This window comes from Hemiscyllium ocellatum, chromosome 10, assembly GCF_020745735.1.
Source record: "Hemiscyllium ocellatum isolate sHemOce1 chromosome 10, sHemOce1.pat.X.cur, whole genome shotgun sequence".
Classification (NCBI taxonomy): domain Eukaryota; kingdom Metazoa; phylum Chordata; class Chondrichthyes; order Orectolobiformes; family Hemiscylliidae; genus Hemiscyllium; species Hemiscyllium ocellatum.
Window position 1 is genome coordinate 24,793,565 of NC_083410.1, and position 72,089 is coordinate 24,865,653.

Sequence of the window (72,089 nt, forward strand, 5' to 3'; positions counted from 1 at the left end):
CGAGTGGCCAGTGACAAACAGTGCCCTTCACATCAAAGAGCAATGCTGTGTGATCAAACAGTGAAGGGGAGGGCAGGGACTAAATCAAAATAGAGTTGGAGGGGGAAATGATGCACTCCACTCCCTGCGGCGCCCACCTCTCCCTGAGTGTTGGTGGACACCGCGTGCTCCTTCTCCAAGGACACCCGGGCCCTAACGTAACCGCAGAAGAGGGGCAGGCAGTCGGCCCTAACAACCCCCTCCACAGCCCGCTGCCTGGACCTGTTTATGGCCAGTTTGGCCAGGCCCAGGAGCAGACCCATGAGGAGGTCTTCAGACCTGTCCTCCCTCCTCCGTACCAGGTGCCCGAAGATCAGGAGCGTGGGACTGAAGTGCAACCAAAAGCAGAGGAGGAGGTTTTTGAGGAAATCAAAGAGGGAGTGCAAACGCCCACACCCAATATACACATGGTCCACGGACTCCACAGCACCACAGAACAAGCAGTTGGGCTGGGAGTCCGTGAACCACCGCAATCTGCAGTTGCAGGGGACTGCTGCATGCAGCACCCTCCACCCCGAGAGAAAGGGGGAGGACTCCTGCGTAGAGGGCCCTCCACTGGGGATCCCCACCGCCATGTCCGGGCATGTCCGGCGGTGGATGAGGGAGAAGAGGTGGACGGTGTGCAGCAGCAGTCGATACAGGGCACGCCTTTTAACGTCCTTGAACGGGACAAAATTAAAATTTCGGAGGCAGCTGAGGTTGTGGGGCACAGGCTCCCGCGGGAAGTACGGGACATTGGGGCCAATGTGAAATTCCGTCCGGGCTGGGGTGAGCGCGGACAGGATCCCACCGCACACCTGAGCGTCCTCCAACTGGTGCACTATGTCAGGTCCGAGCACCGCCGTTTTAAGGCGTCGGATGGCGGTGGTCACGTACCGGACGTCTACCGCTGCCCTGTTCGCTATGTCTTGCGGCAATGTCCAGCCCAGGCCCCCGGCACCCAGCACGTCCCCGACCCTGGTCACCCTCGCCGCCACGGCCCTCTCCTCCGACAGCCACTCGAACCCGCGTGCACGGAGGTGCGGTTCAAGCCATTGTACACTCTGGCCAGTTGCCTAGCCATTGGCTTCAATGCACACTGGATGCAAAGAGTTTTGAATTGGCCTGAAGGTTGAGCATCACGAGATTTGTCTGTGAACCTTGTGTCGAACTGATTCTGGTTTTCTCCTGACTGGTCACAACTGGACCACGGCACTTCTATTTACATTGAACAACTGAACAATGATTTGTTTGTTATTTAAAAGCAAATTTACATTTTTTAACAATACAGTTCTTAATTCTTTGCCTCAGTTCAAGCTGAGGTATGTCAACGGTGGAGATAAACTCAAAGCAGACTATTTCCTTCTCATTCTTCTCCCACTACCTTTCCCCTGGATGCAGGCATCAAACCCCAGCTACAATTACAATGCATCAGCAAACATAAAGTATCAGCTTCTTTTATCTTCTTGCATCTTGTGTTTCCTTTGTTGTTAATTGTCTCTCAATCACATTTAGTTCTATGCAAGTCACATGGATTAACTGTGGATTCATTTGGAGTAGTATCCCCACCCATGGACCTGGAAGCCTGGGGTCAAGAAGTGGATAATAATATCTCTGAACAGTTTGATTAGAAAATTACAGAATTAAAAAATAAAATAAAATTGTGTCTTTTAACCAGACACAGACTGAAACTGTGGATATTGGGTTAGGAAGTATGTGCTTGTAATCTGTAATTCTGAAAAAAAACATGTGATTTGTTCTAGTTGTATTCTTCTCCGGTTAGATTAGATTCCCTACAGTGTGGAAACAGGCCCTTCAGCCCAACCAGTCCACATCGACCCTCCGAAGAGTAACCCACCCAGACCCATTTCCCCTCTGACTAATGCACCTAACTCTATGGGCAATTTAGCATGGCCAATTCACCTGACTTGCACATCTTTGGACTGTAGGAGGAAACCGGAGCACCTGGAGGAAACCCACGCAGATACTGGGAGAATGTGCAAACTCCACACAAACTGTCACTCAAGGCTGGAATTGAACCCGGGTCCCTGATGCTGTGAGGCAGCAGTGCCAACCACTGAGCCATCGTGCCACCCTTTTTGGCTTTCTGAATTGCAATACTGTAATCCTCTGTGATCCTATGAGCAGACCCTAAGACCAGTCTATCTCGTTGTTCCTCCAAAGAGAGAAAAATATGCTGAGTTATCATTCATTAAATGCTTCCTTTACAATAACAATTGTTGCAATTTTACAATGTAAAAATACTGCTTCAAAGCTCACAATGAAAAGATCATTGGCACAGACTTAAAGTGTGGTAATCTCTGTGGACCTCAGTCTAAGATAAATTCAGTTCCTCAGTCTATAATTCCATTTCTACCCTCTTTTCAGTAGGCATGATACCTCTAGTTAATAATCCACTATTAACTGTTGAGCTAGTGTGTGTTCAGCAAGGAAACAATCATCAAATGATTCTACAAGGAAACATTTTTGCAGGGACAAGGGAACAATATTTGTTGCCTAATAGAATACAAACCCAAATGACTTGACAATGCAGTTGGAGTAAATATTTTAAGATTTCCAAATCAATGTTTGCATAAGGATATTTGTCAATAATGCTTATTAAGAATCATTTCAGGTATCTGCTTTTTGAAGCCTGCAGCATGATGTTTAAAGTATCTGCATTGCTTTACTTTTACGCCCCCAGTAGATTGGTGGGCAAGGTTTTTTTTAGATTAGGTTAGATTACTTACAATGTGGAAACAGGCCCTTCGGCCCAACAAGTCCACACCGACCCGTCGGAGCGCAACCCACCCATACCCCTACATTTACCCCTTACCTAATACTACGGGCAATTTAGCATGGCCAATTCACCTGACCCGCACATCTTTGGACTGTGGGAGGAAACTGGAGCACCCGGAGGAAACCCACGCAGACACGGGGAGAACATGCAAACTCCACACGGTCAGTCGCCTGAATCGGGAATTGAAGCTGGGTCTCAGGCGCTGTGAGGCAGCAGTGCTAACCACTCATTTGGTCCTATTCATTTGTGAGGCCAGGCTTTATTGTTACTGGTTTAAATCCTGCAACACCTTGCCTACCAATACATGGCATTGTGGCTTATTGGTTAGCAGCACCGGGGACCAAGGTTCAATTCCAGCGGCAGTCTGTGTGGAGTTTGCATGGTCTCCCCGTTTTTGCATGGGTTTCACCGGGTGCTCTAGTTGCCTCCCACTGTCCAAAGAAGTGCAGGTTAGGTACATTGGCCATGCTAAATATCCCATAGTATCAAGGGATGTGCAGGTCAGGTGGGTTAGTCATGGGAAATACATGGTTATAGGAATAGGGTAGGGGGTAGGTTTGGATGGGATATTTTGGAGGGGTGGTGTGGACTCAATAGGCTGAATGGCCTGCTTCCACACTGTAGGGATTCTATGAACACAGTGATGTTCCTATACCACATAGACTGCAGCAGTTCAAGAAGGCAGCGCACTATTACTTTCTCAAGAGCAATTAGGGATTGGGATGGCTGGCGATGTTCAAATCCAATGAACAGATGTTTTTCAATGCAGATAAACATGAGACACCTGAAACCTCTTTGAATATCTATGAGTACAATCATGGATATTGTTATCACCATATAGATAAGAGGTAGTAATGGCATAGGCCCAACAGTTTTCTTTATTGCTAGCATTGGCACTTCTCATGAAATTGGCTTCATTTTGCAAATCTTTACAAGTGCCATAATGGGCACATGTGGCTCATTGTTCATGCCATGGAACAGAGATGTCCTCTTTGTCATGATGATCACAAAGTAATGTGCTACACTAGTACACTTAAAATAACACGCTGCATTATTCCAAAGACTGCAAACATGTAATAGCAATCCTTCATTATCATCACCACGTTGTTTCTCCATTGTCCATCCTATATAGCCTGTCGTAAATAATTCCAGCTTTCATGCCTAAGTTAAAAGGGAGATGAAAGAAGTAATATATGACCAGAAATTAAATTGTGACAATAAATTAATTATTGGCAACTGTTGAAGGATACCAGCAAGATGTGCCCTCATTAATGGGTAAGGGAATCTGTGTACAGCCGTAATTTCTCTCTGTTTGAAATGAACAACCATCCATCTACAATGACAGCACTATCACAACTCAAATCTCTTCTACCATCTTCTTCAACATTCAAAATTTAAAATGTTTTAAAATCTGCCAGAACATGACTAGTATATATTTAAAGCAGCTCTTCAGCCAGTCAAGATCTTACAGACATAAGTAAGATTTCAGTATACAAAGCAGCAAACGTTTCCTTATGTGATCACTAAGGATAAATCTATACTGAATATAAGGAGGCTATTAATGTTATGGTGGCAAGACTTCCTTTAATATTTAATAACAGAAAGATCTATTGGTATGAACATCTGATGGAATAGGTTTATAACGAAAAAATATAACAAAGTTAGGGACGTTGAAATCTAGTCAGCAGTGTAGATGTGTTACTTCTATATTATAAGTTACGTATTTTAATAAATGTTTGTACTAATCTAGTTCTTTTTTAGCTCCAGATTCTCCAGTTTGGAAAGGTGCTCTTTCACTTTTCTGACACTTTCCATTTTCCATTCCAGTCAGTTGGTGTAATATATAACAATTGCAGTTGTCCAGTGGTCACAAATTAAGCACCGGTTAATATTCTAGGGCTCAAAACCTCCTGAGATCAGATTGAGCATGGGAAAATCTGATTTGATGCAGTGCTTGCTGCCTTAGCAGTGAAAGTAGACCTCTATGAATTCAGCTTAAAGTGGATTTAATCCAAGGTTATAAAGCTGGAAGGCCATTACATCGATCTGGTGTATCCTCGCTGTTACTGTGACAGAGTTTCCATAATGCCATAGTTTCAGTGTTTATATAATGGATACTGAAATTACAGTGACTTCAATCGGATTTCAAACTCTTCTTAAAATTTAATTATCGAAGAAATCACCTCTGCATACAATTATGTGATTAAACTATTAGCACAACCTTTCTAAAAACTGAATGACCTGTTGGTGCTGTAAATCAGAAACAAAACTAGAAAGACTCAGCAAATCTGTGGAGAGAAATCAGAGTTAACATTATTGGTCCAGTGACCCTTTCTCAGAACCTGCTGAGTTTTTCCAGTGATTTCTGTGTTTGTCTCTGAGCATAACCTTTCTAGCAGACTTTCTGGTGTGTCCAATGGAGCTGCATCAATTTGAGAGTCACCATTCTATGATTTTTATTGGTGGACAACCACACTTTTGCTTTTTATTAAGTTAACTTCTATTGAGTTACAAATCCTCATTAATATGACATCTAGCAGATAAACTGGATGAGGTTATTTTCTTTCGCAAGATTGCTGTAGGCATTGCAGGCAAAACTGTGTTCCAGTTTATCCCAACAGGATTTGGTAAAGCCTCTGTAATTATGTCTGTGCAGATGTTTTACTTTGGAGTTAGAGAGAAGCTTTTAATGTTGCTAAGAGTGAATTTTGAATTAAAAACAGCAGTGATATGCTATACCCTGTGGAATTCATTGCCATGGAGCGCAGTGGAGGCTGGGACATTAAATGTTTTCAAGGCAGAGATTGATAAATTCTTGATCTCACAAGGAATTAAGTGCTGTGTGTAGAGTGCGGGTAGGTAGAGTTGAAATGCCCATCTGCCATGATTGAATGGCGGAGTGGACTCAATGGGCCAAATGGCCTTATTTCCACTCCTATGTCTTATGGTCTTTACCAAGCACATATCTAAGGAAGTAGTTCAAGTTTTAAACTAAATGGTGGGGGCATGGGCAGTTGTACTGAATCAAGAAGCAGGGAAAATGCAACAAGGAAGGAATTAATGTAAGAAATGATAGACAAGGACAGAAAGGGACAAAGAATGCAGATCCAAGAGCAAATCAACACACACAGCTAGAGATTACAGAAATAATCAAAGGACAGAGTATAAGGCACTGTATTTGAATGCACACAGCATTCAAAACAAAACGAGCTGGTAGTACAAAGTAAGATCAATCATATGATCCCCACAGCGTGGAAGCAGGCCATGCGGCCTGTCAAGTCCACATCAACCCTCGGAAGACCATTCCTCCAAGATCCACACCTCCCACTCTGGACAATTTAGTATGACCAATCCATCTAACCTGTGCAGATTTGGACTGCAGGAGGAAACTGGAATACCCAGAGGAAATCCATGCAGACACAGAGAGAGTGCGCAAATTTCACACAGACAAGGCTGGAATCAAGCCCAGGTCCCTGGTGATGTGAGGCTGCAGTGCTAACCACTGAGCCACCATGCCACTCCTATATACATGGCCATAATTGAAGTGTAGTTGCAGGATAACCTAGATTGGGATCTGAATATTGAAGAGGACATGATATTTAGGAAAGACAGGAAGCTAGTGGCTCTGTTAATTAAAGACGATAATAGTACATATAGAAGGATAATCTTAAGTCAGAACAAAGAGGCACCAATTTAAAATTGAGAAGAGGAGGAATTTTTTTCTCACAGAGGATTGTGAGATGTTGGAACTCATTGCTCAAGAGAGCTGTGAGGGCAGAGTTGTATATATTTACAACCGAGGTAGATAGATTGCTGATCATTACGGAACTAAATTGTGATAGGGAAAATGCAGGAAAGTGGATATGAGGGATGTTGAATCAGCCATTGTCCTATTGAATGGTGGAGATGGGTTTGACAGGCCAAATGGCCTATTCCTGTTCCTATTTCTTAATGGTCTTATGACTATAAGAAATCAAAGGTGAAGAACAATAAAGACAAGAGGTCACTTGTAGGATTGAATACAGGCCCCCTAACAGCAATCACATGGTATGACAGAATATCAAGGCAGAAATAATGGAAGCTTGTCAAGAGAGTATAGCAATTATCTTAGGATACTTTAACTTAAGATACTATATATACTGGAGAAATCAGGTGGAAAAAAGTAGTGAGGCGGAGGAATTAATTGAACGTTTAGACGAGCATATTATTGATAACAATCAGAGAGCAGGCTATACTAGACCTGGTTTTCAGCCGTGATTGAATGGCGGAGTGGACTCAATGGGCCAAATGGCCTTATTTCCACACCTATGTCTTATGGTCTTAATCACTGGTCTCATCACAAAAGTTCCCCTGGGTAGCAGCGACCAATACATGATTGAATTTTACACACAGTTTAAGGGAGAAAAGTGTGGATCCAAGACTAATACTTTGAATTTAAACAAGAGCAATTATGATGACAGGAAAGCAGAACTAGTAAAAGTGAATCGGTAATTTAGTTTTAGGGATATTTCAATAGAGATACAGTGGCAAACATATTCTGTAAAGTGCAGAATAAATACATTCCAACAAATAAGAACAATTCTAAGGGACAGACCCACCATCCATGCTTAACTAAAAAAGTCAAAAATAATATCACACTCAAAGAAATGTATTTAAAAATTTATTTAAAAAAAAGAATTACTAGAAGATTAATCAGAAGGGGAAAATTAAAACATGAGATAAAGTTAGCCAAACTATAAAAATTATGAGGAAAGGTTTCTTCAGATATTGAAAAAAGATAGGAGTTGACAAAGTAAATGTTGGTCATAAAGAAAATGAAACTGAGAATTAGTAATTGAGCATGAAGAGATGGCAGAAGAATTGAACAGATATTTTGTATCAGTCCTCACTCGAGAAACAACTTTAAATCAGGAACTGTAAGGAGAGGGAGAAACTCAAGAAAACTACATTTAGGGATCTAGCACTGAGTATATTCTTGGAACTGCGAGTTCACAAATCCCCAGGTCCCAATGGATTTCACCCTGGCACCTTAAAAGAAGTGGCTAGTGAAATTATTGATGTGTTAGTTTTAATTTTCCATGACTTAGATTCAGGGAAGGTTCCTTTGGATTGAAACAGAGCTAAATAAATGATTTTATTCTAAAAGGTAGGGAGGGAGAAAGTAGGAAACCACAGATTAGTTAGACCAACATCTGTCATTGGGAAAATTTTAGAAGGTGTTATGAGAGTTATAACAGGCCACTTGGATAAATTGAAGGTAATCAGGCAGAACAATATGATCTTGTCGAAGGGAAATCACATTTGACTATTTTATTGGGTTTAATTGAAGAAGTAACTTGTGCTGAAGGAGAACCTGTGGATATACTGCATTTAGATTTCCAGAAGACATTTGATATGTTGTCACTTCACAGGTTATTATAAAAGTAAAAGCTCATGTGTAAGGAGTAACATATTGGCATGGGTAGACAATTGGCTGGCTAACGGGAAGTGGAGAATTGGAATAAGTGGGTCCTTTTCAGGCTGACAGTGATATGCCATGGGGTCAGTGCTGGGGCCTCAACTCTTTACAATTTATTGAAATGGTTTGGATGAAGGGCTCAATGATATTGTAGCTAAATTTTCTGATGATCCAAATTTAGGTAGGAAAGTGAGTTATGACATAGATATAAGGAGCCTACCAAGGAGTATTGTTAGGTTAAGTGAGTGGACAGGGAATAGAGGGTTTCAATTATAAGGAGAGGCTGGTTAGACTGGAATACTTTTCATTGGAATGTCGGAGGTTAAGGGGTGACCTTATAGAGGTTTATAATCACAAGAGGCATAGATAACATGAATGGCAGGTCTCTTTTCCCTAGGGTGGAGAATTTGAGGAGTAGGGAGCATATTGTTTAGGTAAAAGGAGAAAGATCCAAAAAGACATGAGGACAACTTTTTCCTACACAAAGAGTGGTTTGTATGTGGAATGAACTTCCAGAGGAAGTGATGGGTGCGGGTACAGCTACAATATTTAAAAGACATTTGGATAAGTACATGAATAAGAACTGCTCAGAGGGATCTGCGTCGAGAGCGTGGTGCTGGAAAAGCAAAGCATGTCAGGCAGCAACTGAGGAGCAGGAGAATCGACATTTCAGGCAAAAGCCTAATGAAAGCACCATACTCTTGACTCTGATCTCCAGAACCTGTAGTCCTCACTTTCTCCTTGGAGAAATATGAGCCAAATGCAGGCAAGTGGTAATAGTTTAGTTTAGGATTATTGTCGGCATGGAATGTTTGGACGAAGGGTTTGTTCCGTACTCTGTCACTCTACAGCTCTGTAATTCAATGAATCTATTAATGGAGTACAAATGGAAAAAGTGCAAAATTGTCCATTTTGATAGAAGGAATGAAAAGAAAGTAGATTATCAAGATAGTGGTTGCAGAGCTCTGAGATCCAGAGGGATCTGTGTGTCTTACAGCATGAATACCAGAAGGTAAGTATGCAGTCACAGCAAGTAATTAGAACAGCTAATATTACAAGAGGAATTGAATCTTAAAGTAGGGAAGTTATGCTTCAGTTTTGAAGATCATTAGCGAGACTGCATTTGGAATACTGAGTAGAGTATTCAGTATTGGAAGCTGTTGAGAGAAGGTTCACTAGACTAACACCAAGAATGAGTGGATTGTTTTATGATGAAAAGTTAGCCAGGCTAAGTCTGTATCCTCTGGAGTTTACAAGAGTCAGAGGTGACTTAATTGAATCATTTATGACCCTGAGAAGTTTTGACAGGATAGATGTGGAAATTTTGTTTCCTATTGTAGGAGAATCTAGAACTAGAGGTCAGGAGTTAAGAAGTAAGGGGGCACCGGTTTAGAAAAGTGATGAGAAAACATTTCTTTCTCTCAGAGGGTTGTGAGTCTTTGGAAACTTCCTCAAAAAACAGTAGATGCAACATATTTTTGGGACAGAGGTAGATAGATTCTTGATTACCAAGTGAATGAAAGATGATTGGAGGTATTCAGGAATGTAAAGTTGGGGTTTAAATCAGATTAGTCATGATCTTACTGAATGAAAGGACATGCTTTATTCCTTGTTTATTTGTTCATTGTTTCAGCAGTTTTTCTTAATGCTATTCACACATGTGTTTTGCAAAGGTAGCTCATGTCTGTGCTTTATTTCATCATAGAAAATGACGTTAGGTGGACAAAATGTTTTTCTGTTTCACTTCACAGTCAATTGATCTTTATTAGGGAACATGTTTCAATCCTATTTATTTTTAAAATCATGTTCATGTATAAATAAGGCATAAACTGCTGGCCAGCACTCTTCATTGTGGTTGTGTTTTCAAATTATAGCCTTCCCAGTATTTCGAGTCTGATTCTGATGTGTCTGAATGCACATCATTTATTGGATTATTTGTAGAACAGTGAATACATTAAGAAAATGCATTCTTCGTTTCCTCCTGAGCCCAATTATGTTATTCTTATTTATCTCCTTCTCAATTGGCAACCAAAATTTGGTGCCAAAGATTCATGCCTGACCCCTCCCCCCAGCACACACATCACGCTCATTCTCACCTTCAATTTTGACAGAGGCTGAATCAGCTTTTCATTCACTCATAGTGTTAAGCATTTCCTGTAAACTAAACAATAATAAGAATTGGATTCATAATAAATTTCAAAATGCAATGCACTCTCCCCTTTAACAACTTTAGTGAGTGGGGCTTTTAGCTGGAGTAAGATCTATATCTTCACCCACTAGCCAGTAGACTGGTGAAGGTTGTCTGCCTGTCAGAGAACTGTAGGAGAATAAATGAATGTTGGATAATGTGCTGACTGTCCACTTTGCCAGTGTTCTACTGTGGTACTCAAAATGGAAATAATGGAGATATATAGCTGTCACTTCTGCTGGTACTTACTCTGAACTCCAGTCTGTGGAAAAACTGGACCAGGACCTCAACCCTTTGTAAACTTCATCAAAAATTTGCATAGGTTCAACAAAGAACAAGTCTCACACCAGGTCATTAAAGGCTCTTCTTTAACTTAAGTATAATTCCATGGATTTCAAAAATTATGTTTTTTTTTGTGCTGAGGGGTGACCTCAGGTTTACAAAATTATGAGGGACATGGATAGGATAAATAGACGAAGTATTTTCCTGGGGTCGGGGAGTCCAGAACTAGAGGGCATAGGTTTAGGGTGAGAGGGGAAAGATATAAAAGAGACCTAAGGGGGCAATTTTTTCATGCAGAGGGTGATATGTGTATGGAATGAGCTGCCAGAGGATGTGGTGGAGGCTGGTACAATTGCAACATTTAAGAGGCATTTGGATGGGTATATGAATAGAAAGGGTTTGGAGGGATATGGGCCAGGTACTGGCAGGTGGGACTAGATTGGGTTGGGATATCTGGTCGGCATGGACGGGTTGGACTGAAGGGTCTGTTTCCATGCTGTACATCTCTATGAATCTATGTTTTCTTGCAACACCGTACCATGTTAATTACTTTCACAGTCTGAAAGCACAAATTGTGCATTTCCACACTGTTTTAGAACATCAGATTCTCCCTTGGGCGTCTTCTGTTATTATATAAGTGTTAAGAGTATTGAAGATTCTTCACGGGCTGTCTAGAGGCATCATTAAGTTAGCTTGTTGGCTTTGATCGGCCCAACATAAGGCTCAACATCAGAACAAACACACTTTTCTTTTTTAATGAGCATAGTTTTCATTTCTGAATTCTTTTATGTAATACAAATCTTTTAGAAGGAACGTTTAAGTAATTCAGCAAAGCAGGTAAAGTTATACAGGAATTATTCATGTCTGCTGGGTGGCAGCCAAATTAATGTAACTCGCATTAATCCTCATCTCTCCTGAAGTCAATGACTAGTGCTGGAATGCAGCAGCTTTGTGCCAGCAGTCTTATTAGATGAGTTAGTCATTCTCTGTGCATGAGTCTGTATAATGGGTTCTGTTGGGCTGTTTGAACATGGGAAATAGCAGAGCTGATCACTGTTATTAATCAGGCCCTACGCATTCACACATTACCAGGAAGGATCCAATTGATAGCGACTAGGACATAGGAGTCTAACTTATTTCTCCCATCTGATTGGTGGAGCTGAAATTAGTCATGTTACAATATATCCCCCAGAGAATTTTTTCATTGAATCAGTGGAACATCGCTCGAAGAAAATCTGCTCATAAGGTGCAAATGAGCATTTGACCAGTTTGATTTAGTAATGTATCTAGTTTTTAAAAATCCTTTCAAGTGACAGGGCTGGCTTTGTCAGCATTGTTTGCCCATGCCTAAGTATTCAGAGAGGCATTTAGAGTCAACTATATTGCTGCAGGTCTGGAGTCACAGATTAGATAAGAACAGCAAATTTCCTTTCCTAAAGAATACTGGTAAACCAGATGGGTTTTTACAACAATTGGCAGTGGTCAGATGGTTGCCATGAAGCTAGTTTCTCATTCCAATCTTTTTGTTTTAAGTTGAATAGAAATCCACCATCTGCCATAGTGGGATTCAAGCACATGTGCCTCAAACATTAGCCCAGGATCCAGAATTACTAGTCCAGTGACATTGTCACTACATTTATGTCATATATGTATTCACTAGGAGAATGTGAGGACTGCAGATGCTGGAGATCAGAGCTGAAAATGTGTTGCTGGAAAAGCGCAGCAGGTCAGCCAGCATCCAAGGAACAGGAGAATCGACATTTCGGGCATAAGCCCTTCTCCAGCAACACATTTTTCAGCATATATGTATTCACATCAACATGTAGTCAGACAGAAAAAGACAAAATTAGGCACTGTTGTAACTCTGGATTAGTGATGCTGGAAGAGCACAGCAGTTCAGGCAGCCTGAACTGCTGTGCTCTTCCAACACCACTAATCCAGAATCTGGTTTCCAGCATCTGCAGTCATTGTTTTTACTGTTGTAACTCTGACAGTCAGGGTGGGATATTTGTATTCATGGCCTCTCAGTGCCTTGCTTGGACTATGTGGATCTACCACACAGTCATGCTGCTTGCATGGCCTTGTCAAGCACCTGCCACACACTAGGCACATCTCAGGCACCATTTTTGTTTGTGCTGGAAGTGCACCTGTATTCGCAAAATATACTCCTGACTTCCTGTTCGTGGGACTCAGAGCACAAACCACATCTGGGCATCTCTTCCTCGCCAGCCCATGATGGAATCCAGTATTATCCTTCAGAAAGGGAGTAGACCACTTGGTCAACATTTGGACCTCCTGAGATATGCTGGATATCTATAAAGCTGCAAACTACAGAACCATCAATGGAGGCAATCATAGTCTTTGGCCCAACCTTCTCTACATCCATGAGTTTGATGAGGCTCTAGTTCGTTATCCCCCCCATACTTACAAACAAGTCCACGGGAGACAGCAAAGGTTACGGCCATTGTAATGAACTGTAGAAATTGTGCCCAAACTGGCTGAAAAACAAAACAACTAAAGATTTGTAAACCACTAACAAACAATTCAACTTGTGATATGAGCAGGTTCCAATCTCACTTTTTTATATTTCCTCTGAATTCTTGGCATTAGCAGTTGGTTATTGTTCAGAATGACAACATTCAATAACTTACACAGGATAAAGATTGCTGTCTGATCTGATGAACATGACCCATGTGCAGTGTTTTTAGGATCACACTTACAATGATTAAACCTAATTCTTTCAATTGTTTACTGGAACAGCAGACATGAAACCCATTTGTTTTTGACAAGCACCTTAGGAGTATTTGAACCTTTACTCCTCAAGAGATGATCTGTGCTTCTCAAGATAGAGATGCTTAATGAATACTGGGTAATATCCCGATTTCTTCATGTTGAAGGAAATTGAAACAATTTCCAATAAATGAAAGTCAAATGGGCAAAAATCAATCTTGCATCCAGGAAATAAAAGGTGATAAAAACAATAGATTTTTTCCCAAGAAATTGCAAGAATGCATTATTATTTTAAACTTTTTTTATTTATTTGCAATAGGTGAGAGATAAAGCAAAACTCTTACAAGGCCTGTGGAAATCTGTTAAGAAATTCACTGGAAGTAAAATGAAATATGAAAGCATGTGTTGTTATATAGACTGAGATCAGATCTCCAAGAATAAAGATTAAAGGGCTTAAAGTTATTGTCTATTATTCACATTGGTGATTGAGGTCTGGAATAATCAAAACCATCTCATGATCCAATAACTGCTTTAAATTGGTCTTTCTGCTTGAGCGTTTCCTTTCAATTTTATCATTTCTGCTCTTTGTCTGCCTACAAAGAAATACCCTCTCCTTTTAAATGAAAGGAGCTTAGTTTCCTTTCAGTCTATATCTCAATCTTATGTGCTATCGTTAACTGAGCCAATTTCAGCCTAATTACATTACTGTGTACATACAAGTGCGTCCAGGGAGCCTAAAATTAATACTGGAGGATGCCAATAACAATACAAATACTCACTCTTTAATAGAATCATAGAAATATAATGATTTGTTTGTCCTTCATCCAGGCTGACAAGTGGCAAGTATCATTTGTACCACAGAAATGCCAGACTATGACCATCACCAATAAGAAACAATCTAACCACCACCCCTTGACATTCAACTGTGTTGCCATCAGTACGTCTTCCAATATCAACATCCTGGGGGTTAACAATGATCAAAAACTCAACTGGGACTCACCTCATTAGCACTGTGATTACAAGAGTATGTCAGAGATTAGGAAAAGGAAAACTCAACTCCTGACTTCTCAAAGGCTGTCCGCCACCTACAAGGCACGAGTCAGGAGTGTGATGGGATGCCCCACACTAACCTGGATGGTGCAGCCCCAACAACACTCAAGAAGCTTGGCATCATCCAAGACAAAGCAGCCCGCTTAATTGAAAACACATCCATAAACTTTCACTCCTCCACCACCAACATTCAGTAGCAACAATGTGTACTAACCACAAAATGCACTGCAGAAATTCACCAAAGATCGTCAGGCAGCACCTTCCAATCCCCAAACCACTTCCATCTGGAAGACAAGGACAGCAGATTGATGGGAACACCATCACGTCCAAGTGCCCCTTCAAAGCCACTCACCATCCTGACTTGGAAATATATCGCCATTCCTTCACTGTTGCTGGGTCAAAATCCTGGAAATCACCCCCCCCCAATGGCATTGTGGGTCAACTCACAGTAGATGGACTGCAGCTGTTCAAGAAGGCAGCTCACCACCACCCTCTCAAGGGGCAACTAAGGACAGGCAATAAATGCTGGCCAGCCAGCGACACCCATATCTCACAAAATGAATAAAGAAGTAAATAAAATGGAATTTTATGGATATTCATGTGGCTTTAACCACAGTCCAGCTTCAATATTATATTGAAAGCCATTTCTAGTGACATCTTAATTTGAACTTTGATTACACTAAACACTCATTAACACCAGCTGAAGTAACTGATGTTGCAGGAATCATAGATTCCTTACAATGTGGAAGCAGGCTGTTCGAGCCATCGAGTTCACATTGAGCCCTCCAAAGAGCATCCCACCAAGACCCACCCCAACCCTGTGACCCTACATTTCCTATGGCTAACCCACCATGCACATCCATGGACATAATGGGAAATTTAGCATGGTCAATCCACCTAAACAGCATATCTTTAAACTATGGGACAAAACTGGAGCACCTGGAGGAAACCCATGCAGACACAGGGAGAATGTGCAAACCCCACACAGACAGCTGCTAAAGACTGGAATCAAACCCAAGTCCCTGTGAGGAACAGTGCTAACTACTGAGCCACTGAAAACTGCAGTAAAGCTACAGAGAGAAATATGTTTGTTTTCATCTTCAAGTTTGTTGATGCTCTGTTTAATCTTGAGGGAACGTAATAAACAAATATTAATTGAAGTAATTGACAAAAAAAACAAAATGCTGAATCTTCCCATATCTTGGCTGTGTCAATTTCATCAGGTTTTATGGAGGGTTTCTTCCTACAAGACCTTGTGAGAATTTATTTTGCTATCATTTACATCATTAACTGTCTACGTGCCCCTTCTCATCTGATATTAGCGCAATTCTCCTGATCCCTGTGGACTCACATTGCACTTTCACTGGGTTATTTTGGAAAGGACTGGTACCGCTGACACCAGAACCATACTTGGCAAACTGGTGTGCTTGGCTTCCCAGACCTGACTGCCTGTACCCAGTTGGATGAACACAATGGCAGACAGGATGAGGGGTGGGAAGGGGGGAGATGGGCATCCCACTTTCCAAACAGGAAACATGAGGTTCTGGTAGATAAGGTGGTGCAGAGGAAAGTTGCTGTCTTCCTCCCTGGCCCTGAGAGGAGACCATGCCACCAGTTACTGACAACCTGGCCAGGGGCCACCACCCAGTTGGTGCAGTCTCCACAGTTCTGAGAAATGCCCAGGTGTGCCACCATCTCACCATCTTTCCCCCACCTGCACCAGTATTCACTGCGCCAGTAACTGCCTTCCCTCCAGATGCCCCCCTTTCTCACAAGGAGACAGGGTGCTGCTAAGAGGTTTCCAGCCAGAGGAGAAACCATATTAAGGCCCTCAGAGGTTTCCTCTAAGGACATTCCAGAGGTGGCCAAGACTTTTCCCTCCCCCCTGCTTGCCACCCTCAGACCTGCCAAGGCAAGAAGGCTGCTCTTGCCTCTGGTAAGGATACACTCAGCATATCTGGGCCCTCGAGGTACAAACTGTTCCAGGGTTGGAAGACCAATACTTCAAAGCCAATGAGCTTTACTGCAGGACAGGCTCCCACCTCCCTGGTCACCGACCCAGGGACTGCACTCAGGTGGAACGGGAGAAAGAAGAGAACCTTCAGAGGAGACATTAGTGATGATCACTGTCATAGTCATAGAGTCATAGAGATGTGCAGCATGGAAACAGACTCTTTGGTCCAACCCGTCCATGCCAACCAGATATCCCAACCCAATCTACTCCCACCTGCCAGCACCCAGCCCATATTCCTCCAAACCCTTCCTATTCATATACCCATCCAGATCCCTTCTAAACGTTGTAATTGTACTAGCCTTCATCACGTCCTCTGGCAGCTCATTCCAAAAATCTTCTGCATGAAAAAGATGCCCCTTAGGTCTCTTTCATATCTTTCCCCTCTCCCATTAACCCTATGCCCTTTAGCTCTGGACTCCCCCAACCCAGGGAAAAGAATTTGTCTATTTATCCTATCCATGCCCCTCATGATTTTATAAACCTCTATTAGGTCACCCCTCAGCCTCCGATGCTCCAGGGAAAACAGCCCTAGTCTATTCAACCTCTCCCTATAGCTCAAATCCTCCAACCCTGGTAACATCCTTGTAAATCTTTTCTGAACCTTTTCAAGTTTCACAACATCTTTCTGATAGGAAGGAGACCAGAATTGCAAGCAATATTGCAATAGTGGCCTAACCAATGTCCTCCTGACCAATGCCCTGTACAGCCGAAACATGACCTCCCAACTCCTGTACTCAATACTCTGACCAATAAAGGAAAGCATGCCAAATGCTTTCTTCACTATCCTATCTACACCTGTGACTCCACTTTCAAGGATCTATGAACCTGCAATCCAAGGTCTCTTTGTTCAGCAACACTCCCTCGGACCTTACCATTAAGTGTATAAGTCCTGCTAAGATTTGCTTTTCCAAAATGCAGCGTCTCACACTTATCTAAATTAAACTCCAGCTGCCACTTCTCAGCCCATTGGCCCATCTGGTCCAGATCCTGTTGTAATCTGAGGTAACCATCTTCTCTGTCCACTACACCTCCAATTTTGGTGTCATCTGCAAACTTACTAACTGTACCTCTGATGCTCACATCCAAATCATTTATATAAATGATGAAATGTAGAGGATCCAGCACCGATCCTTGTGGCACTCCACTGGTCACAGGCCTCCAGTCTGAAAAACAGCCCTCCACCACAACCCTCTGTCTTCTACCTTTGAGCCAGTTCTGTATCCAAATGGCTAGTTCTCCCTGTATTCCGTGATTTATCCACTTTCATTCATTTCAAGACATCCAGCACTTCCTCAGCCAAACAACTCCAAATGATGAGACCCCAAAGACAGCAAATGAGCAGCCCTGAGTTGCAGCCTGACCCATTCTATGCCTCTCCATGGTTGTAAACATTTCAGTGATAGTTGTCAGTGCACGCCGATGTACAGCTTTATAGAGCAGAGGCTCGCTCTAAATGGAGATGTGCCATGAGAATCTACCACATGTTGGATGCCAATGTCCATGGATGTGGGGCACATGCAGCTGCTGTTCTGGTGGGTTCCCTGAGGTGTTGGTACTGGGCACCCAGCATAGAACATAGAACATTACAGCGCAGTACAGGCTCTTCAGCCCTCGATGTTGTGCTGACTAGTCATACCAATCTGAAGCCCATCTAACCTACACTATTCCATGTACATCTATATGCTTGTCTATTGATAACTTAAATGCACTTAAAGTTGGTAAATCTACTACCATTGCAGGCAAAGCATTCCATACCCTTACTACTCTCTGAGTAAAGAAACTACCTCTGACATCTGACCTATATCTATCACCCCTCAATTTAAAGCTATGTCCCCTCATGCTCGCCGTCACCATTCTTGGAAAAAGGCTCTCCCTGTCCACCCTATCTAACCCTCTGATTATCTTATATGTCTCTATTAAGTCACCTCTCAACCTTCTTCTCTCCAACGAAAACAGCCTCACGTCCCTCAGCCTTTCCTCGTAAGACCTTCCCTCCATACCAGGCAACATCCGAGTAAGTCTCCTCTGCACCCTTTCCAAAGTATCCACATCCTTCTTATAATGTGGCGACCAAAACTGTACACAATACTCCAAGTGCAGCTGCATGGTGGTACAGAGGACTAACCAGTGAGCTGGAATTGCCCAGCAACTTCTTGGCACCTGAGTAGTACAATAGGAGGCTGCACAGTAATGATTGGCAGCTGCTGAGTATGATAACATACAAACTATAATCTCTGTTAATAGGCATCTTGATACTGTATGGCAAGAGTCTTGTCTCAACACCTGAACCACTGGGAAACATTGTTTATGTTTTCTGCTTGCCGTGCCACGATGTTATTTGTGAGGGGTATCAGCAGTTTGCCAACAGTTGTACAGATGTTCAGCAGCTTTTTGGGAAATGATATGGGTGCAAGGGATGTTGGTCTTTTGGCAGGCATTGATTGAATGGCGTGTTGTTTTGGGAACAATGTGTGGTAATTTGGGGCTAGAAACGGAGCTAAGGAATGCCATAGGGACAGGATCGGTAGTTAATCAGGCCGGTTTGGTAACATACGGCAAAAGATTTCATTAGGCCTCGCAGTGAGTATCCCTCCAAAAAATTCAAAGCAACTTTACCAAAAAGAGGTAAGATTCATCCCTGAGAAAATGGTTGCCCCTGACGTCAAGCTAGACATCACTTGAGTTCTCATGCACCTCTCCCAATTTGTTGTCATAGCCAAGTTGTTCAGGGCTTGGTAGAATTCCATCCAAAGTGTTGGTTTTAAACTATGGTCATTGTTTTAATAAATATTCGGGAGCTGATCACACATTACAAGTACACTCAAGCACCATAAGTTACAAGTTGCATAAAGGAATAATTTGTTTGGAAGTGATAATAATAACTTACTGATTGATCATACAGAGCAGCTTCAATGTCATCTGATTTCACCAGTTATGTACCTTCGGCCCAGGAGGTTGTGTCCATTGTTTGCCATTGCTCTTCTCATCTGGTAGTCAGTGTGGCTTATTCCCTCCACTCATGGCAAGATGACCAATCCTTCCTTTGAGACCAGAGAAGTGTTCTTACCAATTACAGCAAGCATCCTTCATTAAAACCTGATATTGACCTACATTTCAGAATGAAACTACTTACCCCACCATATTCTCCAGGGCTAATTAATTTGTAAATGTCAGAAGAAACTTGGCCCTGCAAATTAAGACTGCCTTTACACTGCCAGAAAATTTAGTGTCAATGGATTCAAAGGCATCCAAGAGTACAAATGTCTTTGCCCCCCTGAGTTAATTGCAGCTTTATTAATTGTGGTCACTGGAATCATTTGGTTTAATGTGAGCCTGACATTTTGTACTAACTTGTTGAACCTGCAAGCCACACTAGAAAGTTTTTTTCTTAAAAAAAAACTAGGGCATGTATCTATCATGTAAAGCACTCAATGAGAATGAAGTTATGGACTCAATGTTTCAGTTGCAGTCAAGTCAGGTGGAGTCAAAAACAATTAATTCATCAATTTTCTCTTCTGATACACCTTAACTCAATCCATTGGAAAATCAAACTTTGGAGACTTTTCTTTTGATTAAAAATAAAACTGCCTCCAAGGATGATTGTAACTATGCAAAGCTCAAAATCAAAGGGAAGAGAAGAGTATTTGTTAAGTACACAACCAGACGTGGACAAAAACCATAGTTGAAAGCTAATACATTTGCTGGTGGTGTCTAGCAACTGGAGACAAATACTGGCCAACTGCCCCCACCTGGCTGTTGTAACAACACTTCAGGTCGCTAGGGCATGCATGCTCAATAATGAGGAAGCAATCACAGCTTGCATTGCTGTGGTACAGTGGTAGTGTCCCTATCCTTGGGCTAGAAGATGAGTTCAAGTCCTACCTGTTCTGGAAATTTGTCATTACATTAATAATGGATCGGTGAAGTACATTTCATCCCACTCTGATTGAATCCAAAGGCTTCCTCACGGAGAAATGGAAAAAATGTGGAGGAGCAGTGCCCTTCAGTTCCTGATGCCTACTTTTAGAGACAGACTGGCAGAAGCCATCCTTAGATCCAATGTGCAATAAATAGCCCATGATGTGTGGGGAAAATTGCAATGAGAAAGGCGAGCTCATCTTTGGAGGAAAGCTCATCTTTGGAGCATGTGAGAGAGCTCCATTCTCTGGGTTAGAAGGTTCTGAATTCATGAAGCTCTTTGTGGTTACATACATAAATGAGGCTGGCATTCAGTTGAATTGATAGAATATTGTGTTGTCAATAATTACCATTATTTGGATGGGATTCCAATCAGTAAATTGTAATGGTTGAGATAGATGGTAAAGGACTGATGACAATATTGAGTAGGTCCTTCTCCTGAACGATGTTCCTCACTCAGACCCTTCTGAGTGGCCTTTTATTCGTCATTGATCTCGTTTCTGTTGTTTCTTTGTGAATAATGACTACTTAACATAGCACCAGTCATTACATTTACAAGTGGTGATTCTTATGTGAAGTACCTTGAACTATTTTTAAGTGGTGAAAATGCATGATATAAACATAACTCTCAATTATTTCCTGTATTGTTATGCTTGACTGTATTTCAAGATGCACCTGAAGTATTTTTACTTGATTGCTTCCAATATGCAGTGAGGATGCAGACATGTAAAACTCAGAGCTTATATTTTTTATCTTCCAACTTAAAACTAAATTGAGGGAAGTGTTAGAATTGCAGCCTCTCACTAAATGAAGAGGTATCCACACTTCACCTCCAGCCAATGTGAACCTTCTCTCCACCTGTTATTAATATACAGAGGGTATAGAGTCATGCAGCTACCTATATTGTAAATGAGCATTCTCTGCTTCCTGAGTGATTTGCTGCTCTTAATGTTCATAAATAGGGTTAATTTAATCTTCAACAATAACCAGTTTCTTCCATTCTGATCAAGTGGGAAATCATTTTGATTGATGTTAATACCAAACCATTCACATTTAGTGTTTAATTTGTTATATTAGTTGATCTAGGTCCGATTGTCATCGGCTTCTACTCCTTTCACAACAGTAACACATCTCTCACCAAAGTCACAAAGAAGGTTGTGTGTGATACTCCCTGCCTTCCTGACCACACAGCTGTCTGGAGGAAATCAATCTCCTAGTCTTCCTCCAATATCTCCTCTCTTGTAGGTCACTTCCAGGGAATGCCATTTGCTTGGTTCCACCCTAACCCATATAATTAACCAAACATCTCCATCCCTTTCCTGTTCACCATAGCTATCTCCATGAAGGATCTGTTTTTGTCTCCTCCCCCTCCTTTCTTTCACCCGCCTATTACCGTTTGGTGACCTGATGCACCACTTTGTGATTAGCCTTTGCACTTATACTGCCAACAGCCAACTCCAATTCTTCACAATCTCTGTCAAATAGCTTATCCACTTCTGGATGAATCTGAACTTTTTTCAAGCTAAATCCTGTGAGAACAAGGCCATTATTTTTTGCACTTCCATAACCTTTACAGCCCTACTACAAAATTCTGAACTCACGTCATCTGTCCTTGTCTACAATCCCAAGCTATATCAGAGTGTTCACCTAGACCCTGAGTCCATATTGATCCTGGTCATTAGTTGCCTCCAATCTTAAACTCTCAAGTTTGATTCTCTTTGTGTTCTGATTCTCTCCCTATCCTTGTAGTTTCTGACTCCAACTCTGGAAGATCTATTTCACTAATACCCTAAAATTGTATATCATTCCTCACTTAATGGAATGTCCTCCCTAAATTTCAATCTAACCCTTATCACTTCCTTACATTATTTTCTTTCAAAACACTCTTGGAAGGACCCTTTATTTCAAGTTTTTGTTCACTTATCTTATTTCCACAAATCCCCATAACTCATCCATTTTTTTCCCTCAGTACCGGCCTTTATTACATCCATGAAGCAGATTAATATTGAATAAAGACCTAAGTAATTGCAACTTTATTATTATTATTATTATTATTAGACAGTTTGTAAAACTTCAATATATAACAGGACTTTGTATTTGTCACAATTGTAGGCAATTCAGTATCAAGTTGTTCACAGCTCTATGAGGAGTGCAATGTCCTTACCTCTAAGCCAGGAGGCCTGGGTTTAAGTCCCACCTCCTCTGGAGGTGTGTCCTAACATCTCTGAGCAGATTGATTAGAAAATAACTTAGAAGCCCAGTAACCATGCCCAGAATACGTACATGGATGTTTTCAAAATTGTGCACAGCTGAAAGGAAATGCAACTTAGTGTGGCCAGCAAGAACTGTTGTCCTAACTTCAAAGTAAAAAGCTTGATGTAAACTTCACCAAAATCCTTAAGTGGTTAGAAATGTTGCACTTAACCTGCTCAAAGCAACTGTAATTGTTCCATCAAAGTGACATTTACAAATAATGAAATAAAAACCAAAAGAATGGCGGATGCTGGAAATCAGAAACAGAAAAGTTCAGCAGGTCTGGTAGCATCTATGGAGAGAAATCAGACTTAACATTTCAGGCCTAGTAATCCTTCCTCAGAATGGGTCAGAACAATTCTGAGGAAGGATCAATGGACCCAAAACATTAACTCGGATTTCTCTTCACAGATGCTGCCAGACCTGCTGAACTTTTCTGGCAACTTCTGTTTATGTTCACAAACAATAAAGCACGAGGAGTGATGTGACAGCTAAGAATATTAAGCCTTCCCTGTTCAAGCTAACCAAGGATGTTATTACGCTTCTGGCAATATGAGACAAACTGGACGTGAAGGATAAATTCATTCATTGATGACTGTTTCTTTTCCTTGTTAAAAACAGAAGCCTCAAAATCATTTGGCTTCAGTGATCAACAAAAGCATTAGGCATTACTCGAAGCTAGTGGTTTTATATTCATTCTTTGGGTTACATGAGGTCAGTAACTGTGAAACCTGTTTACAGAAGGTGATGGAATAGGGATTTTACAGCCACATTTGAGTTTGAGTATGGAATGCAAAAATGAATTATAACGCAAGATGGAAATGATTACACTTAAGGTTTAACTAGGGCCAGCTTTACCAGTGCTTTTTGTGTTTGTACATTGGTGCCAAGCTACTGCGGCAGATTAAGAGTTGACTGTGTGCTCTGCTGTGAGTATTTATTTGTTTTAAAAGAAGTTGCTGCATAATTCATGGTCCTTATGTGTCCTTAGCACAAAGCTTGGCATTGGAAATAGAAGCACATCACAGATTGGTGCAGTCAATGTCCTAGTGCCACAAAGAAGCAAAGAGGGGACTTTGACCTCAAGCTAACTGTGCTGGAGTCAGCTTGAGAGTTGGCAGGTGGACTGTTTCACTATATCCTAGCTCTGGCATCCCTCAGCGTTATGAATGCATGATGCATAAAATAAGTAAAGCAGAGCCAGAAACCCTCATTTTTTTTTCAAAAAAGACACTTGAATATGAGGTTCAGTAATCTACAGAATGATTGGCCAAGAGCTGGAAAATGGGATTAGATGGAATCACTCTCATTTTTGATCAGCACAGCATTGAGGTACTGAATGATGTCCTCTGTGATGTTTTGTTCATTCATATGCGTTAATATTCGAATTTTCCCACAATGATTTGAACCTTCACACAAAAGCCTAAAATCTGATTGACATCTAAGTCATCGCATTCCACCTTAATCTGAGTGATCACTTACAAAAATAACATAAATTTGAAGTAGTCATTTGTCTCTTGAAGTTTGAGGCTTTTGTTTGCTGATTAATGACAAAGTTTTGGTGAGGTTTTTAAGAGGTTTTCAATCATTTCACCTTCTCTTGTAGATCCTTTTTACTGTGACAGAATGTCTGTGATTATGTCTACAAGAACTCAAGATAAGCCAACTTCTTCCATTGAGGCAGCTCAGATGATGTGAGAAAGCATGCTCATTGTATGAAGGCTTTGAAAATAGTCCATGTCTCAGCAAATGAAAGTTACTTAGCAACATCCATAGCAACACAAAATAAATCAGGGAAGTCTACTGATTTTCTAGTGGTTCTGACATTACTCATTGGTCTTGCCTAAACTGTCCAGGTTAGGGCATCACAGAATCATTATGGTGCAGTAAGACATGTCACAATCAGCTTATTCAGGCTGAGGGTTAAATATGATGCAGAATAATTCCTTTGTGTGATCTGTAATGTATTATTTTTCTTCTAGGTCCAGCCAAATAGATGCATTTGGAAAATTTCAGCTTGAAAACCTCAATACAGGTCAGTACCAATCAAAGGTTAAGAAATGAGTTTTCTGATAGTGGAAGGTGATTTTGAATGCACCGTTTTTGATTGAGGTATTCTTGTCCCTTCATAAAGTATATGGACGTACAATTTTAAAACAGTGGAATTCACAGAACAAACTCAGACCAAGTGGACACATTTCATTCAGCTATCAATCCCATTTTTAGTCACAAAATGTTTTAAAAGGAAGATTTTCTTTTTATCAGAAGATTTGTAGTTCAGGTTGATGATAAGTATGTAAGTTAGCTCACTGAGCTAGAAGATTTGTTTTCAGATGTTTCATCATCATACAAGGTAACCTCATCAGTGAGAATCTCTGGTGAAGTGCTGGTGGTATGTCCCACCTCTCTATTTATAGGTCTTGGTTTCTTAAGTTGGGTGATGTCATTTCTGGTTCTTTTTGTCCAGAGAAGGTAGAAGTGAAAAGAAGCACCTTAGGCTGCTAGCGTTTTTGTTGGTAATGTGCAGCCCTTTAAATGGCACTCATATGTATAACCCACCTACAGACTCTAATTATGCAACACTGAGCAAAATTTCAAATTGATCAACTTATCAGTATTTCAGAACCATATTTTTCATAACCGTCGCTGGTTGCATACCTGTCCCACTCTCTTGACCTTTTACTCCAAAATGAGAGAATTTTCTCTACATTTAAAGCAATGATCAAGAAGGGGGTGTTTTTAACCTGTAGGTTCATTTTGAAATTCCCATTTCAAACTCATCTTCCTCGTTTTTTAAAACCTCCTGAGCCATATCTATTGCCAAAGTAATGTTTAACTGTGTTTAAGTATCAAATAAATAACTTAAATGCTACAGCATATTACATCGGATTATTTGTCATTTAAGACAAAATTAGTTTGCAACAACCATGTACTGTAGAAAGGAACACAAAGTTGAACAGAAGATTCATCTGTGGATAACTCTTGTGGCTGGTGCCAATAGATTATAAATAGGCAGCTTGCTCTAACCCGTGAGGATTATTGAAAAGTATGGGATGGGTTAGGGAGGATGTGTGGTTTGAGATTTTGGAAAACAACCATAATTGCATTCTTTGATTGAAAGATTATTGTAGGGAGAATTTTGGGAAAATTCACTGATTTGTACTCAGTGCAAAAGGGAGAAGACAGAAATATGAAGTAGCCTGTCTATGACATGTAGGTTCATCAGAACAAATATACACAAGTTATTTTCTCACCATCCACTCTCAAAATTCCATCCTTACTGAGAGCTCATGGTGGTAATATGGAACTACTCTTGATATTAATCTGATAGTTTTGCAGAACTGTGTGCGCTTCAACAACAAACAGTTCTAGCAATGTATGCACATTTGGTATGAATACAATAGCTTTCTGTACTTCTTAAACTATGTCGCTTAATCAGGCATAACAAATAGCTTATTTTGTCTCCCTCATCCTGTGGATATCACTAAGGAGAAGGTGTTGAGGAAGCTGAAAGGTTTAAAGGTGGATAAATCATCCAAACCAGATAGACTACATCCCAGGGTTCTTAAGGAGATATCTGAAGAGATTGTAGAGTCATTGGTGGTGATCTTTCAGGAATCAATGGAGTCAGATAGAGTCACAGAGGACTGGAAAATAATGTTTTAGATGAGAGGTTGGCAGAAATTGGAAACTATAGACTGGTTAGCCTGACCTCAGTCATTGGTAAGATTTTAGCATCCATTATTAATGATGAGATTGCGAAGTACTTGGAAGTGCATGGTAAAATCGGGCTGAGTCAGCACAGCTTCATCATGTAGAATGGTTTTATGAGATAACAAGCAGGTCAGATAATGGAAAGCCAATGTACATGATTTATTTAGGTTTCCAGAATGCCTTTGACAAGGTGCTGCACAGGAAGCTATTGATTAAGATAAGAGCTCAGGGTGTTGGGGCTGACTGGCAGAAGGCAGAGAGTGTGGCTAAAGGGCTCTTTTTCAGGATGGCAGCTGGTGATTAGTACAGTTCCACAGGAGACAGTGGTAGGACTTCAACTGCTCACATTATATATTAACAAACTGGATGAAGGAACTGAGGGTATTGTAATTAAGTTTGAAGGTGCCACAAAGACAGATGAAGAGACAGGTAGTGTTGAGGAAGCAGAACTGGAATACAATATTGGAAAGTGTAAGGTTATTCATTTTGGTAGGAAGAATAGAGGCATAGATCATTTTCTAAAAAGGGAAAGGCTCAGAAATCCGAGGGAACTCGGTAATCTTAATTCAGGATTCTTTTAAGTTAACATGCAGGCTGAGTTGGCACAGTTAGGAAGACAAATGTAATGTTAGCATTCATTTCAAGATGGCTAGAATGCAAGAGCAGAAATGTCCTGCTGAGACTGTCAGGCTCTAGTCAGGCTGCATTTAGAATATTATGAACAGTTTTGGGCCCCATGTCTAAAAAAGAATTTGCTGGCGATGAGGATGGCCAGGAGGAGGTATACAAGAATGATCCCAGGGGTGAAGGGTTTGTAATATGAGGCGTGGTTGAGGACTCTGAGCCTGTACTTGATGGAGTTTAAAAAGATGAGGAGGGATCTGATTGAAACTTGTAGAATATTGAGATGCCTGGATAGAGTGGACATAGATAAAATGCTTCCACTAGTAGGAGAGACTAGGGCACAACAGCACAGCCTCAGTTTCAAGGGACATTCCTTTAGAACTGAGATGAGGAGGAATTTCTTCAGTCAGAGAGGGGTTAATCTCGGTGAAGGTAATGGTGGCTATGTTTTCAAGCATATTTAAGACAGAGGTAGATAGGTCCTGAAAAGGTGTCAGCAGACCCAAAGCATTAACTCTGATTTCACCCCACTGATGCTGCCAGACTTGCTGAGCTTTTCCATCAATTTCTGATTTTGCTTCTGATTTCCGCGGTTCTGAGGGGTTTTTTTAAGAGATAGCGAGATCGACAATAGTGACGATTCTGACTTCCCTTTTAAGAACTCTTCATTTGCAGTGATGAAATCTTTCATCGTTTTTCAACTCACAAACCTAAATGAGACAGGTTTAGAGACAGAGAGAGCAAAGACTGTTACCCTGGTCTTTTTGATTATGTTCAAAACTAATGTGGTTTTGTGACAAACAGTATATATAATTACTTTTGAAAGTTGAATTTTAAAATAGAGGCAAAGAGATTTTAATCAGTTCCATGAATATGTTTCTTTTGAAAGCTCAGAAAGTAATTCTGGAACAATGACCTAACAACATAATTGCAAAGAAAACATGCGACTACAATCACATGCCTGACAGAACTCTTGCTGCTTAATGAATAAAATGTTTGTACTGTTGAGTTTATGGCAGACAACACAAGCAAAATATATCCATTAGTTCTCTTGACCACAGCAGATGAATCAATGTGAAGTTCGGAAGAAACAAGAGTAAAGGTCAGCTCAGGGGAATCAGTATTTTCTAATCTTTGGAACTTCCAAACCAAGAGAGCTTGAATAGAGTCTTCAAGTTGTTAGAACTGAGAAAGTTTAGGTGCCTCGAATGATATAAAGTTTATCCTTGCAAACCTGGAAAGAAATCAGAAAATTGTCTCTTAGGAAAGAAACTGGAACAATCAGTTAAGCACACATTTAAGGACTTGAGTTAGAAGTATTATTTCCGAAGTCTTGGGTCTCTTTAACAGTTGTTGGGCAACAGGTTGAAACTTCGTTTTGCTTTTTTGTTAAGATCTTTCTAAACTGGTTCCCATTTGTATATCAGTTGGTTTATTTCCTTCTTCTTTTCTGTAATAAATGTATGTTCAGTTTTTAAAGAAAACCAGCATCTTCACGTGGATATGGTTCCATAATTAATCACTGTATTAACCAACTAAAACAACACAGTCTCTCAAGCCAATTTTCATTCTTGAATCTGACTTGTCCAGTAGGGCCATCACCAGCGACACTCCAAATTTATGTTCATAAATTGGTCAGGCGACCTTTGCCTGAAAGTACTGGGGGAAAAAGGCAGTGAAATGGGACCTGATGAGTTGCTCACCCAGGAAGGCAGCGTGAATACATCAGAGGGAATAGTCTGCTTTGTGCTGACAACATTCCATGATTTATTCACATTTCATTGACAAATGCTTTTGAAGTGACTCCCTAGCCAAATGGGAAGGAAAACTGTCTCAGGGAAAGCATCTTAGGGAATAGTGACACTGATGCTTTCCTGATACTGTAGGAAACACTTTCTTAAAGGTTTAATAGGAAATGGTGGAGGCTGGTACAATGACAACATTTAAGAGGCGCCTGGATGGGTATATGAATAGGAAGGGTTTGGAGGGATATGGGCCGGGTGCTGGCAGGTGGGACTAGATTGGGTTGGGATATCTGGTCGGCATGGACAGGTTGAACTGAAGGGTCTGTTTCTATGCTGTACATCTCTATGACTCTATGAACTGATTTTTAAACACTTTATGAGGGACCTAGAGCAGCCCTTTTGAGGGTCTTTTGTTGGATCACTCCCTGTCAATTATCTGAATGTAGCTGGAACACAGTACACATTGCACCTTTTAGTCGGCCAAAATAGCATTATTCCTATTGTTATCTCCAGCATACGTTGATTAATAAGTCTCATTTCTGTTTCTACTTTGCACATGGACTACCTTTTTACTTGTCAGGTCAAACTGCCAGAAACCTGGGCAGTATCAGCTCAAAGATAGAAAATGCAGTGCTCCTGTTTGATAATTGTACTATTCTATTGTTACCTAATGAATGGAGATGAAAATTGTCCTCTACAGCTGGATAATTTCACTGAACTGGTCACGTTCCCTCTTCATAACATGAAACGAAGTGTTATAGAGGTGAAAACTAGGTTTCTGCTGCATGTCTGGTGAATGTATTGTAGGAGTTTAAGAAGCTAACCTGTTTCAGGGTAATCAGAAGATGGGGATATTCCTTTCTCCCCTTGGCCCTCCTAAAGCCATTCTAGTTTCTACCTCCTTTCTCCCCTTGGCCCTCCTAAAGCCATTCTAATTCCTACCTCCTTATCCTGCCATTCATTCACACCACTCCTTACTTTCTGCGCTTGCAAACATTCTGCCTTTCCTAACCCTGAGCCTAATCCCTGGAATTCTCCTCCGACTTCGTTGTACTCTGCTGCAAGCATGGCCCTGAATGCCCCTCAGTAATCTCTGAAAGCTCTGCCTTGTCTTTATTTGGATCATTACTTTACGATTTCTGCCTCTTGTGAGTCTGTGTTGGCCAGCATGCAGTAAATGAACTCTCTCAATCTTTCCTGCACATTAGCAGGGTTGTGTCAGCACTAGTGGTGGCTCTGCCTGTAGTTGATGCAGAGGGAACAGCTATGACTGTTGTATGAAAGCAGGCAAGACAAAGCATTACAAAGCCGCAACGTCAAACCTCATACAACAGCAAGATTTATCACACCTCCGCTCATATATAAGCTCATATTGAGGACCCCATTAAATACAGGAATCTATGTGGTGTTGAAAGGCTGAAATAACAAATCATAGTCAGCCCATGGAACTGATCTTTCTGCTTACCTCTGTTACAAGAAAAATCTTACAAGAAGTAAATTTATCAACCCATCACTTTATGACTATGCAGTAGAGATGTAATACTAACTAAAATGAGAAGCAATGGAAATAGTATTTCTCAACAAAAAAGCCATTCCAACTCCATTTACCTGTGCTATACCTTTGGAATGTGGGCAGCAGATGAATTTGCCAGGTGACATGATAGTTCAGTGGTCAGCACGGCTGCCTCGCAGCGCCAGGGACCCGGGTTTGATTCCAGCCTCGGGCAACTGTCTGTGTGGAGTTTGCACATTCTGCCCGTGACTGTGTGGATTTCCTCCAGGTGCTCTGGTTTCCTCCCACAATCCAAAGATGTGCTGGTCAGGTTTGTCCATAGTGTTAGGTGAGTTCGTCAGGGGAAAATCTAGGATAGGGGAATGGATCTGAGTGGGTTACACTTCAGAGGTTCAGTGTGGACTTGTTGGGCTGAAGGGCCTGTTTCCATACTGTAGGGATTCTAATCTACATAGAGAAATCACAATGGTTGTAAAGGACATAAATGCAGTGGATCTCTCTGGGGTTTGGGGAAGGTTTAAAGATTGTCATTTTGTTGGCATTCCTCCCTATTTAACTGCAGTCCGAAATTTTGCAAGATTTTGCATGAAACAGAGGAATGTCACTGTACTAGTTTATATTTCAGTACCACCACAAGATTAATATACGAACATGATTTCAAACAGGTCAGTGCATTTTCATACTGCAAGGTAGAGATCCAGTCTCTCAGTAAACTCAGGGACTCCCCACATTGTCCCATGGATTGTGATGCCCACTGAATTCTCAACAATTTTGCTTCTGACTAACGACGAAAGCTGTAATTTCTAAAGAGGGGATGTGATGGGAAGCTGAATTCACCCCTCCTCTTTAAAATTCTAATGTGCAGACAGATGCTGAGGGTCTAGAACCAGAGCTCATAATGTCAGGAGAAAGGGTCAGCCATTTTGAACTGAGACGAGGAGAAATTTCTCCACTTTGAGGGATTGTGACTCTTCGAACTTCTGTCACCCAAAGGGCTTGTGGATGCACGATTGATAAGAAGATGCAGATGTTAGGTCAACAGGTTTGGGGAGATGATGAGAAGATGGAATTGAGGTAGATCAGCCAGGAGCTGAATGATGAAAGATGCTTGGGGAAGGGGGGAGGAACGGAGGTAGGGGGGTGGGGGGGGGGAAGCTGTATTGTCTAATCTGGCTTCTATTTCATGTGTTCTTCTGAGAAAACAGAAATTATATCAGAGCTGTAGAAAAGACAGGAGCTGCACTTTTGGCAGTGAAGCACAGAACCTGGGATTTCAAGGCCTTAGTGTTTGATTAAAAAGCCAAGCTTGAATAAAGCTCAGGCCACATGAATAGAAATCAAAACAGCGTGAAAGATTGGGCACCTTGAAGTAAGTACAATACAACAGAACAAGCAAATACTTACACTTCAAGCCGCATAAGTCTTTTAAGATGTCCTTTCATTGATTTGCTTTATTGATATTCTAATCTACAGATTCTTGATCTAATTTACAGTATTTCTGTCTTGAGCTCTATTCCCATCTATTTTAAGAGAGCAGACACATTAGGTCAATGCAAACTAATAGCAGCGAGACTGCTCAGCAGCATTTATCAATGTCAGCAATGTGTTTATAGGCAAAAAGGTTTTGTTCTGAGCTTCCACTGAGTATTTGACAAAATATGGAACACCACCCAGAGAGTTTGCATCCATGAACACCCATTATAGAGAATGTGGAGGAACCAAAATGACTGGCAATTTTCAAAAAGGAAATGACATGTATATTTGAAGGGAAAAAAAAACAGTTGTAGAGCTACAAAATAAAACCAAGGAAGCCAGGCTTATTGCCTAAGACCTTCAAATGGCATGACATGCTGAACAGTCTCAATCCATGCTGCAGAGTTTCTGACTTATTGGGGGTTTGTGATTTTTCTGACCATCCACTCTGACCGAACTGCTTTTCAAATGAGATAATTTGGAAACAGTGTTGGTCTTGAGATCATGAAATGTCATGAACTGGTGCAGGAAATGGTAAAAAAAACTAATCGAGTGCTAACCTTTGTATCCAAACGAGCAGAATACAAGGAGATAGAAGCTGTGTTCCAGTGTGAAAAGCTCTGGTTTGAACATACCTACAGGACTGTGAGTCATCTGAGCACTCCAACTTAGGAAGGATATACTGGCCTTGAAAGAGTGCAATGTAGGCTTTATACAATGTTTACAGGACTTCAAGGGGTTTTTCCTCCTTGTTCTTTCATGAAGTATAGTCAGCACCACTAAGTCTTACATTTGTTGCATATTCCTGATTCCCTTTAACAGATTGATTCGCTCAGAGGGCAATTAAGTCACCACTACATTGTTGTGGATGTGGAAACTCATGTGCAGGCCAGACTGGGTGAGGTGGGCAAAGTTCATTCGCTCAAGGCTTTTAGTGAATGTGACTAAGGTCAGTCAGAGTGACAGCACCCATAATGCAAAACATCACTGCACACCACAGCAGAGCAAACATAGAGGTTAACTGTGGCAGGAGTTATGGATAAATACCTGATGAGCTGGGTCTGGATTGATGTCAGTCAGATTGGGAGGGGTCATTCAGAGTCATCAGTCAGAGTCAGGGTGAGGACAGAGCAAGAGGTGTGGTCTAATTGAATTCTGATACAACTGAATCAAGGCTTCACTCTCCTAGACCTAAATCCTCTTGTGATAAAGACGAACATTCCATTAGTCTTCCTGATAGCTTACTCCAGCTGTAAGTTAGTCATTAGCAAACTATTGACATCGACACCTCAGTCCCTTTGTTCCCTCCAATTTACAGCCTCTCGAAATACTGTGCACATCTAAGCAAAGTGGATAACCTCACATTTTTCCACATTAAATTCCATCTGCCATCTTCTTGCCCACTCACTGAGCCTGTCCAAATCCTCTTCAGGGATTCCAAGATTAGGGACATATTTTTAAGGTGAGAGGAAAGAGATTTTAAAAAGGCATGGGAACAAATCTTTTACACAGAAGGTGGTTCATGTGTGGAATGAACTTCCTGAGGAACTGATGGATGTGGTACAGTTACAAGGTTTAAAAGACATTTGGATAAGCACAAGAATAGGAAAGGTTTGTAGGGAAATGGGCCAGGAGCAGGCAGGTGGGACTAGTTTAGTGTGGGATTATGTTTGACATGGACTAGTTGGATGGAAGAGTCTGTTTGCATGCTGCATGACTCAATGACTGTGGACATTTGGAGCAGGACTAAGGACAGTTTGAGTGGGACTGAGGTGAGTCAGAGTGGGACTGAGGACAACTGGAGAATCACAGTGTGATTGGAGTTGAATCCAGATTCGGAACTCCAGAGGTGATGTCATGACTCAAAGTGACATAGTCTTGGCTGCTCAGAGACCAGGTTCAGAGACTGCGAGTCATGTCAGGAGGGAGACAGAGTATAAAGTATTTACTCTTATCATTGTAGTTTGTTAGGAATGGACAGTGAGAGTGAGAAATCTGGTTTTGGTGAGTAGTGGATTAAGGATGTAGAATTGGTTCATCGTGTGTTGTTTATAGTTGATAAAGTTCACAATGGCAGGTGAATCCAGGCCTATGGAATGCTCCTCCTGCAATATGTGGGCAATCAGGGATACTTCCAGTCTCCATGGCAACTCCATTTGCGGGAAGTGTGTTCAGCTGCAGCTCCTGATATGCCACACGGATCACCTGGAGTTGAACTCACTTTGAAGCAGCCATAAGGCTGGGAATGTTGTGGATAGCATGTTTAGCGAACTGATCACAACACCAGAAAGGGTTACACAGCCAGAGGAGAGTTCAGTGACCACCAGAAAAAGGAGTAATTGTGGACAGGTATTGCAGGAATCCCCTGTGGCCATTTCTATCTCAAACAGGAATATCATGTTGGGTATTGTTGGGATGAATGGCCTCTCAGGGGGGAGCAGCAGCAGTAGCAGATGAATGGCACTATGACTGGCACTGTTGTATAGCAGAGATGGTCAAAGTATAGACAAACAGTGGTGAGAGAGGACTCTATAGTCAGGGGCACAGATAAGTATTTCACTGACCATGAGCAGGTCTCCAGGATGGTGTGATCACTCTCTCTACCATGTACTAATAAGGCCAGAAGTCAGGGGATAATGCAGATGAATGAGTGGCTAAAGAGCTAGTGTAGGAGGGAGGATTTCTTTGAATCTTTGGGATCTATTCCAGGATAGATGAGACCTATACAAGGAGGATTGCACCTAAGCAGGAGGGACACCAATCTCCTCAGAGGGAGCTTTGCAAGTGACACTTGGGAGGATTTATGGTTAGATGGTGGCCTTAGTGGTGTTATTGCCAGACTATTAATCCAAAGGCCCAGGCAACGTTTTGGGGATCTATACAGTCGGAAAGATGTGGAAGCTTTGCAGAAGGTGCAGAAGAGGTTTACCAGGATATTGTCCAGATTGCAGTGTATTAACTAGAAGGAGAGGGTGGACAAACCCGAGTTGTTTTCGCTGGAGTGTCAGAGGCTGAGGAGCGGTCTGATAGAAGTGCATGAGGTGTTGATAGTCAGTCTTTTTCCCAGAGAGGAAATATTACATACGAAGAGGCATAGGTTGAAGGTGAGAGAGGGAAAGTTTAAAGAAAATATACAAAGAAAGTTTTTTTTTATGCAGAAGGTAGTAGGTGTCTGGATCATCCTACCAGAGGAGATGGTAGAAGCAGATATGTTAGCAAAATTTAAGAGCCATTTAGACAAACACATGAAGAATCAGGGAATAGTGGGATATGGACATGTACTGGCAGATGAAATTAGTTCAGAATAACATCATGGTCAGCACAGACCTGGTGGGCTGAAGGGTCTGTTCCTGTTCCTTGCTGCTGTATGTTCTATGTAATCAATGATAGTATCACTCATATTATATTCTAGAGTTACTGATTGAATTTAAATTCCACCTACTGTGTTGAGGTTTGAACCCATGTCCTTCAAGTATTAACTTGTGCCCCTGAACTCTAGTCCATTGAATAGTATTGAAGCTCAACTCTGCAACCCCATTTCCCCACAGTTATGCTACACGGAAAAATTAAACAAATCAATTCTGGACAATTGAAGAGGTTAAAGGAGATTTGGTTGAAATCTTCAAGACATTAAGGGGAACAGATAGATTACATTGAGAGAAACTATTTCCATTGGATGGAAGGTGGAAGACTAAGAGCATTGTTGAAATGTTAAAGACAAAACTTTCAGGAGTGAAATTGGAATAGACTTCTCAATGTAAAGGCTTCTCGGAGTTTGGAACTTTCTCCACAACGAGCTCGTTGTTAATATTGACAGTGAGATTGGTAGGCTTTTCTGAACCAAAGAGATCAAGGAGCAAAGGCAGGTTTATAGAGTTAGCTGATTATACAAGGTTTTATGATATGGAGGAACAGGCATGATGAGTTCTACTCTTGATTATCATTAACAAATCTGCTGCAGTTTTCATGGTCTTTTCATTCCATAAGTCATTAGATTTTATTGGATTCAGTTTCACAATTTATCGCAGCGGGATTTGAAATCCCACGGCAGCCCAGATTTTAATCCTGTGTGATTAATTGAAAGAGTATATCTCTGAATTCTGATCAAAATGCTTCACCTGCTGCAGTTTCACCTTCTGTCCAGCATGTGGCACGGGAGAGTTCATTTGTGTTTCAATTTTTCAATCTAGTGAAGATAATTTGTAGATATTAATGATTAATTCTTTATGGATCCATGCATTTCTTAAACTTTATACTCATTAGTGACCCATCATTCCATTATGCAAGTTTGTCTTGTTTTCTTCCTCTTTAAGCCCCACTGATTTCCACTGGTAAGCCCCAGTTGCTAGTGGTTTCCATCTGTATTCGCTAAGGAGAGTTGGTAATCTTGGTTTGTTGGATGTTGTTCTTTCAGTTCTCTAGACATTTGCCATTTGTGTTTTGCTTACAGTTCCACATAGACACTGCTACTCCCCAATCTGGCTTTGTGCACTCCTTCACCCTACCACAGATAAACAGCAGCTCATTCATTTATTGTAAACCCACTTTTAATATTAACAAAAAAATGCTGATGCAAATCCAGCCTGGGGCATTTTCAATTCAGAAGATTACAGGTTTTATAGTTACCTCTGCCAAGCAGAAACTAATTAAAAACAGGCAGATCCCCTGTGAAGATTCTGTTGAAGGGAAAAAGAGAAACCATGGGTAATGTGCTCCAAGGAGAACAAATCTTTCAACTCGCATAATATTGCACATTGCTAGAAACAAGTCCAAATTATCTATCTCTTCTCTGTTAATTGTTCCAAACAGTGACTATCTCAAACAAGAGAGAATGTAACTATCCCTGCTTGTCTTTCAATGTTATTACTGTTGCTGAACCCCCAGGTGTTATTACTGAACAGAAGTCATATAAAAACTGTGGCTATAAGAGCAGGTCAGAAGCTGAGAATTCTTCAGTGAGTAATCCACCTCTTGACTTCTCAATGCCTTTCCACCACCTACAAGGCACAAGTCTGGAGTGAGGACTGTAGATGCTGGAGGTCATAGTCGAAGTGTGTGGTGCTGGAAAAGCACAGCAGGTCAGGCAGCATCCAAGGAGCAGGAGAGATGACATTTTAGGCATAAGCCCTTCATCAGGAATGAGGCTTGAGGGCCAAGTGATCTGAGAGGTAAATGTAATGGGGGTGGCAAGGTAGCTGGGAAAGTGATAGGTAGATGAAGGTGGGGGTGAAAGTGATAAGTCAGAGAGGAGGGTGAAGTCGATAGTTGGGAAGGAAGATAGACAGTAGGAAAGTTCAAGAGAGTGGTGCCAAGTAGGAAGGTTGGAACAGCCTGAAACAGGGATTCTCCTGTCCCTCAGATGCTGCCTGACCGGCTGTGCTTTTCCAGCACCATACTCTTTGACACAAGTCTGCAGTGTGATGGAGCACTCTCTACCTGCCTTGAACTCTGACAACACTCAACAACTTTGACACTATTAGATCAAGGAGGGTCACTTTACTGGTATCTCATTTGCCATATTCAATATTCGCTTCCCCTACATTGCTGCACAGTGACAGTAGTGTGTGCCATCACAGATGCTCCTGCGGTAGCACATTCCAAATGCATGAATCTACCATCGAGAAGGACAAGGGCAGTAGACACATGGGAACACTACCAGCTGCATGTTGCCCTCCATGTCACACACCATCCGGATTTGAGAATATGTCACTGTCCTTCAGTGTTGCTGGGTCAGAATCTTGGCACTCCCTCCCTAACAGCACTGTGCACTTATACCGAATAACTGCAGCAGTTCAAGAAGGCAGCTGAGCACTGTTGTTCCCAGGACAATTATGGGTGAACGATAAATGCTGTCTAGCCAAAATTACTGACATCCATGAAGGAATAAAATTAATTGAGTATTTAATTATATTCGGGTGATGGAAATTAATCGGGAATACACTTGCACTCCTATTTATAAAGACAGATTGAAACTGTGATTGTTGAGTGTGGAGATGCATGTTTACAAAGGCTCTGTAAATAATAGCTTACAAGTGCATGGAGATTAGATTCCAGTTCTATTTTCACTACCTGGCTATCTTCCTGCTTAACCTGAATACCGAGCGCTCTTCAATTGTAACATTATAAAATCTTATCTTTACCAGCATTTCCTAAGGCATCATATATATCTTCTGAATTTAGTCTTATGACTTTAAATGCATCTGTACAATGGCAATCGAACATTCACATCCAACAAGTGTCAAACAATTACCACTTCCTGCAAGTGAGAATCAACCATTTCCCCTCAACATTCAGTTGCTGAATTTCCCACTGTCAACATCCTGAAATTTAAATGGATAAGCCATATTAGTACTATAGCTGCAAGACTAAATCAGAACCTTGAAATTCTTCTGTGAGAAACTCATTTTCTGACTCCCCAAAGCCTATCTACTATCTACAGGCCAGGAGAGTGATGGAATACTCTACATTTGCCTCCAGCACCTACAACATTCAAGATGCTCAGGAAACAGCAGCTCACAGTTTATTAGCACACCAGCACAGTGGCAGTTGTGAGGGTTGTTTACAAAATGCACAGCAGCAACTCATCAAAGACTCCTTCAATAGCACCTTCCAAATCCGTGACAAAGGGCAGCAGATGCATGATGACACCACCACTCGCAATTCTCTTGCCAGTTACCCACTATCCGAACTTGAAATTGCTGTCTTTCCTGCATTGATTCTGGGTCAAGATCCAAGAACTCCCTTTCTCACAGTGCTGTAGGTGTGTGTACCCAGTGTAATCTGAACTGCAACAGTCATCCTGGAATTCCTTCCCTCAGTGGGGGGACTGTGGCAGCTCAAGAAGGCAGCTCCACACCACCTTCTCAAGGGAAACTAAGGATTGGTAAAAAAAATACTGGTCAGCCAGTGATGCCCACATCCCACAACTGAATCAATGTTTTCAATGAATCAATCCTTCTTGGATGTCAGTAATTTTAGCTAGGTTGCATTTATCGCTCACCCATAAAAGTTTTAAAAGTTTCTAATTTTTTTTAAAACAATTGAAAGTTCAGATGTGCAATTATTGGTGGCCTTGCCTGTGACACTCATATTTCAAGGATGTATAAATAAAAGCCTGATTCACAGTTTCTGGACCATTCAAGGTTTGGGGTATGGATGGCTCTTTCATAGATAATGCTCATAGATGAGTCTGAACTCCCTCTACCATCATGGGTGTCCTCATTAACCTTGTTATCTAGGCTTGTGTTCAGTCATGTTACATGGCCGTAAATGGAAAACCTTGTCTGCTAATTATTCTATGCTTTTGGAAAGTATCCACTGCCTCGATGCAATCCCTTTTTAGTACAAACCTTATTACAATTCTAAAGTATAAAATGCATTTATTTATCATTGAGCAAGTAACATCTAACAATATTTGATCAGTACATGCAATCTCTCTGCCCTCTCAGAAAGAAAAGGCAGGATATTTCCTACAGGTCAAACATTGTCAACAACTTCTTTTATCATATTCTCCAAGTTCCTATTAGTTCCTTTTTACTTTGCACTTCCATGTGAAGCAAACTTCAAAGCCTTCTAGCTGTTTAAAGTTCTCAGGCCTGAATAACAGGAGGATTTGGAGCTGCTAGAGGTGCTAACCTTTCCTAGAGTTTGGCAGTTTTAAAGAGATGAAACATTGCTTGTGATTCCCCAAACTGCAAAACCATCAAGATTATCCGTGATCATTGATAAAATAACTTGCCAGCCAAAGTAGGTTTGCCAATGATAAATCCTGTCTGATTTCAACCAAATTCAGACACAACAGGAGGATCTGAAATACTTTCGGGGGGGATTGTGTTTATGACAACAGATCAGAAGCTGGAGTTGAATGCTGCATTATCAGAAGCTGAAAATGTCAGGTTTCACCTTTTTCCGGTCTGACCCGTTGAGATTCTCTGTGGTTATTTTCACCTTTTTTTCTTACTTACTGCCATAGCCATATTATTGAATTGCTTTTAAAAACGCAGGGTGTGAGTAAAGTCACGTTTATTCCTCAGTTTAAGTTATCTTGAGGATAGGGTGATGGGTTTCCTTTCATCCTTAATAAGAATTGGTTTTTGTTAAAACAACTGAGAGACTTAGAGTATTACTTTTACAGTACAGATTTCACCTCTGCCTTTCACACAGATGTTTTGTATGCTACATGTTATTTTTTACCTTTTAAGTAGAACAAGCTGTGTTCTTAGAGTCTTGAGTTCCAGACTGCTTGCCAATGTGTTTGTTGTAAATAATATTTCAGTTGGTATCATTCTCACTCTTAAGTCAATGGTTTAAGTCCCATGCATCCTTATTGTATTGAGGGAGTTCCTCATTGTTAAAGGTGCTGCCTTCTGTATGCGATCTTAAACAAAGGTTCATCTTCCCTCTCAGGAGAAAATTAAAGATAGAGTAAAACTTCTCCAAAATTGGGCCGGGGTGTTATCCTGAAGTTCATCCAATAATCAGCGACATACAAAATGCACCATTTCATCAATATTTTTATAGAAATTGCTGTGCTCAAATTGGATGCTACCTTCTCTACAATTTCACAATGATGGGACATTTCAAAAGTGTTCATTGACTGAATAACTGTTCAGAATTCCCTGTGGATATGGAAGGTGCTGTGGAAATGTAAATCTTTCTTTCTATTGCATTGCAGAATTAGCACAATAGGAAGTAATGGAGCAAGGTAAAATTTGTTTTTAACGTTACAATGCTATTCAGTCAGAAGGACTGCAATGCTGGAATCTAAGGTAGACAAGCAGAAGGCTGGAAGAACACAGTAAGCCGGGCAGCATCAGGAGATGGAGAAGTTGAAGAAGTCCTGAGGAAGGGTTACACTTGAAAAGTTGACTTCTCCACCTCCTGCTGCTGCCTGGCTTGCTATGTTCTTCCAGCCTCCTGTTTGTTTATCGCAATTCTGGGATTAGCAAACTGGTGGCTGAAAGGAGGTTTACATTACACACGCAGAAACAGAAAATGCTGGAAAGACCTTGAATAGTTCTGATGTAAGGTAACCAATAAAATTTAAACTGGAACTGTCTCACTTCACAGGCCTGCTAAGTATTCCAAGCATTTTCTTTACTTTTCTTACAGTTTGCAGTATTTTGCTATTATGTTACATTGGAGTAATCCCTAGTCTATGCTATTGATATAAGATCAAGAATAACTGCATATCAGACATGTAACAGGATAATTAATGGGGCTTTAGAAAAGCATGATAGATTCAAATTTCCTGATTTTGAGCTTTGATGTAAAATCAATTCTTATTTTCAGTTCCCATAACTGTTTTCCTGTCCTTTTATATATTTGTTTGATCTTTTTTTTTACAATTTCTTGATTGCTTTGTTCTCCCATTTGTCACAGCTTGGGTGGAGAGAAAACACTTTGCTGTTTAAAATAAATTATTCTTCCAGGTCAAAAGAAAAAAAAAATCACTTTGAATCAAACTATCTTCATTTAAATTAAAATAACTAGTGCAGGAAAATTGATTTTTAGCAATAGTAATTTTAAAGCAGCAGATCCAGAATTCACCATAGCAACATGATTATTATATGCTTTTGGGCTGTCTCCATATCAATTCCAAACAAATGATCAGCTCAAAACCTATTCAAATGGTCTTTTGAGTTGACACATTTATTTTAATTAATTACTACACAGTTAATTACAAAAAGATGACTGCCCATTATAGGGAACTGCAACTTAATCAAATACAAAACAATGTCACAGCCATGATGTTGTATGTGGTACAACAGACAAGAAAATTGAATTAAATACAAGCAACGTAATGTTCAATTATTAATATTTGAAACAATGCAAAGACAAGATTCCTGCATCTATCTCTGCAGAACAATTAGTTTATAGTGACAGCAACTCATTGCACAAACACTGCAGCCTGACGTTTCAGGCAGCTCCCAATTACTTACGCACCAAAACGTTTCTGACCTTTTGTTGGCACAATGGTGCTTCAAGCTGCTCCATGCTGATATCTCGGTGACCAAATCCTCAATAATCCCACTGGCAGTCTTATTCGTTAATGAGAACATCATGTCTTGTAAATGAAATGCTTGACTTTTCGAAAGAATGCCACTTCTGCATGAGAAGAAAATAATGAAAATAAAATGCGCTGCAAACTTTCAGCAAATTTTAGATCTGTGTTGATGTATTTGCAAATTTAGCTAACTGAAAGACTGGGTTCTATGATATAGCATCGAAAGCAATGAGGGTCTATTGGCTACAGGAGTCGATTTCCCCGGGGAGTGCCCAGTTTCGAGTGCCAACCATTTCAATGTAAAAGCCTGCTACTTTGAAAGCTCCTGGCCATCCTGCTTTAGGGAGAAGTTCACAGCTGTGAAATATTCGAGACATAAGATCAGTCAGATCCTCTCAACCATAAATGGAATCATTACTATCCTTCTTGATGAATCAATGTTAGGTCGTTCATGTTATCGCGATGTCTCAAATCACTTTACAGCCAATTAAGTATTTTGGTTTACAGCAAATGTCTAATTAGTCGACAGTAAAACCCTATAGTCAGCAAGGAGATAAATTACCAGATATTCCATTTTGGTTTCTGCTCTGAAGGCAGCTCACTGAACCTGAAATATTAACTCTGCTTACTCTCCACATATGCTGCCAGACCTACTGAGCTTTTCCAGCAATTTCTGATTTTGTTTTTGATCTCCAGCATCTGCAGTTTTTTGGTTTTCTTTATTCCATTTTGTTTGTTGGTTGAGAGATAAATTCAGGCCTCAATATGAGGACAATTCCTCCAGGAATGATGTTTGATCTTTTATGTCCACCTGAGCATACATAGCCTTGTATAATATTCCATCTGGAAAACAACACCTCCATCAATTGGACTCATCTTTGAAGTATTATCTCAGGTCATGCACTAAAGAACTTCAATAGGGCCAATGATCCTGTCTTTTCCTCAGATGGATGTAAAAGATTCATAGAATCCCTATAGTGAGGAAGCAGGTCATTTGGCCCAACAAGTCCACACCAAAGAACACCCCACCCAGATCCACCCCAATCCCGCTTTCCCATGGCAAATCCACCTAACCTGCACATCTTTGAACTGTGGGAGGAAACCCACACAGACACAGAGAGAATGTGTAGACTCCACACAGTTACCCAAAGGTGGAATCAAGCCCAGGTCCCTGACACTGTAAGGCAGCAGTGCTAACCATTGGAGCCACCATGCCACCCAGTAGAAGAGGAACCTCCCAACAATTTGCCAAAATTCTTGGCTCAACCAATAGTATACAAAAGAAACGTTCTGATCCCTTTTTAAGTTGCTGTTGGAATTTCTCTGCCAAATGGCTATCACATTCACATCCATTCACAAACAGGAACTCATCATCAGGAGCAGTTCAGTGAACGTGGAGTGCTTTGGTATCTGACAAGGATGTGAAAAATTGATATACAAATGCCAATTTTTCTTTTATTTTACCTACCTCTCTTGCCATTACCAAGCACATCCAGGTAAAGAATAATTTTTTTAAAATTAGATTACTTAGAGTGTGGAAACAGGCCCTTCAGCCCAACAAGTCCACACCGACCCTCCAAAGAGCAACCCACCCAGACCCCATTCCCCTTCACGTAACACTACAGGCAATTTAGCACAGCCAATTCACCTATCCTGCACATCTTGGGAGGAAACCGGAGCACCCAGAGGAAACCCACGTGGGCACAGGGAGAATGTGCAAACTCCACACAGATAGTTGCCCGAGATGGGAATTGAACCTGGGTCTCTGGCGCTGTGAGGCAGCAGTGCTAACCACCGTGCCACCATACCGCCCCATGTGCCACTGTGCCGCACTGCAGGAATTAACAGAAATGTCCTCAGTTGTTGCTCTGACGTCCGAACATCATGTTCACTAATGTCCTTTCGGGAAAGAAATCTGCCACATTTACTCAACCTGGCCTACAGCTGACCCCAGGCCCTCAGTAATGTCTTTGACTTTTAACTGCCCTCTGAAATGGTTCCAAGAGGCCACTGGATTCAAAAGCAATCGTTGATGGGCAACACATGCCAATCCTGCCAGGGATGCCCACATCTAGGATACGAATAATTATGAAAAGCTACTCAGGTGGGCGTCAGAGGAAGATAGTGTGGCCAAAGAAGAGAGCTGTTCAGCTGCAGTGAGATTTTGCTGGATGGATATGATAAGTGGTGGTTGTGGGAAAGAAGGGGTGGTGAAGGTGTGGCAGGGACAGAATGCAAAGAAAAGGAAGAGAGTGATGTTCCATGCGGGACCTGGTTGAGTACTTCAGAACCCAGAAAGGAGTGTTGAGGACTTACTTGGAAGATTTACACTGCCTGCAACTACCCAGCTGATTCTATTGCTAAATTCCAACCAGATCTGTTTGCTGTGGTCTGCGATTCAATATGGTCATGGCTGATCTTGTCTTCAATTCCACTTTCACACCACCTCCACTTGGCTCCCCAATTTTGCGGCATTGTAAATTCCCCATCTTGTATACTTTCCTATCTTGTCTCTACTGCCTGTGCAGAAAATATTTGCACACAATACACATAGGCATAAAATAGTAATTTCACTTTGTCTGCTTTGAGATGAAATGCATTATGATAAATAATCATAAACATTTGTTTCCGAGTGTTTTGGAGGTTTAAGATAGCAGAAGAGAAATGATCTCTCTATTCATGGGAAGAGGTGGAAAATAGCTAACCATTGATTGGATATCATTGCTAGAAATTGTGCAGCAAATACCCAAATTCTTCAACTTCAAGTGGAATAAAAGTGGCACATGACCGCAATAATCATAGGCATTTACTTTTTAAATAATTGACATTAACGTTGTCCCGTTCTATGTTTGATTTGGTTTTACATCAGTTTTCTGGAGATCTGTAAGGATAAAATGTTGAGCAACTTTTATTATCACTATCCAGAAAAAAATCTAGCATCCATATTTTAGGAAAGGTTCCATAACATGTTGGGTAAATTAACTTGGGACATTGCTCTGGCAAAGCTGATAGCCAATCTGATCTGAACTTTGTCTCATTGTGGATTGAAAATCAGATGGGTTTCACACCAGGCTACCAATTTGACCCATCAATTTATCTCTCTCAGGGTGAGAGGTTGAACATGATCCTGACTCTGTCATGTCAGTGCACCCTATACTGGCTTCAAGCTGTTTAACACAAATTGCTAATAAGACATCAACAGACATGCAAAGACTTCAAAGTTCCCCTGTTGGCATTGATCGTATTTATCCAGCAGCATGCAAGTCATATTACTGTTTATCTGTCTTGTCACTCAAAAAGAAATAACAGGAGAGAAACGTCTTTATTCTTTTTGATTTAACAACTTCCTTTTGTTCTCTGCACTATGTTGCCTCACAGAACTGTCAAGGTTTTGTACAGAAGGTTGAAGCTGAAGCTTGGTTGCTTTGCTTAAACAATGAGGTTTAGCTCTGCAGTTCCAGTCTAATCATTTCCATCAGGTTCATCAAATGCATTGACCCACTTGACTGAACCCATAGTCACAAACATACAATTATGATATTCCAGATATTTAAAGATAATCCACGAAAAATAAGCATTTGCATCAAGTCTTTTGAATTGAGAATTATGTTAAAAGCCATTGGACTAGGAGATAAATGTTTTCAACTAAGGTTGAACCATAATAGACATCTGTCACCATGCATGTTTACTGAAAGCTTGTCAAACTCTTATCTGTAGAGCTAGTTATGACTCACTCATACTTAGTTCCTCCAGTCCCATGCAGGACAATGTCCATCACAATCACTTTCACTCTTCCAGGTTGTGTCCTGCTCTTGAAGGTTGTCTTTTTCCATCTCTATTCTGCTGCAATCTGCTGGGCCTAGGTCCTGGAGGCAAATACATTACCACCCGGTCTCAGCCATCTCTCTGTCAGAGTGTCCTGGAGGCACCTCAGAACAGGGAGAAAGTGAGGACTGCAGATGCTGGAGTGCCAGAGTTAAATAGTGTGGTGCTGGAAAAACACATCAGACCAGGCAGCATCCGAGGAGCAGGAGAATCGATGTTTCGGGCATAAGCCCTTCAGAACAGTCCTCTATTGCACCTCTTCATGTATAATGTTGTCTCTAAGCGATGCCCAACATCTTATGTAGACAACACTGGTGGAAGATATTCAACTTCTGTTTTAAATTTACTGTTTTCATTCATGTTTCCCTGGAATAGATTGTGGTTGATACTAATATGAATTTGCTTCATTATCATGTTGCAAACCTATACCATGTGTTCTCGCTTGAGGACTGATCTCCCTTTGCCAATTTTTATGCGAATGTTGTTCTGTCTGCATCACCTTCTTTTGGGTTGTTACTTCATAGATGGGGAAGATAGTTGATGTTGTTTCTTGGTGGCGGTGGGTGTGCCTTTTTGCTATCCAGTCACCATTGCATTGGTCTTCTCATTAGCTTGATCGATGGGCCAACCTTGGCTAAGCAGTTCTCAAGCAGAAGGTCATGTCTTGGAGCACATCTGATTTCTCAGTTAACAAGGTGATGTTGCCTGCAAATTCCAGGACTGTCAGACTGCTGAAGTCTGCACCCACTATGGCCGTCCTCATAATGAAGTCAATAACCACAGGGAAGTAGGTAGTCTTGTCCACTAGAAAGATCAATAATGGCTATTCCTCCATAGAAGTCATCATAGCTGCTGAATTTGACTTTAGGGTCAACCCATTCATTTTAAAAAGCAACACATCTAGAAATAAAAATCCCAGAAGTATAGTTTATCCAAAACAACTTTTAATCTTTGTCAATGCATTTTTAGTTAATACTTTTCTCACTTTTACTTGAATAACTGCAGCATTTCTTTTATGCAATAAACTAATCTTTATAATTTTATGTTTTTTAAATGTGAACATTGCTAGCATTTATTACCTATCCATAATTGCCTTTGAGAAGATGATGATGAGCTGTCACCTGAACTGCTGCATGTGGGGAAGGCAGTTCCGTGATTGTGATCCAGCAATAGTGAAAGAATGGTGTCCCAACTTGGAAGAAAACTTGCAAATGGTAATGTTTGCATGTCTTTATTCTGCAATGTGGTCAAGGTTGTGGGGTTTTAAGGTACTGTCTAAGGAACCTTGGTATTTTGCTGCAATTTATATTATAGAGATTGTTTCCAAAGGTGTGAAAGGTGTGAATGTTAAAAATGGTGAGCAGGGTACCAGTCAAGTGGACTGCTTTATCCTGCATGGTGTCAAGCTTCTTAAGATTAGATTACTTTCAGTGTGGAAACAGGCCCTTCGGCCCAACAAGTCCACACCGACCCACCGAAGCGCAACCCACCCATACCCCTACATTTTTACCCCATACCCAACACTACGGGCAATTTAGCATAGCCAATTCACCTGACCCGCACATCTTTCGACTGTGGGAGGAAACCGGAGCACCCGGAGGAAACCCACGCAGACACGGGGAGAACGTGCAAACTCCACACAGTCAGTCGCCTGAGTCGGGAATTGAACCCAGGTCTCAGGCGCTGTGAGACAGCAGTGCTAACCACTGTGCCACCGTGCCGCCCATAAGTGTTGTTGGTGCTCCAGACAAGTGGAAAGTCTTCCATTATATTCCTCTGCCATATATTGTCCTTTGATTTGTAGGTAGTAGATAGACTTTTGGGGGTCAGGAGGTGAATTATTTGTCACAGTTCCAAGCCATTGATGAGCTCTTGCAGTCATCATATTTATATTGTTGGTCCAGTTCATTTCTGGTCAATGTTAAATTCTAGGCTGATGATAGTAGGGTATTCTGCAATGGTCATGCCATTCAATATCAAGGGGAGGTGGTTAGATTCTTATTTGTTGGAGGTGGTCATTACCTGATACTTGGTGTGAATGTCACTTGCCAATTATTAGCTCAAGCCTGAATGGCATCCAGATCTTGCTGCATATGAACACAGACTGCTTTAGGATCTGTGGAGTGACAAGTATTGCGTAACGTTCTGCAATCACCAGAAAGCTTACCCACTTTTGACTTTACAATGACGGGAAGATCATTGGCAAAGCAGCTGAAGACAGTTACACCATTGAAACTACCCTGAATAACTTCTGCAGTGACATCCTGGGATTGAGATAACTGGCTTTGATGAACTAGAATGACTTTCCCTTGTGTTAAGCATGAATACAACTAGCAGAAAGTTTGCCTCAGTTCCCATTGACTCCAGTTTTGCTTGGGTTCCTTGATGCCAGACTCAGTCATATCAATGCAATCGCTCTCACCTCACTTTTTAAATTCAGTTTTAATAGGATCAGGAGCTATGTGGCCCTTACAGAACCCAAACTGCACATTAGAGATCAGGTTTTTGTTGAGTCAGTGATGCTCGATAACATGATAAATGATGCTGAAAATGTGTTGCTGGAAAAGCGCAGCAGGTCAGGCAGCATCCAAGGAGCAGGAGAAGTGACGTTTCGGGCATGAGCCCTTCTTTAGGAATGCTCCTGCTCCTTGGATGCTGCCTGGCCTGCTGTGCTTTTCCAGCAACACAGTTTCAGCTCTGATCTCCAGCATCTGCAGTCCTCACTTTCCCCAACATGATAAATGATGCCTATCTGTCACTTAGTTATTGAGGGTAGACTGATTGAGAATTTAAAATTAAACTTAAAATTCATTGACAATTGAAAATTTAAAGGAGGTAGCTATGAGGTTATACAAATGTTTAGTTCACAGACCAGTCTGAAGACAGACCCAGTGTGTGGCTTTAACACTACCTAGAATCAAATTAGCATGTTCTCAGTTTGCATCAACTTTTGTTTTCACAGGATTAGATGGCACAGAAAACAATTCAGTTCATTGTTCTTCTATTGACCTTTGGAAAGTTCTGCCCAATTATTTCCACTCCTTCATCCACTCCCCACTGCCCTGCATTAATTTTTGTTTTCAAAGTATACCTTTGGAATTCCTTTAATATTTTCAAACATAACTTTTCCTAGACTGTACAATGACCACTTACATAATGTGACAATCAAGGAATGTCAAGTTCTTGCTCCTGAAGAACATTTTTTTGCGTGTTGTGACAGAGAGAGAGATTCCTAAAACATAAACAGGTCGTGGAACCTTGCTTCTTAATGTAATGCAAGCTCTGCTTTCTCATTACATTTTTTAAATTGCCTTTAATAACTTTGCTTGCCGAATGAATATCTTTCTACCTTTTAGCTATCTCAATTGACTTTGTATCTATATACATCTGGGCAGGGCATTATCAGAACGCTTTCTGTGATTTTATTTTCTGGGTTTACTTTTGACTGGTTTAGCTCAAAAGCTTTGTTGTAGATTCTGTTTGTCTTTGTTTGTGCCTTCTCCTGCTATTTTCCTTCATTGTTTTAGGGCCTTTGATAAATTCACTTCCTGACCTCGACACTTGTGAGGAATATCCAAATGTATGTATCTACTCTCATACAACTCACTGCCCTCACATCAGGTAATATCTTGCAATCAATAATGCAAGTGTTAGGAAGATCTTTGAAGCCTGATAAAGCGATTGATTCAAACACAGGCAACTTTCTTTCATGTGATCTGAAAAGAATTGCCCCAAATGACTAGGAGTCTAGATTAGAGTGGTGCCGAAAAAGCACAGCAGGTCAAGCAGGAATAAACTCTGATGAAGGGCTTTTGCCCGAAATGTCAATTTTCCTGCTCCTTGGATGTTGCCTGACCTGCTGTGCTTTTCCAGCACCACTTTAATCTAGACTCTGGTTTCCAGCATCTGTAGTCCTTGCTTTTACCCAAATGACTGTGAGCCCTCTGACAGATATTGTTCAGAGTTCTTACTCTTGAACTTTATAGAAGTTTATAAAATCACGAGGAGCATGGATAGAGTGAATAGTCAAGGTCTTTTCCCCAGGGTAGGGGAGTCTGAAATTAGAGTGCATACATTTATGGTGAGAGGGGAAAGACTTCAAAGCAATCTAAGGAGTACCTTTACATGCAGAGGGTGGTGCGTGTCTGGAATGAGCTGCCAGAGGAAGACTATCTCTTTGAAACCAAAAAGACATGATCAATTAAATTAGATTTCATTCTGACATCCGATTCCTCCAGTAATCACATCAGCTGGGATCACAACAAATTTTATTCTTCTCAAAATAAAGCTCAGTGCTTGTTTTTACTAAAATGTAAATTAGTTTATGAAGCTGTCTTACTGCTTTGAGCAGGACATTGTGCAATCATTTGTGAATAGCCCTCCTTCTACCTTATAATGGATGGAAGGTCATTCATGAAGCAGCTGAAGATGGTTGAGCCTGGGATACTACCCTGAGGAACTCCTGCAGAGATGCTTTGGAGCTGAGATGACTGAGTTCCAACAACCATGATCATCTTCCTATGTGCAGTCTTTAAATTTTGTGTCTTGTAGATGAGGAGAGTTTCTTCCCTTATTCTCAGTGACTCCAGTTTTGCTAGAGCTCCTCAAAGCCCCACTCAGTAAAATGCGACCTGATGTCAAAAGATGCTTTGCTCACCTCTGGAATTCAGCCCTTTTGTTCATGTTTAAATCAAGGCTATAAAGGGATCTGGAGCTGAACGGCCCTGACAAAATTTAAGCTGAACATTGGTGAGCATGTTATTGCTAAGTAAAGGCTATAGCTCTGTTGATGACAGTTTCAATCACTTTACTGATGGTCAAAAGTAGACTAATAGAACAGTATGATTTGTCCTGATTTTCATGTACACCATCATATCTGGACAATTTTCTGCACTGTCGGGTAGATGCCAGTGTTGTAGTGAACTGGAACAGCTTAGCCAGGGGCACAACAAGTTCCAGAGCACAAGTCTTCAGTACTATTGCCGGAAGGTTGTCAAGGCTTATAGTTTTTGTAATAGTCTCCAGCTTTTTCTTATATCACATGCAGTGAATCGAATTGGCTGAAAGCTGATATCTGTAATGCTGGGGATGTCTGGATGAGGCCGCGATGAATCATCCACTCAGCACTTCTGGGTAACAATTATTGCAAATACTTCAGCCATACCTTTTTGCACTGATGTGCTAGGCTGTCTCATCATTGAAGGAGATGCCTCCGGCTCCAGTGATTTGCTTAATTGCCTGCAACTGGATGTGGTAGGAGTGCAGAATTAGATCTAAGCCATTGATCCAAGATCAGCTTGGTGCTGCCTATCACTTGTTACTTACGTTTGTTCAACTCACAAGTAGATCCATTTGGTAGCTTCATCAATTTACCACCTCATTTTTAGGTGTGCTCTGATGGTCAAGTGGGGAATATGACATGCCATGAAGTTACAGTTTGCGCTGGAATGTGTGTTCTGCTGCGGCTGATGGCCTGCAGCATCTTGTGCCCAGTCTTGAGTTGCTAGTTCTGTTTAAAGTCTATCTCATTTAGTATGGGGGTGGTAATGTCACACAGCACGATGGAGAGACTCCTTAATATGAAGGTGAGACTTTGTCTCCACAAGGACAGTGCAGTAGTTACTCTTTACTGGCATTGTCATGGACGGATCCATCTGTAGCAGTCAGATTGGTGAGGATGGTGTCAAGTATGTTTTTTTTCTCTCTTGTTGGCTCCCTTATCATCTGCTGTAGACCTAGACTAACAGGTATTTCCCTTAGGATTCAACCAGTTTAGTCAGTAGTGGTGTTGATATATATTGAAGTCACCCACCCAGGTACATTCTGCATCTTTGCCACTTGCAGTGCTTTCTCCAACATGGTGTTCAATATAGGGCAGTATTGATTTATCACCTCGGGTAGGATATTGGGAGGGGGTTTGCAGGGGGGCGCTGGGTGGGGGGGGGGGGGGGGAGGTGGTGGCAATCAGCAGATTTCCTTGCTCACTTCTTGGGTCACAGTCAATGTTAACATCTCCCAAGATGGTTCCATCCTAACTGTATATCACTGTATCACCACATCTGCTGGGTCAGGATGGGGAATGCACAAAGAAGGTGATGGTGTTTTCTGGAACAATGAGTGCAAAATATGATTCCTTGAGTATGACTATATCAGGCTGTTGCTTGATTATTTGCAGATCATGATGCTAAAAGTGGAAAATTAAATCTTAATGTACCTTCTAAAGAATACTGAAAATATATCAAGGTCATAGAGTCATACAGCATGGAAATAGACCCTTTGGTCCAACCAGGTCATACAAATGTTCATGTTCCCAAACTAAACTAGTCCCACTTGCAGGTATTTAGTCCTCCAAACCCTTCCTGTTCATAGATTTATGCAAATGTTGTTTAAACATTATAACTGAACCTGCATCCACCACTTCCTCTGGCAGTTCACTTCACACACAAACCGCTCTCAGTGGAAGAAAGTTGCCCCTCACGTCCTTTTTAAAACTTTCGCCTCTCACTTTGACCAGGCTGGAGTCTGTAATATTTGTTGCAATGCCAATCTCTTCACAGCTCTTCACGGCATTGCAGGAGTTACTCAGTTTCAAAGAAAGAAAGATTTGCATTGATGTTGTGACCTTCACAATGACATCTCAAAGCACTTTACACTGAAGAAGTATATTTGCAGTTAATCAATGTAGTAATGTAGGAAACATGACAACCAACATACAACAAATTCTGAGACATGGTCAGATCATTTAAATTTTTGCAATGTTGACTGAGATAAATATTTACCAGGACACAGGAGATAACTCTCATTCCGTTCTTTCAAATACTGACATTTTTAAAAATATATATCTATTTTGGCAGACAGGTAAGGCCTCAACATCTCAAATGAAAAACCAACCTCTGACAGAACCATGTCCCTCAGTAAAGTGTTAGCCTTGATGTATCTTCTGCACAAGCCCTGGAGTGAAACCAGAGGATTGTGACACAGAGAGGACAGTGCTGAGCCATTGTCTATACTTTCATTGATGCCAAAGTGTGTCTTTAGGTTGTGAAAGGTACTATATGAATGTAGTCCATATTTTAGCGGTGTTTCTCAGCTATTACTTGTGAGGAACAGTCTCAATAGTTGCAATTTTTATCTACTTTCTGTAATGGAAAAAGATTTGGGAATGACCAGGCATTTGAAAATGTCCACCTCCCAATCAATTTGTGAACTTTGTTCACCCAAAGAATGATATTTCTGCTCCAATTAGACTGTTGATATTTAGAAGTATCTTTGTGAGCAATGCGACAGACATCTTCAATACTGCCAGAAGGCCCAAAAGTCTGATGGCCAATGAGTGCAAGCCTATGTTTTTCATTGCTCTTTGGTCAAAGAATTGGAATGTTTGTTTCAATTGCAGCATGAATGCATCTGAAGGTTCAATACTGTTCTGCGTTTGTGTAACACTGTGATGGTCACAAATGCTAATGGACAAGTTTTAATATATTATCAGAAGAATTACCACAGATTGATTGTGGTCTGTCATTGAGGAAGACCAAGTGGCAAAAGCTGGTGCCTGAGGATTGGTGAGTTCCTCATTGGTTGGGTCTGGTGTAGACAGTGGCAAAGGGGCAGAGGAAGGATAGCAGTGCAGGCGTCACTGATGGTGATAAGCTGGCTCAGGATGCATGGACTCTTTTTAAGCTACACCCTTTTTTTTCAAAATGGCGCCAAGTTGTGGCATCAAATGAAAGCATTTCACTGTATTTTATTGTCTTTTTATGGTAAAATACACATGGCAATAAAATCATTCATTCATTCCTGTAATAGAGAGTGTACTATTCTGCTGCTAAGGTGAAACTTTGCCTCTTGGAAGTTTGTTGTCCAGTTGCTGTTAAATAGATGTTGTCTAATGTTTATAATTTAATTTCAGTTTCAGCCAGTGGTCACAATGTTGGCGTTTTTTTTATCTCTTTCAAGTGTTCTTTCTCGTGTAAATTTAGAGGTCGCAAATACTTGGACATAAACTTTTCTTTTGAAAGGTGACATAGGAGTTTGAGTATTAACGACTAAAGCACAGGAAAGGTGTGATTATACTCCATAACAAGGTGCTTTTCATGTCGAGACAGAATATCTGTTGTTTTATAATAGAAGTGGTCCCAACTAACAATGTCGGAGAATGTGTTACCAGGTGTAAATGAGTCTTTTGAAAGCAGCATGCTTTGCCTGCGGTTTCTAATAAATTATGTATATATGTAGAAACCAATTTGAGTCTTGAGGTCCAAGTTACAGATATAATGTTCAAATCAATTACCACAAAATATCCTTTCATATTAAACAAATTAATGACATAATCAGGTCATCCAGACAGATGTTCAAAGTAAGAGGTCTTTGTAAGATGTATTTTAATCTAATTTCCATCAGTCAGCTCTATTTCCCCATTTGGGATACAATCCCAACATCAGTCTCAATTTCCATTTGGAATTCTGGAGGTATCTTTGGTGGCTGACCTGACCGTGGATCATTCTTCCGGATGGACCTATCCATACTTAATTGCAATTAATTTTTTGCTTTTATAAAAGACATAGAGATGTTTGTCTGTGCTTGTGTGTCGTCATCTGTCATGAAAGAAGATTTAGTTTTTCTGATGTTTTCTTAATGTGAAAGCTATGGTGAAAGATTGCTGCTGTGCTTTGGAATTAAGATTGGAGAGGTCCTGGCAGTGAGAAAGGCTAGCTTCTGATTCTAAGAGAGGACTCTTTTGTGAGCAGTTCTGCAATCACATCATAGGAAGGACGGAACTTGTTCTGGAAAGGGTGTAGAGGGGATGTACCAAGATGCTGCCTGGACTGGAGAGTTTGAGCTATGAAGAGACATTGGATAGTCTGGAGTTGGTATCCTTTGAGCAAATGAGATTGGGAGAGGTCATGATTGAAATGTATAAAATTGTAGCAAGGATAGATTAAGAGAAAGGGAGAAAGATCTGCCCCTGATGGGGAGATCAGTGACTGGGACATTGCTTACGGGAAAGAAAGCATGGTTAAGAAGGTATTTAGTATGCTTGCCTTCTTTGCTGAGACCTTTGAGTATAGGAGCTGGGCAATCATGTTGAGGTTGTACAGGATGTTGGTGAGATCTCTTCTGGAATAGTGTGTGCAGTTCTGGTTGCCCTGCTATAGGAATGATATAATTAAACTGGAAATGGTTCAGTAAAATATGGTCAGGATGTTGCTGGGAATGGAGAGCTTGAGATATCAAAATAGACTGGAAAGGCTGGGATTTGTTCAATGAGCATAGGAGGTTGAGCATTAATTTTAGGGGTTTATAAAATCATGAGGGTCATAGATAAGGTGAATGACAGGGTCTTTTTCCCTAGACTGGGTGAGTTCAAAACTAGAGAGCATATTTTTAAGGTGAGAGGAGAAAGATTTAAAAAGGACATGAGAGGCAACTACTTAACAGAGTTTGTGTGTGGAATGAACTGCCTGAGAAAGTGGTGGTTGCAGGTACAGTTACAATGTTGAAAAAAACATTTGGATAGGTTCATGAATTGGAAAGATTTGGAAAGATATAAGCCAGGTTCAGGCAGGTGAGACAGGTTTAGTATGGAACATGGTTGGCATGGACTAATTGGACTGAAGGGTCTGTTTCTGTGCTGCATGACACTATGACTATATGACTAAATTCAGTGGTAGCTGGGAGGGAAAAATCTGGAAAATCACATTGACAAGTTGTCGTAAATAGAGTCATAGAGATGTACAGCATGGAAACAGATGCTTCAGTCCAACCCGTCCATGCCAACCAGATATCCCAACCCAATCTAGTCCCACCTGCCAGTACCTGGCCCATATCCCTCCAAACCCTTCCTATTCATATACCCATCCAAATGCCTTTTAAATGTGATAATTGTACCAGCCTCCTCCACTTCCTCTGGCAGCTTATTCCATAGACATACCACCCTCTGTGTGAAAAGTTTGCCCCTTAGGACTCTTTTATATCTTTCCCCTCTCATCCTAAACCTATGTCCTCTAGTTCTGGACTCCCTGACCCCAGGGAAAATACTTTGTTTATTTATCCTATCTATGCCCCTCATGATTTTATAAACCTCTGTAAGGTCACCCCTCAGCCTCCGATGCTCCAGGGAAAACAGCTCTAGCCTGTTCAGTCTCTCCCTATAGCTCAAATCCTCCAACCCTGGCAATATCCTTGTAAATCTTCCCTAAACCCTTTCAAGTTTCACAACATCTTTCCAATAGGAAGGAGACCAGAATTGCACACAATATTCCAACAGTGGCCTAACCAATGTCCTGTACAGCCGCAACATGACCTCCCAACTCCTGTACTCAATACTCTGACCAATAAAGGAAAGCATACTAAACGCCTTCTTCACTATCCTATCTACCTTTGACTCCACTTTCAAGGAGCTATGAACCTGCAATCCAAGGTCTCTTTGTTCAGCAACACTCTCTAGGACCTTGCCATTAAGTGTATAGGTCCTGCTAAGATTTGCTTTCCCAAAATGCAGCACCCCACATTTATCTGAACTATATGCCATCTGCCACTTCTCAGCCCATTGGCCCATCTGATCAAGATCCTGTTGTAATCTGAGGTAACCTTCTTTCCTGTCCACTACACCTCCAATTTTGGCGTTATCTGCAAACTTACAAACCATATCTCTTATGCTCACATCCAAATCATTTATATAAATGACAAAAAGTAGAGGACCCAGCACCGAGCCTTGTGGCACTCCACTGGTCACAGGCCTCTAGTCTGAAAAACAACCATCCACCACCACTCTTTGTCTTCTACCTTTGAGCCAGTTCTGTATCCAATGGCTAGCTCTCCCTGTATTCCATGAAATCTAATCTTGCTAATCAGTCTCCCATGGGGAACCTTGTTGAACGCCTTACTGAAGTCCAGATAGATCATGTTCCCTGCTCCGCCCTCATCAATCCTCATTGTTACTTTTCAAAAAACTCTATCAAGTTTGTGAGACATGATTTCCCATGCACAAAGCCATGTTGACTATCCCTAATCAGTCCTTAGCTTTCCAAATATATATATATCTTGTCCCTCAGGATTCCCTCCAACAACTTGCCCATCATTGACATCACACTCGCTGGTCTATAGTTCCTTGTCTTGTTCTTACCACCCTTCTTAAACAGTGGCACCACATTTGCCAATCTCCAGTCTTCCGGCACCTCACCTGTGACTATTGATGGTACAAATATCTCAGTAAGAGGCCCAGCAATCACTTCACTAGCTTCCCACAGAGTTCCAGGGTACACCTGATCAGGTCCTGGGGATTTATCCACCTTTATGCATCTCAAGACATCCGGCACTTCCTCCTCAGTAATATCTACATTTTTCAAGATGTCGCCATATATTTCCTTACATTCTATATCATCCATATCCTTTTCCACAGTAAATACTGATGCAAAATACTCCTTTAGTATCTCCTCCATTTTCTGCAGCTCCACACAAAGGCCGCCTTGCTGATCTTTGAGGGGTACTGAAAATATGTTGCTGGAAAAGCACAGCAAGTCAGGCAGCATCCAAGGAACAGGAGATTCAACGAAGGGCTTATGCCCGAAACGTCGAATCTCCTGTTCCTTGGATGCTGCCTGACCTGCTGCGCTTTTCCAGCAACACATTTTCAGCTCTGATCTCCAGCATCTGCAGACCTCACTTTCTCCTCGATGATCTTTGAGGGGCCCTATTCTCTTCCTAGTTACCCTTTTGTCCTGAATGTATTTGTAAAAACTCTTTGGATTCTCCTTAATTCTATTTGCCAAAGCTATCTCATGTCCCCTTTTTGCCTTCCTGATTTTCCTCTTAAGTATACTCCTACTGCCTTTATACTCTTCTGAGAATTCACTTGATCTATCCTGTCAATACCTTACATGTGCTTCCTTCTCTTTCTTAACCAAATCCTCAATTTCTTTAGTATTCCCTCTACCTACCAGCCTTTCCTTTCACACTGACAGGAATATGCTTTATCTGGATTGTTGTCATCTCATTTCTGAAGGCTTCCCATTTTCCAGCCGTCCCTTTACCTGCGAACATCTGCCTCCAATCAGCTTTTGAAGGTTCTTGCCTAATCCCGTCAAAATTGGCCTTTCTCCAATTTAGAACTTCAACTTTTAGGTCTGGTCGATCCTTTTCCATCACCATTTTAAAACTAATAGAATTATGGTTGCTGGCCCCAAAGTACTCCCTCACTGACACCTCAGTCACCTGCCCTGCCTTATTTCCCAAGAGTCGGTCAAGTTTTGCACCTTCTCTAGGAGGTACATCTACATACTGAATCAGAAAATGTTCTTGTACACACTTAACAAATTCTTCTCCATCTAAACCCTATACATAATGGCAGAACCAGTGTATACTTGGAAAGTTAAAATCCCCCACCATAACTACCCTATTATTCTTACAGATAGCTGAGATCTCCTTACAAATCTGTTTCTCAATTTCCCTCTGACATTTAGGGTGTCTATAATACAATCCCAATAAGTTGATCATCCCATTTCTTATTTCTCAGTTCTACCCAAGTAACTTCCTTGGATGTCTTTCCAGGAATATCCTCACCCACCACAGCTGTAATGCTATCCCTTATCAAAAACACCACTCCCCCTCCTCTCTTGTCTCCCTTTCTATCCTTCCTGTAGCACTCGTATCTTGGAACATTAAGCTGCCAGTCCTGCCTATCCCTGAGCCATGTGTCTGTAATTGCTATGATATCCCAGTCCCATGTTCCTAACCATGCCCTGAGTTCATCTGCCTTCTCTGTTCGGCTCCTTGCACTGAAATAAATGCAGTTCAATTTGTTAGTCCTACCTTGTCCCTGCATGCCCTGACTATTTGACTCACTTGTGTTCTCAACTGTACCCATCTCAGATCGATCTCTTTCCTCACTAACTCCCTGGGCCCTACCCCCCCCTCCCCCCCATCTTATTAGTTTAAATCCTCCTGAGCAGCTCTAGCAAATCTCCCTGCCTGTATATTTGTCCCCTTCCAATTTAGGTGCAATCCATCCTTCATACAGGCCACTTCTAGCCAAAAAGAGATTCCAATGATCCAAAAATGTGAATCCTTCTCTCATACACCAGCTCCTCAGCCATGCATTCATCTGCTCTGTCCTCCTATTCCTGCCCTCACTAGCTCATAGCACCGGATTAATCCAGATATTACTACTCTCGAGGGCCTCCCTTTTAAATTCCTGCCTAACTCTCTGTAATCTCCCTTCAGAATCTCAGCCTTTTCCCTTCCTATGTCATTGGTTCCAATGCGTACAATGACCTCCTGCTGGCCCCTCTCCCCGTTGAGAACATTCTGCACCCTGTCTGGGACATCCTTGATCCTGGCACCAAGGAAGCAACACACCATTCTGATATTTCGCTGCTGGCCACAGAAATATCTGTCTGTACCTCGGACTAGAGAGTCCCCTAACACAATTGATCTCTTGGACCCCAACGTACCCCTCATTGCATTAGAGCGAGTCTCAATATCAGAAACTTGGTTGTTTGTGCTAAGTTCCCCTGAGAATCCATCACCTCTACATTTTCCAAAACAACATACTTGTTTGAAATGGGATAGTCACAAAAAACTCCTGCACTAGGTGCTTATCTCTCTTACCTTTCCTGGAGTTAACCCATCTATGTGACTGTATCTGAGACTTTCCTTCCTTCCTATAACTGCCATCCATCAAATGCTGTTACTGTTGCAAATTCCTCATTGACTCTAACTGTCTCTCCAATCGATGTATTTGATCTGATAGGGTTCGCAACCAACAGCATTTATTGCAGATTTAATCCGCAATAACCCTTAAACCCTCTTTAAACTCCCACATCTGACAAGAAGTGCATATTACTCTACTGAAGGACATTTTTGCTCCTTCACAATCTATAGACCCAGAAAATAACATTGTCTTATTCCTCTAAAAAACACTGCACCAGGTTAAACTAATAGTTATGGCTTATAATTTAAGTTTAATCAAGAGACATATCTCAAAAAACATATAATCAAGAAAGAATCCACTCTACTCAGTACTGCAGACTTTCTGTAGGCCACACATAAAGCAATTCACTTATCTGTTTCTGTGCTGTGAACTTCACTCAAACAGTTCCTCCAAAATCAATTGTGAATTTCACTGTTTGTTAATTTTCCCAGACACACTCCGATGTCCAGCAATACATGAATTCAAACAGCATAGGCAGTAACTGTGCAGATACACTGTGGTGTCAGTTTCTCTCTCTCTCTCTCTCCTGCACTGGCCTCACCATGTGCTTCCTTTGTCTGTTCTTCTTCCTTTTAAAAGTGCTGTTGTTTTGATTTTCTTTTACCCAAAATTCCAAAACAATGCAACAACATATAAAACAGTAATTGATGCTCCTGGAATTCGAGGAAATCACCTCCAAAACCTCAAAAATGGAGCAGCTGTTACAGCCAGAAATTTTTCCCGTCCTCCATCTTGGATTAACCAGAATTGTTTTCCAAAGAGAGAAAATTCACTACAAACTTAATTTTCAATCTTCTGGAAAAATCTCAGTTGATGAAAATAAAGAGAAATAAGGAAAGTAGTCAAGGTGAGAGATATTTTTGCTCCCCCCACCCCCACCCCTGCAACCCCACGACACTGTCAAGAATACAGAGAAGCAGAGATTAAAAACAAACTTCACTCTAGTTTGCGTGTGTTAGAGACCTGATAGCCTCATATATGGAATAGTGAGCTGCAACGGCCATATCCCTGAGAACATCCCTGCACTGCCGGTGAAGATATGGGAGGGGGTCTGTCAGCCACTGCTGAAAGGAATCAGTTTCAATCAACCTACAAAGTCAAGAATCCCAAAATCGGCTGTTCAATTACTAATATCCAAGCCATTGTAACATCCACTACAATGGCCACAGCATTCAACTATCCACAGCAAGCATACTAAATACCTTCTTAACCATGCTTTCTTTCCCGTAAGCAATGTCCCAGTCACTGATCTCCCCATCAGGGGCAGATCTTTCTCCCTTTCTCTTAATCTATCCTTGCTACAATTTTATACATTTCAATCATGACCTCTCCCAATCTCATTTGCTCAAAGGATACCAACTCCAGACTATCCAATGTCTCTTCATAGCTCAAACTCTCCAGTCCAGGCAGCATCTTGGTACATCCCCTCTGCATCCTCTCCAGAGCAAATCCCTTCCTTCCTATGATGTGACTGCAGAACTGCACACAAAAGAGTCATCTCTCAGAATCAAAAGCTAGCCCATCTCACTGCCAGGACTGCTCCAACCTTAATTCCAAAGCACAGCAGAAATTTTTCACCGAGGCTTTCACATTAAGAAAACAGTCAGAAAAATCAAGTCTTCTTTCATGATAGATGAAGACACACAAACACAGACAAATATCTGCAGTCAGTCTCTGATTGTATGTCTTATGTAATCTCTCAAGAACAATAGAGAGACTAATTTGTTTGTCCTTTTTTAATTTGTATCTTTTGAACTCAAGTCATATATCTACTCTATGTGTACATGTTTTAAGTAACTATTTATTCTTGCAATTTTATAATTAATAAACCCTCTCTTTCTTTTAATTCAAGAAAATCTGGCTAAATTGGGTCCTTTTAAACCAATAGTTCATTTTATTGCACAAAATACGGAGGCATGGGATTGAGGGTGATTTAACGGTTTGGATTGGAAATTTGCTAGCTAAAAGAAGACAGAGGGTAATGGTTGATGGGAAATGTTCACCCTGGAGTTCAGTTACTAATGGTGTACCGCAAGGATCTGTTTTGGGTCCATTGTTGTTTGTCATTTTTATAAACAACCTGGATGAGGGCATAAAAGAATGGATTAGTAAATTTGTGGATGACACTAAGGTGAGTACAGTTGTGGGTAGAGACAAAAGATGTTGTGGGGTACAGAGGGACACAGATAAGCTGCAGAGCTGGGCTGAGAGGTGGCAAATGGAGTTTACTGCAGAAAAGTGTGAGGTGATTCACTATGAAGGAGTAACAGGAACGCAGAGTACTGGGCTCATGGTGAGATTCTTGATAGTGCAGATGAGCAGAGAGAGCTCAGTGTCCATGTACATAGATCCCTCAAAGTTGCCATCCAGGTTGATAGGGCTGTTAAGAAGGTATACAGTGTGTTAGCTTTTATTAGTAGAGGGATTGAGTTTCGGAACAATGAAGTCATACTGCAGTTGTACAAAACTCTGGTGTGGCTGCACTTGGAATATTGAGTGCAGTTCTGGTGACTGCATTATAGGAACAATGTGGAAGCTTTGGAAAAGTTTCAGAGGACATTTACTAGGATGTTGCCTGGTATGGAGGGAAGGTCTTATGAGAAAAGTTTGAGAACTTGAGGCTGTTTTCATTAGAGAGAAGAAGATCGAGAGGTAACTTAATAGAGACATACAAGATGATCAGAGGGTTAGATCGGGTGGACAGTGGGAGCCTTTTTCCTAGGATGGTGATGGATAGTACGAGGGGGCATAGCCTCAAACCGAGAGGTGATAGATGTAGGACAGATGTCAGAGGTAGGTTCTTTACTCAGAGAGTAGTGGGGGTATGGAACACACTGCCTACAACAATTGTAGACTCACCAACTTTACAGGCATTTGAATGGGGATTGGATAGGCATGTAAAGAGAATGGAATAGTGTAGGTTAGATGGGTTTCAGATTGGATCCACAGGGCGGCACAACATCGAAAACCGAAGGGCCTGTACTGTGCTGTAATTTTCGATGTTCCACGTTCTATATTCTCAGGAAAGAGTGCACAGGGATAGAATCCTTTTCACAAATAATGTGTTGTGACCAAATGTGACCCACATAGGGGACCAATTTCATCCATTCTCAACCAGGAGCTTAACAGCTTGATGTGTAACAAATTCGGCCCTTGTCTGGCAGCTCGTCATGACAGGGGATATTGTGCAATTATGAAGTCACTTCCAGGAATACCATCCAATTAAAAATGGCAAGCAAGTTCCAGATTTGGGATGTCCATGGTGGGGTTTGATGGGTTCTGTAGGTCACAGGCTGTCCTTGCATTCTACATACCACTGAATGGGACAGGAGCAGGAGTGCTAGCAGCTCCATTATAATATAATGCAATATGTTAAACTAAGTCACATAAAAGGGTAACTGTAATAGATGTCATGGAAAGAAGTGACATACACTCGTGATCTGAGAGTCTAAGAGAAAGTAGCTAATCTAAGGGAATATTCTCATGTTCATAAGCATTATATTAAAGTTAGATTGTTTTGTACTAAGTAGTCTTTGAGAATCATTTGAAACTAGTCCAACCCCACAGTAATACACCCATGATGGTATCTTCAATAGGAGCTGCGATTGCAGCAAGAGTAGATACCTCAGTCACAATGAAGTGACTGTGTAGCAGACTTTCCACATGAAGAGATCAGAGAATTGTGATTGATGCTGGTAACTTATTGATAGGTCTCACACGATTCATGGTTCAGGATTCCTCAAGTGAAGCTGCCTTTGTTTCTTCAACAGGTTCCTACACTATCTAAAATATTTCAATCGCCTTTTTCACAATTGGTGTTGGTTGCTGAATTGAACATTTCTCCTCACTCTTCAGATCGCAGTCCGTTTGTGCTTAGATTGCTGGGAATACTGAGTGATCACTGTCCAGTTGTTCAGTGAGGCATCTGTACCCACACAAATATTGCAACCAATGGTCTAACTCCTTAATGGACTAAACTTGGAACCTTGAGGAAACAGAATAATCAGAATGAGAGGGTGAAATCCAGTAAATTAAATAGATGCAGAAAAAGGAAAAGGAGTGAATTAAAACGGAGGAAGAAGAAGAAAGAAAGCAAGAGAAAGTACAAAAACTATTTTACATGAGCAAGGAGAAGCAGAGGGCATTATAACCCATTGTCTTTGCAAATTGTTGCACTGTGCCTTGAGAAGTTATTAATGCTTGAATGGCAACATAGATATGCAAAATGTACAAACATTTCCACTCATTTACTTGTTCCAAAATTATTTTCTGAAAGAACTCCACCTCATTTACATTTCAGAATGTCAAAACAGCTTGACATCCTGAAAATTATTGCTTTCTGACAATAACAGAAATGTGGACAGCATGACAAGTGCTAAAGTACTGCCAGAAATAGACTTTTTAAACAGATTGTAAAATGTATTGGAACAAGTCACTGTCAGCAGGTGGGAGAATCCATATCTTCATCTGTTCCCTTCCTGGGCCTCGAAGGTCAGGTTTCATGTCTGGGTCACAAATCACATCACTACCACGGTCCTTATGCCATCAATTATTAGCCTGAAATGGCTGTGCGGTCAGATTAACAGTGTGACTACAACAATATCATGACATATAATGATCATTAATGGGGAGGTCACCGTTGAAAGTTTGCTGAAGTTTAATAGCAGGGCAGCTCACATTGTTCAACAACTTGTGAAGAATCAGAAGTCATTGACATATCTCTTGACCATGAAGTATTAGATTATTTTATGAATAATAATGCTATATGCTGATAATTCACTATTTTCTCCATAGCAATTTCTGTGTCAGTAATGCATTCAGTAGCAAACTTACTCAATGTGTGTGTTTGTTTCGAAAAGTAAAATGTTTCTCTTACAAGGCTGATTTTTATTAGGAACATGAAGTGCACGTATCTAATGGCTGTTTTAACACGTTCCAAAATAATGAATGATGCAATTGTTCTTGCTCTAACATTCCTGCATTGAAATCCAAGACCATTAAGAAACTCCAAGTTATTACAGAATCCCTACAGTGCAGAAAGAGGCCATTTGGCCCACTGAGTAATTGATCCTCTGAAGAGCAACCCACCCAGACCAATCCACCCTATTCCCATAACCCTGCATTTGCCATGGATAATCCACCTCGACTGCACATCCGTGGACACTACAGGGCAATTTAACATGTTTGTCTTTTTTTTGAAGCTATGTTTTGAATCAGTTTAGCTCTGTTGGCTGCATTGTTGGTTTGCAAAACAGTGTGATGCCAACAGAGTGGATTCAATTCTCTACACTGGTTTGAGATTACCACAAAGGACTCTCCTTCTCAATCTCTTCCCTTGCTTGAGGTCTAGTGGTCCTCAGGTTAAATCACCACCAGTCGCTTCTTTCTAATGAGAGCGCAGCCCATGTAACACTATGGTGACAAAACAACAACTTTGAACATTATGGGGTCTTGCAAATGGAAGATTTCTTACACTTGTCAGTTTTAACGTGATAGTAAAATAAATGTAAAAGGAAGTGGTTATGATTTTTCGCTTGAAAAAGCTCCCACTGGAAAACTAAACGTACAATGTGTCAACTCTAATTCTGGAGAATGGCTGTTTTGGAAAAGCCAGTTATTCATTCTTTATTGGTGGGTCTGATTTATGAAACACAATGTTGTTGATAGTCCCAGTAGGAATTAGAGTTTTGGTTTTTGAAAGCATTGGGTTCTTTATGGCAGTGCTGTTAGTTCTATGTAACATTGATGAATTCTGAGTGAGGATAATAATTTACATGAACAGTAAATGAGGCAAAAGCAGATACCGAAGGAAAATATTATGGATGTCAGAGATTTGAAATAAAAACCAACCATCCTAGAAATATCAGCATCTACAGTGAGAGAATTAGAGTCAGTCGGTGGGACATTTAGAAATTACCCTCCAGTGAAAGAGCAGCGCCAATAACCGGTCAGAAACCCAAATAAAGAAAAATCTTAGCTGAGCCTCTTTAATTGAGCTTTGGCATTCCAGATTTCTTTCCCAATCAGGACAAGTGCATGGGTTCATGTGTCAAATTGGTCAAAGGTACGACATCTAATGAGGATGTCCCGGCATGTGTTAGTAACATCAGACAACACATGGGCTTTGGAAGCTGCAGGAACTACAAGATTCAAGAGAAGATCTGAGAATGGTGGCCCTTTGGCTCTCCCACTCTTATCTGTTAATTCTGCTGTGTAACCCCAAGGCCAGCAGGGGGAGGACAATCTCTCCAACTAGACTGGTGTGAGTAGAACTGAGCTAGAAGTCAGAAGCTGAGGTATTGTCACTCCAAGCTGAGAAAGCTCACTTAAGAGGATGCAGGAGTTCAGCATTGGGACTATTGAAGTGTACAGTACATCTCAGATGAACACAACTTACAGATCTGTTCATCTCCTCCTTTTCCAGGAACCTCACATTCACAACCATCAGCCCCAACACTCACACTTGCCTTCAGCCCATTTCTTATTCATACCCATAACTCACCTTCACCTTACTGGCGGCACGGTGGCCAGGGACCTGGGTTCGATTCCCGCCTCAGGCGACTGTGTGGAGTTTGCACATTCTCCCCGTGTCTGCGTGGGTTTCCTCCGGGTGCTCCGGTTTCCTCCCACAGTCCAAAGATGTGCGGGTCAGGTGAATTGGCCATGCTAAATTGCCCGTAGTGTTAGGTAAGGTGTATATGTAGGGGTATGGGTGGGTTGCGCTTCGGCGGGTCGGTGTGGACTTGTTGGGCCGAAGGGCCTGTTTCCACACTGTAAGTAATCTAATCTAATACCGTCTTCCCCTTCCAAATTGCATAGCAGATTTGAGGGGCTGAATGGCCTAGTGTATGATATACACAACTGTCTGATTGCTGTCCTTCCAGTGATGGGTTCATTGATGGCACTAGTGCATGTCTGCCTGATCCATTGGGAGGGAAGTCTATTCTGGGGGAATCCAGATCTTAGCAAGGACTTTGCTGTGAGAGTTTGAGTCTCTTGAGTTAGGGACCTCATCTGTCTGTAGGCTCTGTGTTGAGATCTCACCTGCTTGAAGCCAGAGCAGTTATCCCCACTGTTCTGTAGGTGAGGAATAGACAGCAGTGCAGCTTCTGCTCCTGTTCCTGATCAGGAATGGACGTGCTGAAACTGCTCCCAAGCCAATGAGCAGCCTGCCACTGGGTGAATGAACATGAGCGAGTGAATTGCAGGACAGAATTAATTGTGTGTAACAATCCTCCATTGTCAACCAAAGGGTTTTTGACCACAGGCGTTCTCAGATAATTTCCACATAAACTTTTCTAAAATAATGGCGATAAAGCAGCTAAACCAAATACTACGGACACTTCTCATGAGCACCTGATGCCATTACTCCCTGTTTCAGGCTTCAAAAGGAACATGAAGAAGGTATCATTCTCATTTATGTGAAAGAAAACCTCTAGAAGATTATATTCTCTTGAAGAGTGACAACAACAGTGATATCCTGGGGGAGAAATAGGTGGTGAAGAGAAGTAATACTTGGAAATGGATGTTCTGGTCAAACTGGAGTTCCACTTTGAAGTATACAAGATGCATTGGACTAATGTCTTATTCACCAGTTTTATTGGAATTTCCTTCTGGGGTGGAATTGAAAATGTGAGACACAAATCTCAGGAAGTTTCCACAGTGATATATTGGTTGGCAGGAATGAAGCTAAATAGTGGGGAACTGTGTCATGGTGATTTCCTGCAGCTCCGTGGTGAAGAATGTTTCCCAGGGGCATAACCAACCTGGATATGCAAGCCCCTGGCTGGTGGGCAGCCATTTTAAATCATTGAACCTCCCATTAAGGGTACTTCTGTGAAACTACAAACTGAGAGCAGAGCACCCCATCAGCTACCTTATACCGCTGGCTGTGGCTAGCAAGGGAGGTCAAAGGCCTCATACCCCAAAACAGGGACCAGAGACAGGGAAGGCCACAAACACCCCCTCACATCCAAATGAACCCGTTCTAAGTGGGTCGTCTTATTTTAAATTCTTTTTCCTCCTCACAGGATGCTTCCTTGTTGAGGTTGACTCTTAATCGTTGACCTGCCTCAGCAGAAGCCACCCTCATTAAATGGAACATTTGAGGAGTCAAAGCTTCAGATTTGGCGGCATCTACATCCCATTCTTCAATGGAGATCCAGCCCATAGGAGGTCACCTACATAAACAGGTTGAAGAAGGGCTTTTGCCCAGAATGTCAATTTTCCTGCTCCTCGGATGCTGCCTGACCTGCTGTACTTTTCCAGCACCACTCTAATCTTGACTCTAATCTCCAGCACCTGCAGTACCTACCTCTGTCCTGAACCAGTACCTGCCTGAGGGTGCCATTTTGTCTCAGTGTTTGGATCCCAGAGGTCATGGTAACAATCTTGCCCAAAGTCTTTTTTGTGTAGTGGTTGTTGTTGTTGTTGTTGTTGGTGGTGGTGGTGGTGGTGGTTGGGGGTGGTGGTGGGGGGGGTGGGGGTGGTGGTGGTGGGGGGGCAAGAGGAAGTGAAGAGAGAGAGAGAGAGACATCCCCAAGGTATCCATATTTTTCTAACTGATTGGTAGAAGACTTCCTGATATCAGCTGCATCCTGAATGAATCAAGAAACATAGAACATTGTCCTTTTGTATATCAGAACAGAGTGTTTGCACACTTCAGGTTAATCAGTGTCAAATCTTCAAAAGTTAGCCACAACAGACAGTCCATGGCAATCTTTTTCTAGAGAAAGTGAGCTCTCTCTCTCTTCTTGTCTTTTTGGAAGTACCAGTCTCTTTGTCAACTTATATAGATTCTAATGATATTGGGGAAAGGGGAATAGACTGGGAATGTAGCCTGCGGTGGGATGGATGATCAGCCATTATCCAGAATGGTGGAGCAGGCTTAAGGGGATGAATGGTCTCTTCCTGCTCCAAAATTCTAAAGTAGACAGGCAGGAGGCTGGAAGAATACAGCAAGGCAAGCAGCATCAGGAGGTGCAGGTCCTGAAGAAGGGTTACACCCTAGATGTCGACTTCTGCACCTTCTGATGCTGCCTGGTTTGTTGTGTTTTTCCAGCCTCCTGCCTGTCTACTTTGGATTCCAGCATCTGCGGGTTTTTTTTGTCTCAAACCTAAATTCTGAAGAACATTTAGCTAAGAGAAGCATAAAGCTAACTTTGCAGTAAGATAATATTAGGACTAGAAGTAAATCACAGAGATTCCTCTTCATCCAAACCAGTCCTTCAGTCTCGATGATGCCTTGCTTCCACACCCGTTCATTGGGTTCTAGGATGATGCTCATATCCAGTGCCTGATCTATATGTGGAGCAAGCAGTGCTGAAGTGTTGGGTACCTCTGTGTGTTTGTGACAAAGTCTCTTGATATTTTTAGAGCCTTCCCCTGGATATAGCTTTCTCTGTTGGTCAGTCTCAAGTCAGGGACTGCCATGAGATGGCTAACTTTGGAAATATCACTGAAACAGGTTTCTTCTCATCCTGGGTGTTTCTGTAAGCACTGAATTCCAGGCACGTCAGCTGTTACATGCTCCTCTCAGCAGAGCTGGTATTAAGTGATCAGCACCTCAATGTTGTTGAAATACCTCTGTTGCCATTAGATTTAAGAAAGCTTGCAAAGACATCCTATGGAATAGTAGCAGGCCAACTAAGGACTTGCTTGTTAAGATCCAAGGCCAGGGGAAGGGGAAGCCAGCTCAGATACTGCCACTTGTGCAAAATACAGTCAGTGGAATCCAACAGATAATGCTGCTATTAAAAGGCAACTCACTGACTTCCAAAATTGAATGCTGTCTTCTAGGGTGTCAAAAGGTTGACTCAGACATGCCACTTGTGAGGATTAGGTTGTGTAAGCTCTAAGTGTTGCTAGCCACACATGTTGACTTAAGATATTAGAAGATTGGTTATTCAGAACTGTTAAGCTGTTACCAAACTAGGGACTGACCCATAGAACGACACAGTTCAGAGGGAGACCATTCTGCCCTGGGTGCCAGTACTGGGTCTTTGATAGGGCCATTCATTTAGTCACACTCCCTTGTTCTGTCCCTGCAACCTCTGAGAAAAATTCCCCTTCAAGTACATCTTCGAACTCAAGTAATTTCACCACTTTATAACCTCCGGTTGTGTTTGCTGTTTTGGCTAATGCTCAGCATCCATTAGTACTGCTTTACAATGTAAGAGGGAATTGCCTGTGTAACCTTTGCTACTGTTTTGTTAAGTAGCTCTGTCTATTAATGATTTATTGCTCAACTATGAGAGGATTCTGATTACGGTTGTGCACATCTATTAAGCATTCATGTACCCAACATTACCTTCAAGTTGGAATTTGTGATCAATAAACTATGTTTAGTCCATGACTCGCGGTTTGGTTTTTCTCTCCTTAATAATTTGACTGGAAAGGGTCAAGTAGCCACTTCAGCAGAACCTATGGGTGGCACGGTGGCACAGTGGTTAGCACTGCTGCCTCACAGCGCTAGAGACCTGGGTTCAATTCCCACCTCAGGCGACTGACGATGTGAAGTTTGCACATTGTCTGCGTGGGTTTGCTCTGGTTTCCTCCCACAGTCCAAAAATGTGCAGGTTAGGTGAATTGGCCATACTAAATTGACCGTAGTGTGAGTGGCAGGGGCAAATGTAGGGGAATGGGTCTGGTGGTTTGTGGGTCGGTGTGGACTTGTTGGGCCGAAAGACCTGCTTCCACACTGTAAGTAATCTAATCTAAGTGAGAATTAGTAAATTAAATTCATTCTGACCCAAACTAGGTTAAATGCAACAGCATGCTAAATATCAAGGATCCCAGGCCTGAACAGGAGGCAAAACCTTCAGTAGTTCCTTGACATATATTTGCCCAAAACCCAGCTTTTAAATGGTGGTACACACACTGCAAATTAATGGTCAACACTTTATTATTACAGTAAATAATAATATAATTGGGGACTCTATCACAGTAACTGTCAACATAATTCATATTATTAGCAGAAGTAACATTAGGAAGGTGCCTCATAATTAATGCTTTCACCTTGGACAGCGTATGAGCATTATTAAAAATAGTGCTTTTCAAAACAAATCAGGGAAATTTCTTTGAGAACTACACTGAAAAGTGAATTAAAGTCTCAAAGCTAAGGAAAACAAATTTGTAAACATATTGTTTGAAATTAAGCACGCTTTCAAGCTGACAATCCTCTAAACAAAACACATCTTTTTCTTCTAAAATGAAGATGGTTTTCAGGAACCATGGTAACGCGGATTTACCTAAGTTAACACAGCAATTTTTGTTTGGCAAATATTTAACAACTGTCTGAGATGGAGAGATCATGGTCAGGAAGCTCTTGTGTGCAATGCTACTGCTCTTGTTAATTGCTGATGGACATAGATAGCACGAATCAGGATGCACATTATTTTTTCTTAACATTGGATACTTAAAGTGAATGGGCTCCAGGAAATGTGCATTAAAACACAAATTGCTAATATCGAATTACTGCTAGTTACAACAGTTTTGTAAGATTTCCTAGGCACTTGTAGTTGCCAGATAAAATATTCTTTGTACACTAATAATTTCTGGAGGAGATATATTGCTGTGTGAATACCAAGCAAAACCCTGTTTACAGATGAAAATGCGATTGTTTCTGCAGCATCCTCATGTTAGATCAGCTACGTGGCAGAAGTCTGATTCAATATGCAGTCATCTTGCAGGAGTGTCGCAGGCTCACTGATCCCTCAGTACAGCCTATGTTGAGCTACTGCTTTTTCTCAGGTAAGTTGGCATCTAAACTAACTGAGAGATTGATTGACATTCAGTCAGAAGTGAGCTGCTCATTTGTAGAGTGAGGGAGCAGAGGGGACGAGGTCGTTGACCAGAGAAAGCCAGCAAGTGTGAAGTAAGAGTGAAGAGTGCTCTTTAATTTTGCTTAATTCACCTTGAAGATCGCAGATTTTACCCTCTGTGGTAAAATCCTTAATTAAATTGATTGTAAGTAGTTTATAAAAGGACTAACTTTGATTGATTTGATGCACTTCCATGGACAGAAAAAGATTTCAGCTTTGCTTTTCTGATCATCGAAAAATAATTTTTATTCATAGAAAGATGGTAGTGTATTACTGACACCTTTGAACATGTTTTTAGAACATAACTTGAATGTTGCCAATGACAATTATTCTCAGTATTGCACTTTGGAAACAACACTCATTACAAGAAGGTAACTTTTACAATTGAAATCAAATTCAAAAACAAACCAAATTGATTAAGAAGAGTAGAAGACAGGGAAGAGAATTGTTCATGATGTTCATAGGATTGAGAGTAATATTAGAGTATATTAGTATTAGGTCAGGGTAACACATGAGTATTAACATAAAGTAAAGAAACATTGGCACAACAAAAATGATATTTTTGGAATTACTGAGTAAAGCTACTGAGGTTTTACGGAGATCAGCTATGTACAATCTATATGGATGACTTAGGCGGTGGGATTGAGTGTAATGTTTGCTGACTATGCAAATCCACCTGGGCAAGTGTTACAATGATGCTTTATAAATAATACAGATTGGAGGATCTATGTCTTTATTTTATACTCACTCATGAGACATAGGAGTTGCTGGCTGGCCAGCATTATATATCTGTCTCTAGTTACCCTTGAGAAGGTGATAGTGAGCTGCCTTCTTGAAACGTGTTGAAACCTTTTGAATGATTGTGGAAAATGTACCCATTTCAAGTTTTGCGGAAATACCTGGAGTGGTTTCTTTAAAATGGGCTATTGAAAATTCATTTTGGAC